The sequence below is a fragment of the Triticum urartu genome, chromosome 1A (genome assembly GCF_056163025.1).
Source record: "Triticum urartu cultivar PI428250 chromosome 1A, HENAU_Tu73, whole genome shotgun sequence".
NCBI lineage: Eukaryota > Viridiplantae > Streptophyta > Magnoliopsida > Poales > Poaceae > Triticum > Triticum urartu.
In genome coordinates, this window is record NC_141873.1 from 108,653,431 (window position 1) to 108,725,519 (window position 72,089).

Genomic DNA, 72,089 nt, shown 5'->3' on the forward strand with positions numbered 1-72,089 from the left:
TGCGTCCTTGGCATCCCAGTCGCCGGATGATTGCTGGACCCATAACATAGGATCCGGCGAATGCTGAGTTCTTTGGCAAGCCGGAGCCTGTGTATGAGCGCCTCGTACTCGGCCATGTTGTTGGAGGCGGCAAAGTGAATTTGCAGTGTGTATCTGAGCTTGTCGCCTTTGGGAGAGGTGAGGATGACGCCGGCTCCCAAGCCGGTGCGCATCTTGGACCCATCGAAGTGCATGCGCCAATGAGTGGAGTCGGGAGCCGGCGGTAGGTACTGGGTCTCGGCCCAGTCAACGAGGAAGTCGGCCAATGCTTGGGACTTGATGGCGGTGCGAGGCTGGTAGAAGATCGTATAGGGGGCCAGCTCGATGGCCCATTTCGCCACCCGGCCGGATGCATCCCGGCTGCCTATGATCTCGGCCAGCGGGGCGGTACATACAACCGTGATGGGATGCTCTTGGAAGTAGGGCTTCAGCTTCTTGGCGACGAAGTACACGCCGTAGCACATCTTCTGGTAGTGCGGGTAGTTCTGCTTCGAGGTAGACAGCACCTCGCTCAAATAGTACACCGGCCTCTGGACCGGCTGGGCTAGGCCTTCTTCTGGGCGTTGGACTATGATGACGGTGCTGACCACCCAGCTGGTCGGGGCAATGTAGAGGAGCATGGGCTCTTTCTCAGTCGGCGCCGCTAGGACAGGCGGCGTGGACAGCATCTTCTTCAGCTCGTGAAAAGCTTGATCGGCTTGGTCATTCCACTCAAAGTGGTTGGTCTTCTTCATGAGGCGGTAGAGGGGAAGAGCTTTCTCTTCGAGCCGGCTGATGAAGCGGTTCAGGGAGGCCAAGCATCCGGTAAACTTCTGGGCGTCTCGAAGTTCGGTGGGAATCGCCATTCTCTCAATGGCCATGATCTTTACTGGGTTGCATTCGATGCCGCGTTCGGAGACCAGGAAGCCTAGGAGCTGGCCGGCTGGCACTCCAAACATGCATTTCTCGGGGTTAAGCTTGATTTGGAACCAGCGTAGGTTCTCAAATGTTTCCTTGAGGTCTTCCAGCAAGGTGCCGCGCTTCTCCGTCTTCACCACAATGTCGTCTACGTAGACGTGGGCATTTCTGCCGAGTTGCTTGAGGAGGCACTTCTGCATGCAACGCTGAAAAGTGGCACCGGCATTTCTCAAGCCGAATGTCATAGTCAGGTAGCAGAAGGCTCCGAATGGCGTGATGAAGGCGGTCTTCAGGCGGTCTGCTGGATCTAACTTTATCTGGTGATACCCTGAGTAAGCATCCAAGAAACTCAACAGCTCGCATCCGGTCGTGGAGTCTATCACTTGGTCAATCCTTGGCAGGGCAAAGGGATCTTTGGGGCAGGCCTTGTTGAGGCTCGTGTAGTCTATACACATGCGCCACTTGTTGTTCTTCTTTAGCACGAGGACCAGGTTGGCGAGCCACTCTGGAAAGAAAACTTCCATAATGAAGCTGGCTGCCAGAAGCCGGGCTATCTCCTCTCCCACAATCCTGCGTTTGTCCTCCGACAGTCAGCGGAGGGGTTGTTTGACTGGCTTTGCGTCTTCTCGTACATGTAGTTTGTGCTCGGCGAATTCCTTCGGAACGCCCGGCATGTCCTTGGGGGACCATGCAAAGATGTCCCGATTCTCACGGAGGAAATCGGCGAGCTCGCCTTCCTATTCGCTGTTTAGGTTTGCCCCAATGACGGCAAACCTCTCTGGGTGCTCGGGGTCAAGAGGTATCTTCTTCGTCTCCTTGGCCGGCTGGAAAGATCCTTGAGCATCATGCTCCTTGGGATCGGGGGACAAGGCCGACTGCTTGCCGGCCATGGCCACGACTCGGTCCAACATCTTCTTTTCTTCGGCAATCACAAGGGACTCGGCCAGCCGACTGCTGGCTGCTGCGCACTCAGAGGACTTCTTGTAATCGCCGGCTATGGTGATGACGCCTTTGGTGCTCGGTATCTTCATCTTGAGGTATGCATAGTGGGGAACTGCCATGAACTTGGCCAAGGCAGGTCGGCCAAGCAATGCATGGTAAGGGCTCTCCAGGTCCACCACTTCAAACCAGATCGCTTCCCGGCGGAAATACTCCTTGTCCCCAAAAAGTACATCAATCTTGATCTTGCCAATGGGGGCGCAGGACAGGCCGGGTACGATGCCATGGAACACAGTCCGAGTAGGCATGAGTTGCTTCGTCTTGACATTCAGCTTCTCCATGGTGTCATGGTATAGGATGTTGATGCTGCTCCCGCCGTCTATCAGCACACGGGAGAATTGGGCAGCGCGTCTATCCGTTGCAAGGGTGGCATCCAAAAGCAACGCATAAGAGCCGGGAGACGGCATCACCTCTGGGTGGTCGATCCGGCTCCAGCTGATAGGTTTTTCTGACCAGTGCATGTGCTCGACGGGGTTGGCAGCAACCATGCTGACTTATTGGTGCTCTCGGCGTTTGCTGCGCCGGTCTTCGGGCTGACTTGTAAAGATGATGTAGGCGGCATGCTCGTCGGGGAACTCATCGTGCACGGCTCCGACTGCGGGCCGAGCGGCCGGCGGCTGCGAAGCCGGAGGCGGCGGACTGGCAGGCGGAGGCGGTGCGAGCCCTTCGCCTTTAGAGATTCGGGTGAGCTAGTGGCACTTCCGGGTCGTGTGGTTGGATGGCTTCGTGCCGCTGTGGAACTTGCATGGGGCGTCGAGAGTCTGCTCGGAGGAGAATGCCGGCTGCCAAGCCGGCTTGCCGCCCCTCTGCTTCTTGGGTGCGGGAAGCGCTTCGGGCTGCTCGTCTTCGACTATGGCCACCTGCCGACTGGTGGAGGGTGGCACCGGGCCCTTGCGCTTGTGGTTGTTCTGGTGTGGGCGTCGGCCGGAGTCCCCAGCCGGCGTCTTGGGCGCCGGGCTGAGTACCTTTCCGAACGCGTCTACCCGGAGTTCGGTCTTCATCGAGGAGTCGGCGGTGGCGTACTTGTCCGCTATGATCAGAAGCTCGTCGAGGGTAGTCGGCTCGTCGCAGAGGAGCTTGTGCTTGAGGAGGGTGCCTTCTCGGCACCCGGCAGTGAAGTATTCTATGGCTTGCACCTCGTGCACCCCTTCGCAAGAGTTGCGGAGCTCGGCCTAATGCGTGAGGTAGTCGCGAGTGGACTCGACGGGGCCTTCTACGCACAAGGAGAGCTGTCTGGGCTTGGGAGCCCGCTTGTAGGTGCTGGTGAAGTTGCGTACGAAGGCTTCTATGAAGTCTAGCCAGCTGTTGATGCTGTATGGCCTGAGGCTGTTGAGCCAGGTCCACGCCGTGCCCTGCAGCATGAGGGGCACGTACTTCACGGCAACGCGCCTGTTGCCGTTGGATATGCTAACCGCCGTGGAGTAGTCGATCAACCAATCTTCCGGCTTCACGGAGCCGTTGTACTTGGGCGTGTCTCTTGGGAGTGAGAATCCTTTGGGGAAAGGCTCGTCGCGGATGCGGGGGCCGAAGCAAGGCGGGCCGACATCGTCTTCTTCTTCTAGCGCCAGGGATTGCGCCAGGCGGTCGATCCGATGGCGGGCGTCGTTCTCGCCGACTCCTTCGCGGCGACCTAGCCGGCCGCTGAGAGTCGGATGCGCAATAGGCGGCGGGGTGGGATATCTCTCTCCACGGGGCCGGGGCGGAGGCAGGTTGCCCCGCCACTCCACGGCCCGGGGGTGGCCTTCTGCGTCTCGCTCGATGGAGATTCGGGTTCGGCTTCAGCTGGCAGCCGGTTCTTTCTCACGCCGCGTGTGGGTTTTATCCGTAGTAGGCGTCCGGGACGTCGTGCCGTGATCTCGGCACGGGGGAGGGCTTTCCGCGCGGGAGTCAGCTTCGTGCCACTGCACGGCTGCATCGATCAGCTGCTGGATGCGTCGGGTCATATGGGGGAGTTCTTCGGCCCCCAGTCCATCTAGCTCGTCTACGGCTGCCTGGGCGGCACGCAGGTTCTCGAGTGGAGTAGCGTAGACTGGGTGGTCGACTCCTAGCGTATCGGCGACGACAGCGCCGCGCTGTCTGACAACGCCGGCCCGGCTAGGCCCTCCTGGGGGTGGCGTGCCAAAGGCGGCGCGGTCGGCCTCGCGTCGGTGGGCCTCAGCGAGGCGTCTCATGGAAACCAACTTCCAGGCCTCCGCGAGGAGGGCAAGGCAGCGAGCTTCCAGTGCTTCAGCGTCGGCATCGGCCGGGAGGGGGATGGACAAGTCGTGGACCACCGCGTGCGGGGCGTCGTGGGCGCTCTCGTCAGAAGCGCCGCCGTGGCCGATGACCATCACCTCAGTGGTGACAGCGTCGCATCCATCGGCCTGTGGAAGCGGGTCGTTGTAGATCGTGACGTTGGTGGGGAACGTGTCTAGTGAGGCCGTGTCGGAGTCGACAGGCATCGGATCGGTGGAGCCAACCGACTCCAAGTCCACGGCAGGCTCGCCGGAGACGTGGAGCTGGCCGAGGAGGTTGACGAGGTGGTCGGTGCCCGTGTCGGAGGCGAGCTCATCAGAGATGAGAGTCTTGTCAAGGAGATCGGCGAGGCTGCTCGCCGCACAGATGTCGGTGACGCCTTGTAGCACGCTGTGGCAAGCGCCATCGGGCGTGCCGGGCTGGCTACGCTCGCGGGGGAGGAAGAGGGTTCCCGTCCAGAACAGGTCTCCGGACGGCGGTGCACCTGGCCCCACGGTGGGCGCCAAATGTCGGGTGGTAGGTGCGACATATGCCAATGGGTGGCTTATCATTGTGGGGGCCAGTAAGACGTCACCGGTGCCTGGAAATGGGATGAGGCGAAGACATGCACGCCGGCGAATCTTACCCAGCTTCAGGGCTCTCCGTGGAGATAACACCCCTACTGCTGCTCTGCGGGGTCTCCGCATGGTCACTAGATGAACAAGTAGCTACACGGTGCTCCTTGAGCTGTTTGGCGAGAGGAGGAAGAAGGGCACGGCTTGCTCTCTTCTCCTCCCTATGTGGTGTCTGAGATTAGCAGGGATTCGTCCCCCTTTGCATGGATGCCCCGGGGGGTTTATATAGGCCTACCCCCCGGGGGTATAGTGGTAATCCGGCTGGGCACGGGGCCCAGCCGTCTGTGTCTACGCTCTCCGGCTTCTGCGCCGGCTGCTGGGGCCCACCGACTAGTGGGTCCCGCCGGCTACCGGCTCCTTGGTAGACAGGCAGGCCCCACTGTCAGGGCCTTGTCGGCGGCTGGTTACTGTTGCTCAATCTTGGTGGCGTGGGCTTCGCTGAAGTGGGCGTGGCTACAGTGCCGCCACCCGGTGGGCGATCACTGTAGCCCCTCCGCGTCTTGTCTCCTTAATGGGTCGTCTTCTTCGAGGAAGGTGGCAAGCCGGCTGTGGGGAGCCGGCTCTATCTCGGGCCGACTGGGGGAGGTCTGGCCGCCTTCGGGTGTCTCTCTGCCCGAAGGGGCCCACCGCCCGTGGGCCGTACTGGTAGCCCGTCGTGGATGACATCAGGGTCAGCGTGGCAACGGTGCTACGTCGGACGGGTCATGGCCACTCGTACGGCGCACTGTGCCAGGCGTGCTCCGCGATTCAGGGGTGGCAGGCTTCACTGTAGCCACGCCCCGTCACATCGCCGTTATGTGGATGCAGACTTTGAGGGTACGATCTTGACCGCTTTATGGGAGCCGGCTTCTTGGAGTCGGCCTTCTCGCGGCCGGCTTCTTGGAGCCGGCCCTCCCGTGGCTTCTCTTCATGAGGGATGAAGTCGGGCCACCTTCCGATAGCCGGCCTGGAGATAGCCGGCAAGGGGAAGGCGGCCCTGTGTCTTGGATTCTTGAGGGCCGAATCGGCTTGTAATTTTTTCAGAAGGGCCAGGGGGAGCCGGCTAGGCTACCCATGGTTATTTACTCCGACAGTCAGCTATCTCTCTTCAATGATTTTGAGATCCCCAGAGCCATCATCTCCTCCCACCAGGGCTTCGTTCAAAGCCTCTGCATCCCGTCATGCTACCTGTGGTAGCATACCATGCCCTGCATGGTGGACGCCTGGCTGGAATCCCCTGAATTCACAAAACTACAGCTGCTTGAGTTCTACTATTCCCCAGGAAATCACATACCACATACCGAACGCCATGAACTTGTGCCCTTAGCACCGATGTCCATCTCGGGGTTTTCGTCCACTCTCCACACCGCCACCTTTGCGCAGTGCTACCTACCAGACAATCTGGTACTAAACCTTCGACTCCCATTTCTCAAGAAACTTTCACTTATGCGGGTTCGTATATCGGAGGCCTCATTGCACAACATCATCCACTCCAGTTGCCCTGCGCTGGAGTGCTTGGTGCTTGTTTTCACAGTTAGAATCGGTTGTCTCCAAATAAAGTCGCCTAACCTTGTAAGAATTGAAATTTCTTTTGACGGAAGGCAGCTAATCATCCAAGATGCCCCTTCACTTCAAAGGTTGATCCTTGATTCTAGTTATTCACCGTTGCAAATAACCGTCCTCTCTACACCTAAACTGGAGACCTTGGGTGTAATACATGATCTCTGTGCTCATTTCAATATGGTGTTTGGCTTCATAGTTCTTCAGGTACTTTATATTATCATCTACACTTGTAACCATAAGCTGCATTTTAAATTTCTGCACATAATTTATATATCATCTTGGAGTACACATTTTGTACTAATATTATGTTCTATGCTCAACGAAGAGTTTCTCCATGGATGGCCTATTAATGGTGCTGGATTCTGTTAAGATCTTATATATCCAAATGAATAGTTTTGATCTGAACAAGATTAAAGGCTTGTTGCAATGCTTTCCATGTCTGGAGAAGTTGTATATAAAGGTGATAATTTCTCGCACATTGGAAGCCCGCATATAGTGTAATAGAATTAACCGTTTAGCTGTTGCTCTTTCGACACTCTTATTTTAGACCTTAACTGTTTTCAATCTTCATGTCTATTTAGGCAACAGGACGGGGTAAGAAATTTATAACCAATTGGTGGATTCGTAAGCATCGGGATTTTCTCACTTCTCATGAGATTCGATTGAAGACAATAATGCTAGAACGATATGTAGCCAACCGTGCAAACACAAGATTTGTCACATTCTTCCTGCTGAATGCGAGGTTACTATTGTCCATCAGGCTTAAGTTTATCAGCAGCATGGTTTTGACGGATGGGTATGTCGAAGAGCAAAAAAAGGAGTTTCAGGTGGGGAAAAGAGCTTCTGAACATGTCGGGCTTCTATTTACAACATATTGTGGTCATAATCCAGTAAATTTTACGACCCAGGATGTTCATTCTATGGACCTGACCAATCCATTTGACTGTGACTGCCAAAAACAGTGCTAGAGTTAGATGTTGTTGCCATTTTCAATCTGGTTTTTTTTGTAAACCTGATGAACAATTAACCCTCGTGCTTTTGTACAGTTTGTAAGCTGGAGTTAGATGTTCCTGCCCTTTTCAACTCGGCTGTGACTGTCATATTGTCTTTGAAACAAGGCAAATGGCTTGCCATTCATTTAATTTAGAGTGAAATATTGTAACAAATCCAAACCAAGGGAAATAACATAGCTCTCGCCGGCTGCTTGATCTCACTGTGCATTACAGAAGCCAAGTGATTAGCCCCCACCAGCACCCACAAACTTGCTGCTTTGGTTCGCTCTCCGTGCGCGGTGCGCCGCCCTCTTGCGTTGTCAACGTCGTCAACAACCGAGAGGAACAAGGAGATGACTGTACGTGGAGAGGATGACAGTAGGGACCCACCAGCGTCATGGTAGTACGCAAGCAAGTGCCTCTATAGTACAAGCCCAAAAATATGGTTCCTCCTAATTGGTTGGACATCTGGGGCTCACGCCATTGTCAACGTAGTCAATAAACGAGAGAATTTCACTACGAGCGGCTGACACCAGGGACCCAGCAAGTTGCGCAGTTTTTTTTCGAGGAACAAGCAGTTGTTATTTATACTAGTTTTAGCGACTGATCAGGGTAACAACGGGGTTGTGCGGGGGCTGTGGCCCGTCTAGCCAGGGTTTTATTTATGTTTACCACATCATGAGCCCAGTTGTGTTTTTTTCTTGCTGAAAATGGCTAGCCCAGTTCTATTTTTTAAAGAAATACCAAAACAAGGCCTACTTGCTTTATCGGCCCTGCTGGGCTACAAATCTTTCAAGATGAGGAGAGTTTCATTCGGTTTGCCCCGAAATGGGTTGTACATTTTTAAAACACATCAAACCGGGAATTAGTTTCAATTTTTTCATTACAAGATCTTAAATTCCATTGATTTTTATGCGTGGTCAATTATTTGGATTTTATATTTATATAAATTATTTTTCAAAATAGTTTGAATGTGAATCGATATTTCTGGATTAAAAACAGTTGACCGCATGGAAATATGCAAAATTTTGTATACTTTTTAACCGTGGCCAAAATATGGGGTGTGATGCTAACAAAAAGAAGATGGGCTCCAAAAAAATTCTTACGAATTAGCAAATGGGCTATACATTATTAGAAATAATGGTAGATGGGTTGTATGCTATTTTCCACAGATTTGAGGCTGACTTGTGCGCCTACTACAGGTTGACGTGTATGCTTTCATAAAAAAAGGTTGACGCACATGCAACGCCCTATCGAATTAGTCAACACACGAGAGCAGTGACTGTTGGATGTCCATCCAACAGCTGTCGTGATTCTTCAATCTCTGGTCTTCATGCTCAAGCCGCTCAAACAAGCGCCGGCGGGATTGCCTGCTCCCTCCACCCGCGGCCGGCTATGCTGCCGCGCAGGCCTCACCGCCCCACCGTACTCCCATCCTGGCCTAGCCATCCCTCTACTCACCCACACCTGCTGTTAATCTCTGGCGACGGCAGATGAACCAGTAAACCCTCGTACTCCTCCGCGTGGGAAACAACTGTTGAGTATTCCCTGGCTCCGTGTCGTTCCCGTCCTAGGCCTCGCCGTCGTCCACCGCCCTGGTGCTCTCGGCGGCCTGGTCAACGTGGTCAATGAACGACATCCATCAGAACTGGACTATACGTGGAGAGGCTGACAGCTGGGTCCACGGCCGCACACAAGGAAATGCCAACTTATTACGCGCATTATAATGATTCCTCCACCTGACAGGTAGGACCCACAGGAAGGGCCTCTGTATTTCAGGAAAAAAACGTTCCCCCCGCTGACAGGTCGGACCCACCAGCTATATCTTCGCACGCAAGGAAGTGCCTCCTTATTAGGCCCAAAAAAATGAATACCCCCTGCTAGCTGGGACCCACCATATTGTTGGGCTGACTTGTGGGCCTACTAAGTTGACAGGGATGGAGAGCTTTGTCAACTTAGTCAATACTCCAGTGACCGTATGATGTCCATCCAACGGCCACAGTGCTTCTTCAACCTCTGGTCTTCTTGCTCCAGCCGCCCAAAGCAGCGCCGGTCGTGCCACCTGCTCCCGCCTCCCGTGGCCAGCTGTGCTACCGCGGAGGCCTCACCGCCCCCATACTACTCCAACCACTGGCCAGGCCATCCCTCCACTCACCCACACCCCCTGTTATTCTGCAGCGATGGCAGCCTCACACCGCAGCCGAACCAGTGAACGCTTGTACTCCTCTCCGCGTGGGCATCCACTGCAGCATCTTGCACGGCTCCGGGTCGTCCCCTTCCTAGGCCTCGCCGTCGTCCACCGCCGTGGTGCTCTCAGCGCGGCGTGGTCAATGTGGTCGACAACCGACTTCCATTGGAAGAGTACTGTACGTGGAGAGGCTGACAGCTGGGTCCACGGCAGCCGCATGGAAGTGCCTCCTTATTACGCGGAAAATAATTATTCCTCCACCTGACAGCGGGGACCCATCGGACGGGCCACCAGTATTTTGCGAAAAAATTCTTTCCCCCTGACCGCTGTGACCCACCGGACGGGCCACCGTATTTCGCGAAAAAAATGTTCGCCCGCTGTCAGCTCGGACCCACCGGAAGTGCCTCCTTATTACGCACAAAAAAATGAATACTCCCCCGGCTAGCTAGGACCCACCTTGCTGGGAGGCTGACTTGTGGGCCTACTAAGTTGACGGGGACGAAGGGCTTTCTCAACTTATTCAATATGAACGATTCTAGCTCCAGTGATCGTACGATGTCCATCCAATGGCCGTAGTGCTTCTTCAACCTCTGGTCTTCTTGCTCCAGCCGCCCAAAGCAGCGCCGGTCGCGCCGCATGCTCTTGTCTCCCGTGGCCGGCTGTGCTGCCGTAGAGGCCTCGCCGCCCCTTACTATTCCCACCGCTGGCCAGGCCCTGCGGCGACGGCAGCCTCACACCGCAGCTGAACCAGTGAACCCTCGTACTCCTCTCCGTGCGGGCTTCCACTGCCGCGTCGTCCCCTTCCTAGGTCTCGCCGTCGTCCACCGCCGTGGTGCTCTCCGCGTGGTGTGGTCAATGTGGTCAAGGAAGGACTTCCATCGGCAGAGTACTGTATGTGGAGAGGCTGACAGCTGGGTCCGCTGACAGTTTTTTTGTGATTTGCCTAGTAAGTCGCTTTGTCAGGCCTGTTGGGCTGCAATTCTTTCAAGATGGGGAGAGCTTTCATTCGGCTGGCTGAGAAAATGGCCCATCAGTAATGAGAAATGGGTTGTACATTTTTAAAACACATCAAACCGGCAATTAATTTCAAATATCTTTTTTTTTCATTTCAAGATTTTAAATTACATTAATTTTTATGCATGGAGAATTTGTTGGATTTTATATTGATATACATTTATTTTTAAAATCAGTTTGAATGTGAGTCGAAATTTCGGGATTAAAAACAGTTCGGACCGGACCCAAATATGCAAAATTTCGTATAATTTTTTAACAGTTGCCACAATATGGGCTGTAATGCTAACAAAAAGAATACGGGCTCAAAAAAACCTTAAGAATTAGCAAATAGGCTGTAAATTATTAGAAACAATGGTAGATGAGTTGTATGCTGTTTTCCACGGATTTGAGGCTTTCCTAAAAAAAGGTTCACACATAAGCACTGACTGTTGGATGTCCATCCAACGGCCGTCGTGCTTCTTCAATCTCTGCTCTTCCTGCTCCAGCCGCTCAAACAAGCGCCGGCGGGACTGCCTGCTCCCTCCTCCTCGCAGCCGGATGTGCTGCCGCGCAGGCCTCACCGCCCGACCGTACTCCCATCGCTGGCCTAGCCATCCCTCTAGTCACCCACACCTGTTGTTATTCTCCGGCGATGGCAGACGAACTAGTAAACCCTCGTACAGTCATACTCCCCTCCACGTGGGAAACAACTACCTAGTCTTCCCTGCCTTCGTGTCGTCCCCTTCCTAGGCCTCGCCATCGTCCACCGCCCTGGTGCTCTCGGCGCGGCCTGGTCAACGTGGTCAACGACCGAGATGCATCCGAAGTGGACTTTATGTGGAGAGGCCGACAGCTGCGTCCACGGTCGCACGCAAGGAAATGCCTCCTTATTACGCGCATAATAATGATTCCTCCCCTGACATCAGGGACCCACCGAAAGGGCCTCTGTATTTCGCGAAAAAAACGTTATCGCCGCTGACAGCTCGGACCCACCAGCTATATCTTCGCACGCAAGGAAGTGCCTCCTTATTACGCTCAAAAAAATGAATACCCCCTACTAGCTGGGACCCACCTTGGTGGGAGGCTGACTTGTGGGCCTACTAAGTTGACGGGGACGGAGGGCTTTGTCAACTTAGTCAATATGCACGATTCTAGCTCCAGTGACCATACGATGTCCATCCAACGGCCGTAGTGCTTCTTCAACCTCTGGTCTTCTTGCTCCAGCCGCCCAAACCAGCGCCGGTCGTGCATCGTGCTCCTGCCTCCCGTGGCCGGCTGCGATGCGGCGGAGGCCTCACCGCCCCCTACTACTCCCACCGCTGGCCAGGCCATCCCTCTACTCACCCACACCACATGTTATTCTGCAGCGACGGCAGCCTCACACCGCAGTGAACCAATGAACCCTCGTACTCCTCTACGCGTGGGCATCCACTGCCGCGTCTTCCCTGGCTCCGTGTCGTCCCCTTCCTAGGCCTCGCCGTCATCCACCGCCCTGGTGCTCTCGGCGCGGCGTGGTCAACGTGGTCAAGGAACGGCTTCCATCGGACGTGGACTGTACGTGGAGAGGCTGACAGCTGGGTCCACGGCCGCAGCAAGGAAGTGCCTCCTTATTACGTGCAAAATAATTATTCCTGCACCTGACTGCGGGACCCACCGGACGGGCCACCGTATTTCGCAAAAAAAAACGTTTCCCCCTGACCGCTGGGACCCACCAGCTACATCTTCGCACACAAGGAAGTGCGTCCGGGCAAAACCCTGACTGTTGGGACCCACCAGCTACATCTTCGCAGGCAAGGAAGTGCCTGACAGTCGAGACCCACCAGGTCGAAGCGTACGTAGCGTTGTCATTCTGGTCGCGAACGTGTATGTACAGACTGGTCGATGTAGAGGCGCGCACGTGTCGTAGTAGAGGTGCACACGTGTCGTAGTAGAGGCGCGCATGTATCATTTACACGTACGTACAGCGGCCAAGGTGCAAGAAAGAAAATACGGCCACGTATGTGTACGTACGGGCGGGGTCTCGAACGCCTACTCGCGCATATGTATGGCCAAGTCTCGTGTACATGGCTGGGTCGGAACGGAGAAACAACGTCGTCGTCGTGTTCATGGGGAGGCAACGGAATGCGTCGTGTTCATGGGGAGGCAACAGAATGCGTCGTGTTCATCGGGAGGGCTTGGACGGAACAGGCGATGGAAACGAGGCTTGGCGTACCGCAGAACGGAGGAAACGGCCTTGTGTTCGACCGGCCACGTTCGAAACGGGATCATGTTCATCGGGAGGGGTCTGGCGTACCACAAAACGGAGGAAACGGACCTTCTACGGTCGAAACGGGGGTCCTGTTGATCGGGAGGGGTGTGGCGTACCGCAAAACAGACGAAACGGACTTGTGTTGGAGCACTACGGTCGAAACGGGGGTCCTATTCATCGGGAGGGGTGTGGCGTACCGCAAAACGGGACTCCACGGGATACTGTTCATAGCCACCGTCGACCCCCTCCAGCCTCCACGAACTACTGTTCATCCACCGTCGACCTCCTCCAGCCTCCACCTGCGACTGTTCATCCACAGGCTCCTGCTCATCCAGCCTCCACCGCGCGCTACTCCATCGACTACTGTTCAACCACCCCTCTCCACGGGCTCCTTTTCAACCACCCCTCCACGGGCTACTATTCATCCTGCCCTCCACCGTCTACTGTTCATCCTGCCCTCCACGGGGTCCTGTTCATCCAGCCCCAACCGGTTCGATCGATCGGGGTCCTGTTCATCCAGAGGCAACACCACGGGGTCTTGTTCATCCACCCCCACCGGGAACTGTTCATCCACCCCCCCCCCCCCCCCCGCAACGCTCACTGTTCATCTAGAGGCAGCATCGATCGGCTTCAGTTAGCAGCAGTAGCGAAGGAATCGCTCGATCGGGTTCAGTTAACAGCCATCGATCGACCGGTCGGGTTCAGTAACGCCTACCCGCACTGCAATCGCTCGGGTTTAGTTAGAGCCCAACGCCTCGCTCGGGTTAAGTTAGAGCCAATGCCTCGCACACATGTGCGTACGTGTATGAGAGAAACGTGCATCGCTCAGCCACCGACCTCCCACCGTAACCGGGAACTCCCCAAAATTTTCCTCCCCCTCGCTTCTACCACGGTTTTTTCCGTCATGGACGGCCGAAAGAATGTCATGCAGCTGCATCTCCGGCCCGCCTAGGACGAAAAGCCCATTTTCTGTCATGATTTTTTGTCATAGAAGTAGGAGCCCACCACATCTATGATGATACCGGGTTTTGTCACAATTATCGTCATAGAAGTGTCATATGTATGATAGAAAAAAAATTCGTTCAGCCCAAAATGTCACGGATATGTCTTTTTTTGTAGTGAATCTTCATGATCCAACTGCTCTTCTCAAGGATGTTGATTCATTGCTTCAAATTTGACCTTGACATCTTTGCTTTCGAAATCTTCATTCAACTCGATGACTGACGACAAAAAGAGATTCTACAGGAAACGATCTTCTCGAAGATCGAGCAATTCACGATCAACTCACGGGATGAGACACAGTAACTCTCTCGAGTTGAGACACAAACATACATCAAGAGAGATGGAAGAAACAGATGGCAAAGATTCACTAAGTAGGCAACAATTCCACACTTAAGAAGGTGGTGAACGGTTGTCAACGTAGCGAGGAGTTGAGTTGCCATGATTCCCTAACGAGACATGTTGGAGGAGGTGACTCGTAGAATTGTTCCTTTAAGTGGCAAAAAGAATTACTTTTGATACAGAGATCATGGAAACTCTCTGTACCAGCCTAAGGAAATGCACAAACGATTGTTTGAAGGAGTTCGAAAGGATGGCATACCCAGACTAGAATGGAAGATGTGGACTACTTTGTTGAAGAAAACGCAAGGGATGATTTTGCTTGCGCGTGCTCTCAAGAGCTTGAGCATTTCCATATTCAACAAGTTTTACCAATATCCATGTCAAGGATCCTGGCAACACAACATACTACCATCATGAATAATGGTGGAGGATGCAGATACAAACAAAGATAACCCTTTCTCAGGTTTCACCTTAGCGAGGCCAAAGGATCAAAATCTGGATGATCCACATTTAGCACTCCACTTCTAATGTTCTCCTTGATGTGCTATCATAACCCATTTATTTATATGGTTTGGTATCTAGGACATCAAGTAAAAGGTCGGACTTCTGGAACACAAAAATCCATAAGGAACTACTCTTGGAATAAATTCTAGTAGATCCTTATGGGGAAGTGGCCAACTTCTTCGAACAAGATACTACAATAACAGGTCTTCCGGTTGGGTGTGTTGGCCACGTCATCCACTTTACCAGTTACCGAGAGACCAATACTATAGCTCTTGGGAAAACGTCCCAACCATCACATGTGCCTGAGATTCAGATCTGATTGGTGTCAGGATATTCCAGACTCATTGAGTCTAGAAAGAAAAATGAAAGTTTGCAACCAATTCGACGATATGATGTTGCGAGATTCTCGGGGAAATGAACTACGGTAGTAAGCTCGAAAACATGAGCCAGTTCTGCTACAAGCATGTGAACGCGCTGTCCTAGACAAGCATGGTCATCTGGTAGTCTCACAACGAAACACTACCGAGTTCAGGGGGGAAACCCTCAACAAGGATATCGAAGTCCTTGCGTAAGTCTAGCTCTTAAGAAGAAACTTCTTCTCCTTGAACAAATCAGTCAGTGGCTTGGTGTGCTAGGGACACATATGGACTGGAGGTAGCGAGCCTATCAACCCATAGAATACTTCGCACATGCATGACTAACTTGGGATGATTCCAAAGGAAGCAAAACAAGCTTGCTCGAATCCACGGCGGCAACTTGCATCAGATGCACATGAATTAGAGGAAGTCACATATTTCAACTGGACATATGCTTCATGAACGGGACATGAGGGCAATTCTTATAAAGTTTCCAACACTAGTGTAATGTTCAACATGAATCATGGGGGAGACAAAATGCTGCTGATGGGCTCCACAGCAACTCATTGGAATTTCCATATCACTGGACTTCCACCATCATGTGAACACGGTGATAGCATTGGTCAGACCAAAAGATGTAATGGTGTATGCTCGAGGGATCAACCATGAGTAAGACAAGATTACGAACATCGTTGGTTCTAATATGATTTGACAATAACCCACACTCAAATCAAAGGATTGATAAGACAATAGCACCGTAAATTGATCACGTGGATCAATCGACAAAGATATTATCTTTCTTCAACACGGATACAAGATATCCCTTAGGGATGAGCATGGTAGGACAAGCTTTTATCTTCCAACTCTCCAAGTTGTTGTTAAGCTTAACCAACTAGCTCAGGGGTATACAACACAGATTCTTGGAGAAAAGGGTGGCTACAAGAAACCAACTTGATCACGAACTCAACATAGTGATCAGGTGACAGCCTGGTGATACCTCCGGGAAGATATTCAGAAAATCACGAACCACCGATATGTCACTAAGCTCGAGAACAATCTTGCTTTTTAGGGCAAGACGATATTATCAAATAAGCAAGGAATTCAATCCTAACTCCAAGATCGAAGAGTGCACTAGAAATAAGGACAAGGTAGCACAATCAATCCTAGAATAGTGATTCGATAACCAACACGCTAAGAATGATAATAATGTCCATAACTACCAAGCAACACAGTTGCTAGGAGTATTGATTTCACACATCATGGTTCACTTGTCGGCATTCCAGTTACAACAACACGGGACTGAGGAATGAATAATGATGGAGAGAAGTGTCACTATGTCAAGAGTTCATAAGAGGCGGTGCAATTCTCATGACATTCCTGGCATAAAGATGGTAACACTCCAAGGTAGAACAGAGCAAAAGCTGGATTGGCATTTTGATCCACAAAATACAACTACTTTGACCCAATCCTAGAAGTGGACGAGGTACTGGAGTTTGTTTCTCCTAGTCATTCCGGAATAGAATGGCTTGACGGACCACAAGAATAATAGGCATCAATGAACACGAATGCACAACTATTCCTGACTATCAATTGATAGATGATGGTCGGAATACAGCTGAGAATGGACAACTCAAGGAGCATATAACATTTTGAGTTGTGGATGCATAGATTAGTATGTCGAACTAAGTCCGACAGTTTTCTTCTGGATAACCCATGCAACAAGGTGGGACTGGCAGAGTCACAATTATGAATGGAGAACTCCTCAAGAGTACTCTAATTGTGATATTTTGGTTCAAATAACTTCTGCCATATTGGCTCATGGTATTGGAAGAACAATATAACACAGACCTCGAGGACTATCACACGGTTACTAATATCTTAAGGGAACTAACAAATACTAACAACATGAAGTAGGGTGAATCTCGGGTTCAAAACCCAGGAGTAGAATACCTACTAACTAAATAACATCACGAGATGCTTTCGAGAATGGTGTCCAGAATCATCACACTGGGAACACCAAACATGGTTAGATTACTAACTCTAAGATACCCTAGTGTCGTAATAACAACTCCAACATATATGTCGAGGCAATAGAGTACCTCAACTCACCGATTAGTGTGCTTAATCTGGCCCAAGAGGACATCAGGAATGGGAGGAAGGGATTTGCAGATGCATTAGACTGTTTAGAAACCTGGGATGACTCGGACAACATAACGGCTGTAAATGCTCAAAATGATTTGAGACATCCTGCAAAAATGGTGGCATAACCACTCAACATCACAATATCAAGGTTCTGAGGCCAGCTATGAACATATGGAAGTAGTAGTAACTGAACTGAGGCTTGAACTCAACAATCCTAGGCAACTACGGTTTAGTAACACGTCATCCTGAGAGATAGAAGAGAAGCCTAGTTCTTAACCCCATTGAAAAGATAAGATGACTCAGATCAGAAGGTCATGAGGATAAGGAGTAAAAAGAGCCTTACGTTCCCATCCACAATCAATTCCCTTATATAACTAAAGCATTTCTAGACTCAACTTCGACCAGCTTGGCTTGGTAATCCTACAGGCAGCCAGGCTCTGATACCAAAGCTGTCAGGACCCCGATTCTAAGTCACATCGATCTAGCCTGTAACACCTCATATCATTTTGCGGCCTCACGCACGGTATTCCCACGGGTGTCGCCTTACCATGGCCCGGGACCGTTTGTGTCTTTTGGCTCATGTACATGATAGTGTCGCTAGCATCCATATGACACAGAACCCGGGCCGACATGACTAGTCGTGAACCCAAAGTGGCACTAACTTATGGGGACAGGCATACATGAATCAACATTGAGCATGTCGGTCAGCAGCGTGCGAATCCGGGCTGTAGCACTGGGCTAACAGGACTCCGGTGAACCGGGCTGTAGCAGGCTAGGCAGGACTCTGGATGTCACTGCGTGACATTTCCCCAAAGGGACAGACACATGAACGAAGTGAATCACATGCCGGCCAGTCAAGTGTTTCGGAGTAGTAGTGCTGGGCTAGCAGGACTCCGGTGAACTGGGCTGTAGCGGACTACTATGGCTCATGTAAGCACAAGACTACATTTCCACATCAGAGAGGCTACCAAGGATGAACAACTAGGTTGTCGGTATACCAAGCATTTCAATCATACACACAATATGCTCGATATGTGTAAATACAACATGGCATCACAACATAACTCTATTCATTAGGCTCCGAGGAGCGAGATATTACAAACATTGGTCTCATGACCCAACATTCAGAGCATACAAGTCAAAGCACACGCAGAAGCTTAACATGCCTGAGTACAGACATCTACAAATGAAAAAGGCTGAGAAGCCTGACTATCTACAAGATCCTGTCGAGGGCACAAGATCGTAGCTGAGGTATCAAGCTAAACGTCGAAGTCCACACGAAACTACTAGCGAGACTGATGTCTCTCTCCAAAACATAAAATAGGCAAACGTGAGTACAAATTTACCCAGCAAGACTTACATCAGAACTAACTACATATGCATCGGTATCAACAAAGGGGGTGGTGGAGTTTAACTGCAGCAAGCCATCTTTGACTCAGTGGCTAACCTGAACTACGACTGCAAGTAACTCTTTTGAGGTGGCGCACACGAGTCCACAAATTCACCATACCAATACACCACTATGGATCTGCTCCCATCTCCCTGCGAGAACGCCATCCATAGCACTCACACTTATCTTGCGTATTTTTGAGTATCCACTTTCACTTGTCTATGAACTATGCAAGGGGTCCAAGTTTCCATATCCGAGGAATCCGGCTATTCGAATAGATAGTGATAACCCTGCAGGGGTGTACTTCTTCACACACGCTCTCGCCACTTATCGCCCTGTACACGTCATGTACCTCGACAACCTTCAAGCGGAAGCCGGGCGAGGGTGTCGGCCACGACCTGACTAACCACCCAAGTCTCTCGTCCAGGTTTATCGCCTATTCGGGTTCCATCCGCAAGGAGATCCGGCCGGGGTGTCGCTCACGGCCCCAAACGATGTGTGCAGGGTTCCCAAGCCCACCATCCGGGTGCCACTTGGTACACCGTGCCACTGTGCCTAGTCTGTCCCAAGCCCACCTGTTACGGGTGCCACTTGGTAGACTACTAACACTACCTACAAACACCAGAAACTAGTTGCAACTCCTGGACAGAGATCGAGTTGATTAATAAGCCGAGAGGGGTCGAGTTATCGGAACCCAATGTGTGGTAGTAACTGTTCATGGATCACAAACACAGAACTCAGTTCCTGAGAACGGCTGCAATGAGACAACCCACCATGTACTCCTACATGGCCTCTCACCGCTACCTTTACCAAATCGTGTTCACACACTTAGCTCTCAACGATAGGACATGTTCACCATGTTCCAATTCATTCCCGATGAATCAGACCTGACTCAACTCTAAGTAGTAGCAGGCATGACAACAAGAATGAATGAGTAGGCACATCAGGGCTCAAACAAGTCCTACTCATGCTAGTGGGTTTCATCTATTTACTGTGGCGATGACAAGTCATGCAGAGGAAAGGGGTTCAACTACCGCAGCATGTAACAGTTGAATCGTTGTTGTCCTAATGCAGTAAAAGAGAGCAAGAGTGAGAGAGTGGGATTGTATCGGAATGAACAAGGGGGTTTTGCTTGCCCGGCACTTTTGAAGATATCATTGGGTCTTCATCAGTGTCAACGATCACAGCGTCGGTACAACGTCTATCGAGAGGGGACAACCACCGGCAACAGAGAAGGAACACAATCAATGCAATGCACAAAATGATGCATGATAATGACATGGCAATATGTTGTTGATCGAGCTAATGCAACTAGAAACACAATTAAATGAAGTTGGTTTGAACCCAAAGTTCAAATTCAAACTCCACATGTGGTTATTTAAATACCATTCATTTGATTTGTCTTAAACAGTGGCCTTAAGTTGTTGTAACATGCATGAAAATGGTACAGATGGATAGATTGGATTTTTCTGATAATTTTTCATATATAATTTATTTAATTTTGAGCTACGGTTGATTTTATATGATTTTTTGAAGTTTGTAACAATTTCTGGAATTTTCTGAATAAGTTTAAATCCAGAAAATTCTTTACTGCGTTAGCATGATGTCAGCAGGTCAACAGACCCGGCCAGGTCAAACCTGACGCGTGGGTCCTGCATGTCGGTCTCACAGTGACTAAACCAGTTTAATTAAAGATAAACTAATAAGTTAATCAGGGGTCGGGCCCCACATGTCATTGACCCATAGGGTCAATTAGGTTAGTGCTAATTAGTGGTTAGGCCTAATTAAGCTAGAGCCACGTCAGCATCGCTGGATCTACGCCGGCGATGACCAAACCGACGGCGAGAGCTCTCCGGACTCGCGTTAGGGACGGCAGTTCGTCGCGCTGCTGGCACCAGGGAGGTCCTCTCGCTCGTCTGCATCCAAAGGACCGGACGGGAGGCTGCGGGGTGGCCGGAAATGATGTCGGCGACGAGATTTAGCGGCGGCCGAGCTCGGGCTTGAGCGGGTGCCGGGTTTCATCGCGAGCTAGAGCAAACGGCGTGGCGCGTTCGCTTCTTGGGGACGCAATGAGCATGTTGGTGGTGCTGGGGCGAGCGGGAGAGCGCAGGAGCATCGAGCTCGTCGGCCATGGCGGCGGCCGGAGTTCGGCCAAGGCGGGGCTATGGCCTAGAGATCAAACGTGACCAGGGAAGAAGGGGGAAACGACTCGGGGGCTCACCGCGAGTTCATAGGGAGGGTAAGTGGGCTCGGGGATGTCCTATCAGCGGCGAATTCGGCGACAGCGTTCGGTGGCCGAGGCGGTGAGGAAGATGACGAAGACGGCGACGGTGCAGCGCATCCGAGGCACGTTCTTCATCTTGGAGATTCACGGCGTCGAGGCGGAACTAGTGGACGCAGCCACGGGGCATGGGGGCGGCCGTGGACGCGGTGCTACACGTTCACGGGACAGCGGTCGGCAGCTGCGCTCGGACGCGAGTGAGGAGAGAGCAGAGGGGGGAGCCAGAGAGTGAGGGGGAAGTGAGGGGAGGCGTCGGGCATCTCCGGGCACGGATCAGGTCGAGGGAGGCAAGCAAGAGGTGGCCGGGAACGCACACACGCGCGCCACGCTTCCCCTCTGCCTACTGGCAGGAGGAAGAGACGGCTCTACCCTCGGTGGGCTGGGCCGCTATAGTGCCAGAACAGGTAGGCCGGCCCAGGTAACTCTCTCTCCTTTATTTCTGTTTTCTATTTTTTTCTCTGTTTTGATTTAGTTTTAAAACTAAACCATTTTTGTTGCTTTTGGAAATTATTGTATGGACTAGAGATATTACTCTAGAGCCCCACAATAATTTCCAAAATTATTGGACATGTATTTCTTTTATAACAGAAATAAAGCCAATTCAAATACATTATGGTTTAATTCAAAATGCCCAAATTAATTACCCTTAATGCCCTAAAATATTGGTTTGGATTTTTACCTCTTGCCAATATTTTCAGGGATTAAAGTGAACATTTCCTTGGGCTCATTTGAAGAAATTTTTAACTTGCTCATTTTAAAAGATTTCTGAGGCTTTGGGAATTCCCACAATTCAATTTTCCTTTGAATTTAACATGGTGCAACAACCAAGATAGTCCAAGGCCAAGGTAAAGCTAGGGATGTGACAGACCGGCTCTCCGGAGATGGCCCACCGCAGGACACTCCCTCTCCCCGTGGCTGGGGGCTCGATGGCCTCGGACGGCTCATCGACGTCATCTTCAATGAGAGGGGCCCCGGTGCCGGTGCTGCTGGCCTCCCCAGCGGATTCCACCCACTGGGCGAGCTCCTTCTCCTCCGCGGCCGTCGTGGCCTCGTCCTCCATGCTGCCAGCGCTGTCGGCCTCCTTGGCGAGCTCCGCCTCCACCGCCCTGGCGGCGATGTAGTCCACCTCCTCCTGGGTGGTGTCCTGGATGAGCCCCGGCTCCTCGCGGACGTACTTCTCCACCAAGTTGTCGAAGAACTCCTGCACCTGATCCTCCTCCGGCTCGGCCCAATTTGGGTCAAGGCATCATGGCGATGATGTCGGTTTGGCGAGAGTTGTTGCTCAGTGGGACCACCCCCACCGGCAACCTGAACAAGGGCCCCTTGGCGACCTTGCCGGCCTTCACGGCCTTGCCGGCCCTCTCGGCCCTGCCGTCGTGACTCACGTCGACCTGGAACAGCCGCTGGCAGAATGGGTGTGCCCCATCACCATGAAGTTAAGGTTCAGGCCAGGGCGAAGTCTCATGATATGAGTCGCATTGCTAAAAAGCCAGGTTGGCCTCCCCTTTTTGTGCAGTGGAGTGATTCGGCGGCGGATGAAATCCGCCCCAATCATCTCCAGGGTGAGCCTGGCAGCAGCAAGGCGGTGGATCCTATTGGCGGCGACCCTGAGCCTCCTGTCCTGGGCATCAACATCGCCCCAGTCATCTCTGCGAACCGGCGGCGTCTGGCGAACTTGGAAAAATTCTTGGGGTCCTTCTCCTCAATCCAGCACAACCAGCTCCGCCACTCCTCCCACCTCTCCTTCTGAGCGCCCTCTGGATATGTCCCTTTCTCAAGGGGCCTTGGGATCCAGGTGACACAACCGGAGATGGCGCCTCCCTTCTGGATCCGAGCATAAAAGTAGTGGCGGAAGAGCGCCGTGCTGGGAAGCTGTAGGATCAGAAGTATGTCTAGAGGGGGGTGATTAGACTACTTCACAAAATAAAAATCTAGCCTTTTCCCAATTTTAATTTTTCGCAGATTTTAGCAGCTTAGCACAAACAAGTAATCAACTTACACATGCAATTCTAAGAGTATAGCAGCAGAATGTAAAACAATTGCATATGAAGGTAAACGGATGAGTTTGAGGGAGCAAACGCAATGTTGACACGGAGATTTTTGGCATGGTTCCGACGGGTGGTGCTATCGTACATCCACGTTGATGGAGACTTCAACCCACGAAGGGTAACGATCACGCGAGTCCACGGAGGGCTCCACCCACGAAGGGTCCACGAAGAAGCAACCTTGTCTATCCCACCATGGCCGTCGCCCACGAAGGACTTGCCTCACTAGGGTAGATCTTCACGAAGTAGGCGATCTCCTTGCCCTTACAAACTCCTTGGTTCAACTCCACAATCTTGTCAGAGGCTCCCAAGTGACATCTAGCCAATCTAGGAGACACCACTCTCCAAGAAGTAACAAATGGTGTGTTGATGATGAACTCCTTGCTCTTGTGCTTCAAATGATAGTCTCCCCAACACTCAACTCTCTCTCATAGGATTGGATTTGGTAGAAAGAAGATTTGAGTGGAAAGCAACTTGGGGAAGGCTAGAGATCAAGATTTATGTGGTTGGAATGGAATATCTTGACCTCAACACAAGTGTAGGTGGTTCTCTCTCTCAGAAAATGTGTATTGGAAGTGTAGGCATATTCTGATGGCTCTCTCCCCGAATGAAGAGTGGGTGGAGGGGTATATATAGCCTCCACACAAAATCTAACAGTTACACACAAATCACCAAACTCGGTGGGACCGAATCATTGAACTCGGTGGGACCGATTTAGTTCAAAATGTGAACATTAGGATTCTCAGTGGGACCGACAAGTCAACTCGGTGGGACCGATGTCATTAGGGTTTGGGCATAACGTAATCTCGGTGAGACCGACTACACAAACTCGGTGAGACCGATTTTGGTAATAGCCAAACAGAGAGTTGGTCTGGCAAACTCGGTGGCACCAATTCGCTCTTTCGGTTGGACCAAAACTTACGAAAAGGAAACAGGGAGTTTTCATTGCAATCTCGGTGGGACCGATCGCTCATCTCGGTTAGACCGAAACGTTACGAAGGGAAACAGAGAGTTTGCAACCCCATCTCGGTGAGACCGAAATCCCTATCGGTGAGACCGAATTGATTAGGGTTTCTGGCAGTGGCTATGTCAACTGAACTCGGTGGCTTCGGATGAGAAACTTCGGTGGGGCCGAGTTGGACTTTTTGGTTTAGGACATATGTGGAAGTGAGGAAGTAGTGGAGGGTTTTGGAGCATACCACTAAGCATTTTGAGCAAGATTCTCATTAAGCAACACCTCATCCCTTCTTAATAGTATTGGCTTTTCCTATAGACTCAATGTGATCTTGGATCACTAAAAATAGAAAATGTAGAGCCTTGTGCTTTGAGCTTTTGCCAATCCTTTTTCCTCAGCATTTTGAAGGGTCCACTTTCTAATCCATGCCATGCCAAACATTGAGCTTTCCTGAAATATTTATCTTCGAATAGCATTAGCTCAATGAGCTATATGTTGTCAGGAATTACCAAAACCACCCAGGGATAGTTGCACTTTCAATCTCCCCCTTTTTGGTAGTTGATGACAACATATAGATCAAAGCTTTGACAAATGATAAATGAGATTGAAAAAACATCGTCGCTTTAAAAAGTATGTGATAAGCAAGAGCTCCCCCTAAATTTGTGCATTATTTAAGATTTTCTTTTGAATGCAAATGCACAATCGATTAGAATCATGGGTTACTCTTCCATGCCACATACATCTTGGTGGAGCGCTCAAAATGATAGTGATTAAAGACATGCACTCATCACCAAGCAAAGTGAATGATCATAGTAGGATATGAAAGATAGCATTATCCAACAAGCATTAAGGGTAGCATATGATCAAACACTTGACCAAGTAAGTATCTTACAAGGACACAAAGTAGTATCACACAAGCACGCAATAAAGTTTCAAACCAAACCAAATAAGTGCAAAGAGAGATAAAAACCAACACTCTCTCTCTCTCGAAGCCTATAATCTATACATTTTTCTCCCCCTTTGGCAACAAGTTACCAAAAAGTTTGAAAATGCATAGTGCTAAAACAACTCTCAGGCTTGATCTTCGGGAGGTGTAGATAGGACTCCAAGGACGAAAGCTTCCGATGAAGTAGTTGGAGCAGATGTAGTGGGTGCTGGAGGTGGCACTGGAGCTGTGGTTGCTGGTGCTAACACTGAAGCTCGAGTATCTGTCACAGGCACTGCAGCAGACCTTGGACCTCGTGGCACTCGCTTGAAAGCATCAGTAGTGGACTTTCCCTTCCTCTCCTCTACTTCCTCCTATAGCTGCTCAACTGCAGATTGGATCTGAGTTACCTTGATATCTAGATCATAGAACTTTTGCTCAATGATCCTCTCCAGGCTCTCCTGGTTCTTGGTCAGGGGGGGCAAGCCATTCTCAATCCTCAGGGTGGATTGGATCAGATATCCAAGCTGGTCATGCTTGGTCTTCAAGAAGACCTGAGATGCCTCCTCAACAGTTGGCATCTTTGCAGCCTTTTCTGCCCTTGCCTTCTCTCTCTTCTCATGTGCTTGATCTGAAGATGGTTCATTTTCATCCATCACCACAGTGTTGTCTTCAAATTCGGGATAGATGGGCAGCTGCTCCTTGTCCAAAAGATATGTGCATGTGCCCATTTTTGAGTTAATGAGCTCCTGAATATGTAGGGCATACCCACAACTTCTCTTCTAATCAGCTGCAGTCCTCTTGATTGTCTCCACAATTAGACTCATGACCTTGAACTTTTGTGGGACATCAAATATGTGCAGCAAGTTTATAGCATGTCCTCTGATCATCTTGTGATCACCTGACATGGGTAGCAGAGTGTGCCTTAATATCCAGTTGATTGTTGGCAGACCAGACAACAGGTAATGGACAGATCCAAACTTATGTGTATCCAAGGCAGCATCTGGGATCTCCTTGTACATATTGGCCATAGAGTTGTGGTCTTTCTTCTTCTCTGCATAAATGTCCAAGTCATCCTCATGTTCCTCAGGAACAATTATAAGTTTGGCCCATTCTTCAATTGTAGACTGGTACCTAGTACCCTCAGACATCCACACAATCCTTCCATCTGGATAGAAGTGTGCAGTAGAGTAAAATTGCATAATGAGCTCATCATTCCACTTGGTGAACTTCTGAGCCACAAACTCATCAACTCCACATGCCTTAAAGCTATCAAGTACTCCAGGGAAGTGATCCTCATTCTCCTTGATGAATTCCCAGTCAACCCATCTCATATCACACACAATGGGGTTCTTGTCAAGCAACACTGTCTCATATAAATCTTGTTGTTCCTGGTGTGAAACATGTAGTCCACAACAGTTCTTCTGCTGATAGCATATGGATCAGACTGTCTCCATAGTATCAATCCTGCATCCTTCCTGATTTTCATGTTTTCTGCAACTGGGTGAGCATCAGTGTGGTCAGGGATCTTTGGCTTCAGCTTCCTCAAAACAACAGAATCATCTTCCTCTTCTTCTTCAGCAGCTTGAGGCACTGGGCCTCGTTCTTCTCCTCAGCCGGGATGTTCCTGGTGCTCCTCTTGGGTTTTGGCTTTGGAGCTGGAGCAGCTGTCTTGGGAGCAGTTTTGGGCTTAGATGGAGCAGCCCCTAATCTTATCGCATCTCACATGAGCTTTTGAGCTTTTGTGCTGGTGCGACATCCTCTTCCGATACATCATCATCTCTCATAATTGATGATCTGCCAAGCACTCTGGCAGTGGTCTTCTTGACCCTTTCCTTCCTTTTCTTGCCTTCTTCAACCGCCTCTTCAGATGGCTTTGAGGTTTCAGCAGTGGATGCTATGGCTTTAGACATGGGAACTCTCTTTGCTGGTGCCTTCTTGTGCAACCCAGGCTTGACTATACCAGTTGAGCCATACTCTTTCTTTAGCACTTTCTTCTTTGAAGTGGCTTAATCTTCAACAGCCACATAGTCTTCATCTTCAGAGTCAGAAGTCATGTTCTTCCTCGTTTTGGTAGCAGCCTTTGGCAGATTGCTTCGAGTGCTCATGCTTCCCTCCTCATAGCTGCTAGAGGGACTAGTGCCCTCACTTAACTGAACCTGTTCCTCTGATTTGTTCTGGCTATCACTTTGGTCAGACATCTTGCAAGTACACTGTCAGCAGACCCTGTGAGTAGGTTATAAATGAGGTAGAGTAGATGAGCATCACAAAGTACAAGAGTTTTTGCAAAACAGATGACTTAAAAAGTTAGTTTTAGTTCTTCACAGAAGGCATTTTGGATCTACCAATTTGTAAACTCGGTGACACCGAAGCAGCTTTTGGAACCTGAACTCGGTCAGACCGAGTCACAGTTCGGTGGTACCGAGACTGCTAGGGTTTCACAGAGAATCGAACTCGGTCACACCGATTTGCAATTTTCGGTTGGACCGAAAATGCGTGTGCTCTGACCTAAGCCAAAATCGGTGAGACCGATTTCTACAACTCGGTCGGTCCGAGATGAATTCGGCGGAGACCTAACCCTAAATTTTCAAATCAAAACTAATCTACGGGACATTTTTGCTGGACAGGATGATTTCAATCATGGCAAGAAACATGGCAAAGCAATGTGCTAAGAATTGGAGTGAAGGATTAGCACAATGATCAAGTTCTTACCCTAGTTCGGCGATGAACTTGCTACGGCGGCAACAGCGGTGAAGATTTCCATTGACGGCGGCGGAGACCAGCGGCGGGAGGTCACTGGCGACGAGAGGATGATCCGGAGACCAGAGGAGGCAGACCATGTTACGCGCGGGCGAAGGGGTTCGGAGAAATTTCCAAAATTTGACCCGACGGTATGTATAACCTAACCCTATTGGTGTGACCGAGTGGAACGACTCGGTGGCACCGAGATGCAAAACTGCAAGCAGTTACTACAACTCGGTGTGACCGAAAAGTTCTAATCGGTTGCACCGAGATTGAAAACCCTAGATCAACTTGGTGACTCGGTAGGACCGAAAAGGATGAATCGGTCAGATAGAGATGCACAAAGAGGTTTTGGGGGTTTAAGTCTATGACGAATCGGGATCTCCGAGTGCTCCTCACACAGAGTGGTTCGAATCTGACTTGATCAAACTTTGTGATGTAGCATGAATAGAGTTTGAGACGAGAAAAGCATAGATAGCTAGAGGGTGTTCTTAGGCATTCTAGTCCATCCATTTAGCAAAAAGAGAAAGAACCAAACAATCAAACCAACAAATGGATGTCCTCGAATGAGTAAAATATGCAATCAACATGCTCACACAATAAAGTGGCAAATGAAATATGTGACAAAGCATGCACAAACATTCTAGCATCTATTAGGCAATTGGCGATGACTAGGTCATCTATATATGAGTATATTAACTTAGGAGTCAAATGAGAACATTTGATCATAGGTCATACTCATCGTTTAAGCACAAGTGGGGTTACCGCTTTTACATAAAGCATTGTTGTGTTCACACCATTAGAGTTGCTTTAGCTCATAGATTTGAGTAAAGCTCCCCCTAGATGTGATATTCCCCCTAAAGGGAATGAACTAACCTTGGGTTTTGTCGATGATGACTTCATGTAGGTGTTGAAGATGTAGATGCTAAATGTCGATGTAGATCATTTGGAGCAATCCTTTGGAGTTAGTTGCACTTTCAATACCTACACGGGTTAGCCCCACAAGGAACAAACAAGGATATCCATAGACATAGAGTGACGTATGCACAAGATGATGTCGATGAAATCATTAAGTTACCTTGTCCCTTGTCTTACCAACAAGAGGGTTTGTGACTCCTTGAACTAGTACAAGATATGGAAGTAGTTTGCACTTGTCCTTGCCAGAATGATAAGAGTGAAGTATGTTAGCGGAGTCATCCTCGGGAACTCTCTAGTTCTTCTTCTTCTGGATCCACACCATCTTGATGGGAACCCTTGGAGTCGTAGTTGTACTTGATGAAGTGGAACTTGATGTAGACTTGGGAATCCACTTGACCAAGGCCTTAGGTGCTTCTTCAAATGCATCAATTTCCTCTTGAACCTTGTCCTTGCCTTTTTGCTTGTGGTCTTGTGGTGGAAGATCGTCTTGAGCTTGTGTTCCTTTGAAAGAAGTAGGATCATACTTCTCTTGTTGAGGAACAAACTTCGTCTTGGGGTATTGATCTTCTTCCCACTCAATTCCATTGGCATTGAACTTTTGTTTAAAACCAACACCTTGATTCTTCCGGTGTCTTCCTTGCTTGCGCACAATTTCCTCAAATTGCTTACTTCTGGCAAGACTCTTGTAAACACCTTTCTCTATGATTCCCTTCAATAAGCTATTTTCTTGCTCAAGTGTAACTTGGCTAAGAGAATCATTAGTTGAATCAAGAGAACTACTAGAAGCAACAATATTGTATTTAGCATGATTATTGTTACTACTAGATGAAGAATCTTTCTTGCTCTTGTTGTTAGATTTAACTTGTGGCATGTAAGTAGACAAGAGTAAACGCTTGGCAATGTAAGAAGAACTTTTCTTGCGAAGATCATCATTGGTTGCCTTTAAAAACTCATTCTCTTGCTCAAGGTTGAGCTTTTCAAAGCGTAGCTTATCATGAGTCTTTAAAAGTTATCGATGATTTTCCAAGGTAGTTTCATGAGCTAACTTAAGAGTGTTTAGTTCTTTAGTTAGATGCTCAATCTCCTTCTTATCATCATCATTAATTTTATCTTGATTATCATGATTAATAGCATGCTCATCATAGTTTTCATCACTAGAGTTGTCAACAAGTAAATCATTGTCTCCTAGCAAATCATGTTCATCACTATTGAAACCAACATACTCGGGATGTGTTACCTTTGGACCTTTAGCCATGAAGCATCTCCCAATTCCTTCATTTGGTGAATCAAATATGTCGTAGGAGTTGGTTGTCACAAGTGCTAGTCCGGAAACACCTTCATCTTGAGTATAATCGGAGTCGGAGTGATAACTTCTTTTGGAGTGATCGTCGGAGTCGGAGCTGGATACCCATTCACCAACATGATCTTGATGTCTTCTTTTTGTGTAGCTCCTTGATGACTTTTGTTTTCTTTCCGAATCCTTGCTTCTCCGAGAGGGTCTCCGTTCATAATGATCATCTCTACTCCTCCTTTCTCTTGGTCGTGATTCTTCTCTTCTACTCCTTCTTTTGGGAGAACCTTCTCTTCTTTTTTATGGGGTCGTACACTCATTGGAGTAGTGTCCGGGTCTTCCACAATTATAGCAATTACACTCACGACTAGAAGATCTTTTGTCATTGTAGGACCTTGACTTGGAGTTTCTTGCTTTGCTTCTATTCTTGTAGAACTTGTTGAAGTTCTTCACCATTAAGCTCAATTCTTCATTGAAGATGTGTTTCTCACTTGAAGATGTGGGAGTATCACATGAGGCTTTGTAAGCACCACTTGACTTGTTGTGAAGCTCCTCCTTGTCCTTGAGTGACATCTCATGAGAAAGAATTCTTCGAATGACTTCTATTGGCTTGAGATCTTTGTAGTTGGGCATCATTTGGATCAATGTGCACATAGTATCATATTTTCCATCCAAGGCTCTTAGGATCTTCTTAATGATGAATTTGCCGGTCATCTCTTCACTTCCTAAGCCGGCAATCTCATTTGTGATGAGAGCAAGCCTAGAATACATTTCAGCCACACCTTCACCCTCCTTCATTTTGAACTTGTCAAGTTAACTTTGAAGCACATCCAATTTGGATTCTTTGACGGAGTCGGTACCTTCGTGCATATCAATCAAAGTATCCCAAATTTCCTTTGCATTCTCAAGACGACTGATTTTGTTGAATTCTTTGGGGCACAATCCGTTGAATAGAATATCACAAGCTTGAGCATTGTATTGTAGCATCTTCAACTCTTCCGCAGTAGCTTCACGGTTCGGTTCTCTCCCATCAAAGAATTCACCTTGCAAGCCAACACACACAATAGCCCAAACGGCGGGGTTATGTCCAAGAATGTGCATTTTCATCTTATGCTTCCAACTAGCAAAATTAGTACCATCAAAGTAAGGACCTCTACGGTGGTAATTTCCCTTGCTAGACGCCATACTCTCCTAGATTGTGAAACCAAGGCTATGACCACCAAAAGCTATGGAAATCAAAGCAAATGGAGACCAAAGCTCTAATACCACTTGTAGGATTGGAAGTATGTCTAGAGGGGGGGTGATTAGACTACTTGACCAAATAAAAATCTAAGCTTTTCCCAATTTTAGTTCTTGGCTGATTTTAGCAGCTTAGCACAAACAAGTAATCAACCTACACATGCAATTCTAAGAGTATTGCAGCGGAATGTAAAACAATTGCATATGAAGGTAAATGGATGAGTTTGGGGGAGCAAACGCAATGTTGACACGGAGATTTTTGGCGTGGTTCCGATAGGTGGTTCTATCGTACATCCACGTTGATGGAGACTTCAACCCACGAAGGGTAACGGTCGCGCGAGTCCATGGAGGACTCCACCCACGAAGGGTCCATGAAGAAGCAACCTTGTCTATCCCACCATGGCCGTCGCCCACAAAGGACTTGCCTCAATAGGGTAGATCTTCACGAAGTAGGCGATCTCCTTGCCCTTACAAACTCCTTGGTTCAACTCCACAATCTTGTCGGAGGCTCCCAAGTGACACCTAGCCAATCTAGGAGACACCACTCTCCAAGAAGTAACAAATGGTGTGTTGATGATGAACTCCTTGCTCTTGTGCTTCAAATGATAGTCTCCCCAACACTCAACTCTCTCTCATAGGATTGGATTTGGTAGAAAGAAGATTTGAGTGGAAAGCAACTTGGGGAAGGCTAGAGATCAAGATTTATGTGGTTGGAATGGAATATCTTGACCTCAACACAAGTGTAGGTGGTTCTCTCTCAGAAAATGTGTATTGGAAGTGTAGGCATATTTTGATGGCTCTCTCCATGAATGAAGAGTGGGTGGAGGGGTATATATAGCCTCCACACAAAATCTAACCGGTACACACAAATCACCAAAATCGGTGGGACCGAATCATTAAACTCAGAGGGACCGATTTAGTTCAAAATGTAAACGTTAGGATTCTCAGTGGGACCGACAAGTCAACTCGGTGGGACCGATGTCATTAGGCTTAGGGCATAACGTAATATTGGTGAGACCGACTACACAAACTCGGTGAGACCGATTTTGGTAATAGCAAAAGAGAGAGTTGGTCTGGCAAACTCGGTCGGACCGATTCGCTCTTTCGGTTGGACCGAAACGTTACGAAAAGGAAACAAAGAGTTTGCATTGCAATCTCGGTGGGACCGATCTCTCATCTCGGTTAGACCAAAATGTTACGAAGGGAAACAGAGAGTTTGCAACCCCAGCTCGGTGAGACCGAGATCCCTATCGGTGGGACCGAATTGATTAGGGTTTCTGGCAGTGTCTATGTCAACTGAACTCGGTGGCTCCGTATGAGAAACTTCGGTGGGGCCGAGTTGGACTTTTTTGTTTAGGACATACGTGGAAGTGAGAAAGTAGTGGAGGGTTTTGGAGCATACCACTAAGAATTTTGAGCAAGATTCTCATTAAGCAAGACCTCATCCCTTCTTAATAGTATTGGCTTTTCCTATAGACTCAATGTGATCTTGGATCACTAAAATAGAAAATGTAGAGTCTTGTGCTTTGAGCTTGAGCCAATCCTTTGTCCTCAGCATTTTGAAGGGTCCACTTTCTAATCCATGCCATGCCAAACATTGAGCTTTCCTGAAATATTTATCTTGGAATAGCATTAGCTCGATGAGCTATATGTTGTTAGGAATTACCAAAACCACCCAGGGATAGTTGCACTTTCAGAAGCACTCTGGCAAAGCCCTCGAAGAGATGGGCAAAAAGAGCCATGCATGCCACGACATTTGGTGTGAAATTCAGAAGATGGAAGCCGTAGGTATGCATGATGTCGTTGAAGAAATTAGAGAAAGGGGGCAGAGGCCGCAGGAAAAGTAGTCGATGAAGAATGGGTACCGATTCGGGGCGGCCTTGGCGCAATCGGCGGGGATGACTTGCGTGGTCGGATGCCCCGTCGTCTCTCCCCCGTCTTGCACCCCCACAGGGGCCTGAATTTGTCCCTAAGGTGGACCGCGTCGACCGTCGCGGGGAAATAGGCGAGCTACGTCCGTCGCACCACCGACTTGCTCTCGGGCGACTCCGTCCCCCGGCGTCCCTGGCTACTCCTTTGCTCTTGCTGGTTTTGGGTGCCATGGCGGCTGCGAGATGTGGAGGAGAAAAGGCAGTGAAAACGCGGCGGCGGCGAGCGAGATAAAGGGCTTGAGGAGGAAGAAGAAAGGGACAGTGGTTCCGAGATTGGAGAAGACACAAAGGATAAATGAGCATCGCGCCCGCAGTTGTTTCCTTTTTATGGGGAAGGCGCGATGTCGGTGTTAAAACCGGCGGATCTCGGGTAGTGGGTCTCGAACTGTGCGTCTAGGCCAGATGGTAACAGGAGGCAGGGAACATGATGTTTTACCCAGGTTCGGGCCCTCTCGATGGAGGTAAAACCCTATGTCCTGCTTGATTAATATTGATAATATGGGTAGTACAAGAGTAGATCTACCACGAGATCAAGGAGGCTAAACCCTAGAAGCTAGCCTATGGTATGATTGTTGTATATGGAGTTGATTGCCTACAGACTACAACCCTCCGGTTTATATAGACACCGGATAGGGTTAGGGTTACATAGAGTCGGTTACAATGATAGGAGATCTTGAATATCCGCATCGCCAAGCTTGCCTTCCACGCCAAGGAAAGTCCCATCCGGACACGGGACGAAGTCTTCAATCTTGTATGTTCATAGTCCTGGAGTCCGGCTGAAGGTATAGTCCGACTACCCGAACACCCCCTAATCCAGGACTCCCTCAGTAGCCCCTGAACCAGGCTTCAATGACGACGAGTCCGGCGCGCAAATTGTCTTCGGCATTGCAAGACGGGTTCCTCCTCCAAGTCCTTCATAGAAGATTGTAAACACCAAGAGTAGTGTCTGGCTCTGCAAAATAAGCTTCCACATATTGCCATAGAGAGAATAATATTATCACAAATCAAATCTGCTGACGTATCCCGCAGTGCGTTATCACACTACAACCAAGTCCTTCACTCGAATCGTTTTCACTTTTCCACCTTAGCGTGTTTTGCGAGGCGGTTTCCTTGGCACGTCTTGTCAAAGCAGAGATCGTGTGCCCCCCTTTTACGGGATTCTCATCAATACGGACGTGGGTAACCCAATCGTGCCCATTAGCATGTTTTCTTGATTAAAGGCGAGTCCCAAACGGTTACGGGGAGGGCTCCTGGTATTCAACCTCTTATAAAGAGACCAGGGCCTTACTCCTTTTCTCCAATCCCAAAACAAGTTCGCCCGTCGCCTCGAGTTCCAACACGCTAGGCTCCAGATTCTGGGCGCCTCAGACCTTCGACAATGTCCGGTTCCGACCTTCAAGGCCGATGGAAGCCCTCCTCCGTCATGGAGGAGGACATGCTAAAGTTGAGAGAGGCTAAGTTCTTGACCACCGAAATTTCGCACAGGTTGCCTGCTCAAAGGCAGGCTATCCCCAGTCCCCAGCCCGGTGAGAGCGTAGTGTTCGTGTCTCACTTCCTTCGGGGGTTAGGCTTCCCGATGGACCCCTTTGTGAGGGGACTGCTGTTTTATTACGGGCTGGAATTCCACGACTTAGCTCCGGAGTCCATCCTCCATATCTCCTCGTTTATCGTTGTATGCGAAGCGTTCCTCCGTGTTACCCCTCACTTCGGATTATGGCTCAAGACTTTCAAAGTGGAGCCGAAGATGATCAAGGGACGGCACACAGAGTGCGGAGGCGCTGTTATAAGCAAAAATGTTGATGCTCCATGGCCCGAGGGCTCTTTTCAAGAGGAGCTAGGCTTGTGGCAACGAGAGTGGTTTTATATCACCGCTTCCCGGAGCACCAAGTGGGTGGCGCTTCCTGCCTTTCGCTTGGGTCCCCCACCACTGCTAGCATCATGGGTTAACAGAGGGTTAGATTGGGGTTTGCCCAAAGACGTGCCCCTGTTACAGGGCCGAATTAAGGATCTCACGGAAGGAGGCCTCAGCTTGGTCAAGGTGACGCAGGTCATGCTGATTCGCCGAATATTGCCCGGCAAACGTCGCCCCCTTCGCCTGTGGGAGTTTAATCCAGAGGTACCGCGAGCTCTCCAGAACGTTATGAGCGCGACGCCCGTGGAGATGTATAGACTGTTCTTCGGATCACAAGAGATGTGTCCGGATTTAACCGAGGACGCAGGACTAAGCTGCAATCGCCCGGATACTCAAGTAAGTAACCTTGTGCCCGGACCTTCTATCCGTATAATTGTCATAAACTTGCCCCTAAAAGAGCCGTCCTTTTAAACAAGAGTGGATAGCGAAGGCGAAGCTGATCAGGTGTCTGGCTCCCCTTCCTGAAACCAGGCCGGATCCCGTGCTGGTCAGGATGCTGGAGATAATGCCTTTGGAGGAAGAGGACAAGGAAGCTATGGCCTCCTCGAAGGAGGCTTCTCCGAAGGGAGGAACCGACAATTCCTCTCCTAAGGGGAAGAAGAGAGCCGCCTTTGACGACCCGGAAACCATGGCCTCGAAACGGGGGAGAAAATCCTCGTCAGAGGGTCCGAAGCCGGGGAGTTCCTCCGCCGGACTACGCCCTCAAGGGGATCAGCCCTCCAGCAAGCCGTAAGTGGAGAAAAGATTTTCCTTTTGAGGGATGAGGGAAGTTTATATCTGAGAAGATTAACCAAGCCTTTATCTTGTAGCTCGGACCTCAGCCCTTCTCAGCAGAGCTCGTCTTCGGGGGATCTCCTTCCGGAGATGATGGAGAGCGGGACGCCTCCCCCTGCCGTGCTGCCTAGCGAGGCGGGCGACACTGAGGTGTCGTCGCGGAGGGTTTCTCCAAATCCGGCAGGGGCGGAAGGTGGTTATGCGGCCCCCCGAGGTTCTCCGCGTCCGGCCTTCGAAAGAGGTCATGGGACGAGCCCGACGCCGTCTGGTGCTCGGCCGGAGGAGGTAAAGATTCTGCTGGGGCGAGCTTCTATCTCAGAGGAGCACCGCGCATTGATGGGCACGGTGATTGAAAGGATTTCATCCGTAGACAGCGGATTGTATGAGGCCGTCAAAAGTTTACTGACGGGTTTAGAGGTACATTAGATAATGTATACTTTTGTCAGTTGTGCATGAATAAGATGCGCCCTGTGTAGATAGTAGCCCCTGAGACTCTGCGCGTCGTCAAGAAATGATGGCACGCGGAGGATCATAATCCCAGGTCTAAGATGTCGCCTTTGAATGTAGGCGGCAGGGTGTCCAGAATCGAGCCGAACTAACGATTTTGCTGAACTAAAGCGGCAACTGGAAGTGGCAGATGCCGACATCACGCTTGTCGATAAGCGTCTTGATGAGGCTCAAGGTATGTAATTCCTCGGGCGGCATCAGGTAAGAACAGTTTTATGCCTGTGTCTTATGATGTGTGTGCTTGACGCAGATGGTGCGGCCGCCGTGGAGAGTCTTAGGGAAGAACTTGCCCGAGCTAAAGAACAAGCCAGCGAAAGTGATGCGGCCACCAGGAAAGCCCTTGAAGAGCTAAGAGCCGAATAGGATGCTCATTGCCAAAGCAAAGAAGAGATGGCCGAAAAGTTAAAAAGCGCTACAGACCGTTGCAGACTTCTTGAAAAAGAAGACCAGGCGAAACAGACAAACTTAGAGAAGGCCGTTGCCAATGCCAAGGACGTGCGCTCTACGATGAGAGCTGCGAAGGAGGAGCTGCGTCAGGCCGAACAGATTGTGGCTGGAAAGCCCTTTATGCTGCGAAGGAAATTTTGTGATCTGAAGTTTGCTCCATTGGATCGGATGTGGAGTGTGGAGGATACCTATCTGGACTTGGCAGCGAGTGCTGCTGATGCGACCGAACACTTTCGAGATCAGAAAGATCGCGAAGTGGAAAAGCTTTTCTGTTCGTAGTTTCACAATCCAGAGCGTCCACTGGCAGTGGATGATCATTTGGCTCAATGGGCCGAACTGAATAGGTTGTCTGGACTTTCCATGAAGTACGTCATGGGTCACCTGTGGCCGGGGAGATCGGAGCCGAAGAGTTATTTCAGCTTGGTGCATCAATTCCTTGACGTGGTGCCGCGTATAAATTCAATGAAGAGGTCAGCATGCATAGAGGGCGCTAGGATGGCTCTTGCCCGTGTTAAGACATACTAGGCAGAGATGGAGACCACCGTTGTTGCGTCCCGAGATTCGGACAAAAGCCGAGTACCCTCCGAGCACTATTTTCAGGCAGTTCTTGAAGGCGCTCGTGTAATAGAGACGTAGTGCCCAAAAGATGCTATGTTATGATAGCATATGTAATTATAAAGTAATATTTTGATAAACTGTAGTGGCCTTTTTTATACTTGTGCCTCCAAGTATTGGGAACACCTCATGTGCGGCCGTTTTAAGATATATATATATATATATATATATATATAATCTGAAAGATGGCAGTCGTTGGCTTCAGCCCCCACGCACATAGTGCGGGGGTGCTCGCAGAAGACGCATTTTCACACTTAACCCAACGTCTTGGTCCTACAAAGGAGGTGATAGCGCAGCGGGCCAGGCAACCGGACTATAATGCTTTAACACTTTCACTTAGCCATAGGAGTTTGACAGTGAGACTATTTAGGTAGCCCCTTGGTGGCAACTGCGCTCGTCCGAGTTCGGGGCGCGTATGTGCCTGACCGGGAAGCGGCCCTTCGTTAAAGCGGAGGAATCCGATAGATTCCAATAGGTCATCGAGTGGCTGACCAGTCTCACGCTACATCATGACAGTTAGTTTTCGGCTTTCTCTACTGAGGTGCTCGCCCGGCCGAACCGGGGCACAATCGCAGTAGTTCTCCTGGTGCTACCTTAGCCGATAGAGCGGAACGTAAGGTAGCCGAACTCAGGAATCGGGCAACCCAACATTTGACCAAAGACATGATTCGGAGTTGATGCATATAATGCCAAAACTCGCGATGCCGAACACTCCCTAAGGTGTTCGGTCTTTATGAGTGCGGGCGAAACAACACTCTTTATTAAAAAAGCCTCTAGTGTCCAGGTACGTGCAAAAATTCTGACGTGGCCACATGCCAAGACGTCAGCCTCCTCCTTGGTTATATCAGAAAGAAAAAACTAGGGGATGTGTAGCAACAAGAGACAGTAAAAAAGGTTTACGCAGGGTCTTAATCTGAAAAGAATCCTTTAGGACGGGTCCCTACTGCACGTTTGCACCTGTGTCTCCATTGTGCCGTATCCTGGACGGGCGCCGCACGACGTTCATCTGTAGAAGAGAGGAACTGAGTTGAAAACGGGTCGTGCCGAAAAAGTTTAAAATAAGCAAAGTATAAAGTAAGGTATATAAGATTGAGCTTTATTGTCTCTTATTGTATATGCGTGGAGCCCCTAGTGCGGGGGGTATATGGCTTCTAGGCCTGCATCAATGATGATTTTGTACCGAACTCGTCTATCCGCGTTCGTGGTCTTGAATGACCTATTTCGAAGTTTTTTTTGGCCGGTGAGGCCATTTTGCTGTGGGGCTGTCAAAGCGGCCGCACAGTCCTCCGCTTGGGGAGGCGCACTTTAGTGCTTTCCCTTCAAAGAGATGATGCCTCGTGGACCGGGCATCTTAAGCGTAAGAGATGCATAATGCGGTATTGCGTTAAAGCGAGCAAAAGCTTCACGTCCCAGTAGTGCTTGATAGCGACTTGAGAACGGGACGATATGGAAGGTCAGATTTTCACGACGGAGGTTATCGGCAGAGCCGAATATGACTTCGAGCCGGAGAAAACCCATACAATGGGTGTCCGGACCAGGTATTACCCCTTGAAAGGGGGTCTTGCTGCGGCGGATTCTTGCTGGGTTTATCCCCATGTGCCGGATTGTATCCTGATATATCAGGTTTAGTCCATTGCTGCCGTCCATAAGGACATTTGAAAACTGGAGTCCGCCAATTATTGGATCGAGTATCAAGGCAGTCCAGCCTACATTCTTGATATTCCTAGAATAATCTAGCTGATCGAAGATGATCGGTTTTGACAACCAGTGGCAGGACCCTTTGGGGATGGGCCGTGTGGTGCGTACCTTTACGGGCGCCACACGTTTTGTTATGTGAAGTGAGTTGAGTGTTTTTACTTCTTGTGGGAAGTTCTTTTGTTTCCTGGTGCTTTGCTTTTGGGGTTCGTCCTCGTCTTCGCTTGGTGTGTCGAGCCCCTTGTGTTCGGCATTGAGTCTGCCGGATTGTTTGAAAACCCAACTGTCTCTGTGGGTATGGTTAGCAGGCTTCCCGGGAGTACTGTGTATTTGACATATCCTGTCCAGGACTTTATTTAGGTTGGATGGATCGTCCCTGTTATCCTGGGGGGGGGGCGATTTTTCCTGATTTTGTCGTGAGCCTTTGAATCCGGCATTGACTTCCGTGCTCTTCGGACTTTTGTTCTTAGTCCAGCGACGGTCGTTGTTGCGTCGCAGTTTTCCGTTTCCATCCCTAGTTTCGGATGTAATTGGGTTGCTGGGGCTGCACCTTGCCAACCAGCTGTCCTCCCCTGCACAAAAGCGGGTCATGAGGCTTGTTAGTGCGGCCATTGTTCTTGGCTTTTCTTGGCCAAGGTGTCTGGCGAGCCATTCGTCTCGGACGTTATGCCTGAAAGCTGCTAAGGCTTCGCCGTCCGGATAGTCGACTATATGATTCTTTTTAGTGAGGAATCTATTCTAGAACTGTCGAGCTGATTCTCCGGGTTGTTGAGTTATGTGACTAAGATTGTCTACATCCGGAGGGCGGACATAGGTCCCTTGAAAGTTTGCTCGGAAAGCATCCTCAAGCTCTTCCCAGCTTCCAATTGTGTTTTCGGGAAGGCTTTTAAGCCAATGCCGGGCTGGCCCTTTAAGCTTAAGGGGTAGATATTTTATGGTGTGGAGATCATCTCCTCTAGCCATGTGTATGTGGAGGATATAATCCTCGATCCAAACTCCAGGGTCTGTTGTTCCATCATATGCCTCTATGTTTACGGGTTTGAATCCCTCTGGGAATTCATAGTCCAGGACCTCATCGGTGAAACATAGGGGGTGTGCGGCGCCCCTGTATTTGGGTGTGCCGGATTCTGATGATGGCTTCATAGCGTTGCTTACGAGAGCTTGCTTTCTTGGCCCATAAATGGACCTGACTGGGCCATGATGCGAGTCCTTAAGTGGGTCGCATGCTGATTTAGGTGCGGCGTCGCTTGCCGCTTTATGGGGTCGTCTATCCGACCATGTGGCTTTTTCATTTTTTGAATGCGAGGGCTCTAGGGCCTCTTCGTCGAATTCAGGCAGTAGCTTTCTTTTCGGATAGCTTTTAGTGCGGCGACTGTCGCCGTACTTATCTGTGGTATTGATTACTTTGCTCCATCTAATCCGGAGTGCATCTTCCGCCGTTTTTAGTTTCCGCTTCTGCCTTTTTAGGCTGCGTGCAGTTGCAACGAGCCTGTCGTGGAGATTCTTCTGCTCCATGGGTTTATTCGGCGTGAGGTCGTCCGGAATGCCGTTTTCGCTGGAGGAGGGATGTTCGGTTTCTCTATCCGTGTTGCCCTGTTCGGACGGTTGCTCTAAGGCCTGCTCGTCGTCTACCGGCTCGTCCTTCTCTATGGCTGGGTTTTTGTCGAGGCGGGGCTTGGGTCAGCGTTTACGCCGACGCTTTGATTGCTTTTCGGGGGGTCGATCTCCCGTCCCATCCCCTTTTTCCTCATTGTCACTTCCTTTAGGGGTATCCACCATGTACACATCGTGAGATGAGGTGGCTGTCCAATGCCCTATGGGCGTTGGTTTGTCGGTATCTCCTGCATCGTCATCCATGCTGTCGATGTCTCCGGGGTCGAAGTTGAGCACGTCGTTTGAATTGTCGATAGTGGCTACCAAGTGGGTGGTGGGTGGGCTTTGAATTTCTTCATCGTCCGTATCCCATCCTCGCTGACCGTAGTTCGGCCAGGGCTCTCCTGATAAGGAGAGAGACTTGAGAGAGTTCAGGATATCGCCACAAGGCGAGTGCTGAAAGATGTTTGCGGCGGTGAACTCTATTATCGGCGCCCAATCGGATTCGATCGGCAGGGGCGCGGGGGGTTCGGAGTTCGGAAAGGAGTCCGGATCCTCGGAGTCACGGATCATGCAGAGTGCGGGGCTAGCGTTCGGCTCGATCGCCTTTGAGATCGAAGCCCCCGAGGTGACGTCCAACCACTCATCCTCGATTGGCGCAATAGGCTCCGAGTTAGGGGTCGGAACCGATGCGTGTGTGGCCTCCAGGACACTGTCTGGAGCCAGAGCTAGGTCATGCCCTTCGAGATAGTGCGGCGCGCTTAGCCGTGGCTCGAACCCGTCAAAGATCAAGTCTCCGCGGATGTCAATCGTGTAGTTTAAGCTTCCAAACCTGACTTGATGGCTAGGGGCATAGCTTTCGATCTGCTCCAGGTGGCCGAGCGAATTGGCCCACAGAGCGAAGCCGCCGAAGACGAAGATCTGTCCGGGGAGAAAAGTCTCACCCTCGACCGTATCGTTGTTGATGATCAAAGGAGCCATCGGGCCTAAAGGTGACGACACAGAGGAACTCTCAATGAAAGCACCAGTCGGTGTCAAAACCGGCGGATCTCGGGTAGTGGGTCCCGAACTGTGCGTCTAGGCCGGATGGTAACAGGAGGCAGGGAACACGATGTTTTACCCAGGTTCGGGCCCTCTCGATGGAGGTAAAACCCTACGTCCTACTTGATTAATATTGATGATATGGGTAGTACAAGAGTAGATCTACCACGAGATCAAGGAGGCTAAACCCTAGAAGCTAGCCTATGGTATGATTGTTGTATATGTAGTTGATTGCCTATGGACTACACCCCTCCGGTTTATATAGACACCGGATAGGGTTAGGGTTACATAGAGTCGGTTACAATGATAGGAGATCTTGAATATCCGCATCGCCAAGCTTGCCTTCCACGCCAAGGAAAGTCCCATCCGGACACGGGACGAAGTCTTCAATCTTGTATCTTCATAGTCCTGGAGTCCGGCTGAAGGTATAGTCCGGCTACCCAAACACCCCCTAATCCAGGACTCCCTCACGCGAGCCGCCTCTTTACCACGATGTGACACATGCGTGTGAAAACCACCCCATGCATGACCCCCACGTCACGCATGACCCTCCATGTCGCGTGTTCAACGCGGGTCGTGGGGAAGCACAGCGGACGGAGAAGTTACTGCGGTAAAAAACCGCCCCACCTGCCCGCGCACCATTCTAGGCCTAGCCCAACAACGCGTCGCGCTTATGTGTGGCCCAGGCCCGGGGGCTCCTGTTGGTGTACAAAAGTAGGGGGTCTCCTTTTGCACCCCTTTACTTGTGCACGGGCAGTCAGGGCCGCGCCCGTGGCCACACTAAGCAGGGAAGGGGAGGGATGCCGGAGCGCAAGACGACCAAAGCAAGGCCAAGACCAGAGGCGCAAAGAGAGCAAAGGGGCGAGGTGGACACCCCTGGCAAGACCCTTGCCGGGTTGGCTTCCGCAGCCTCGGCAAGATCCTTGTCGAGGAAACTTGCATGATGCCAGCAGAACGCCAACCTTGAGCCCAAGGGGTTCCAACACCAAATTGGAACCAAGGCTCGGGAGGCACCTCCGTGGTGGCATGCAGATCTTTGTAGAGATCATAGATACACAAGATTAGATGAGAACCAGAAGACGACAATCCTTGGCGAGATCCTTGCCGAGGATATCCACGAGACCCCCGGCAAGATCCTCGTCGGGGACGACCGCGGTGCCATAGTGAGACCCTTGTTGGGCCCTCAGCAAGACCCTTGCCGATGACGCCTGTGGGGCCGCAGTCAGGCCTGCGTCTGCCAAGACTCCACCGCATTGCCGCTCCCATGCGGCTGCCAGCTCGACCAGCTGGGCAGGCGCCTGTGTGGTAGCATGCGACCTCTACACCAACTCAAAAAGCACCTGCGTGGTGGCATGCAGATCTTCGTGAAGGATCCACCACCGCGCCAGCCCAGCAGCCGGCCAACGTGGCGCTATAATGCCTCGTCAGCTTGGACGCGCGTCAGAGCCAGGCGAGGCGATGACAGCTGGGAAGAGCTTCTTTGCCGCCCCCAATAAAGCAAGAGGGGCACGTCGGCAGTGCATTAAATGTGTTTGTCCGACGATGCCAGGGGATAGACTCAGCCCCTGTACACCTTTCCACCTCTTGTGTGGTATTGTGGCGACCCCTTTTTGTCTATAAAAGGACGCCGAAGGAGTACTGGAGGGGGATTCAGATCTTTTGGACTAGAGAGCCACCGCAGCTAGTTCAAGAACACAAGAAGACCTAAATATACATAAAAGCGGGACTAGGGTTTTACGCGTCTCCGCGGCCCGAACCTAGGTAAACTATTTGTGTGCTGACCGCCAGACCCGCTCTTAGCACAACCCCGTGCCCGCCAACCGTAGAAGGGATCCCAGTGACCCATAGGTGTTGTTTCCCACCGAGAATCATAATCCTCTTCTTCATTGTTGTTGGTGTCATTGTTCACTTGTGGAGGTGAAGAAGGAGGTTGAGGTGTATCATGTTGGTGTACTTCCTCATTCCCTTCGTCTTGACATGTTCCACTTGTGGATGCCTCCAAGTCAACTTGTGGTCCACTGATACGTCCATTTTGCATCATGTTTTCCTACTGTTATTTGTAATGTTTTTATGCATAATAATGCTTTATGGAGTAATTATAATGCCTTATCTACCATAATATGCAAGGTCTACACAAAGAGGGAGAATGCCGACAGCTGGAATTCTGGACCTGAAAAAGCTATGTTAGAGTTACCTATTATGCACATCTCCAACTGAGTTGAAAATGTACGGAGAATTGTTTTGGAATATATGAAAAATAATGGAGCAAATAACTACCAGAGGGGGCCCTCCAGGTGGGCACAATCCACCTGGGTGTGCCAGGCAGCCCAAGCGCGCCCTGGTGGGTTGTGCCCTCCTCGGCCCACCTCCGGTGCCTCTCTTCTCATATATAAGTCATTTTGACCTAGAAAAACATAAAGAGAGGACTTTCAGGATGGAGCACCACCGTCTCGAGGCGGAACTTGGGCGGGAGCACTTTTGCCCTCCGGTGGAGCGATTTCACCGAGGGAACTTCCCTCCCGGAGGGGGAAATCATGGTCATCATCATCACCAACAACTCTGCCATCTTCGGGAGTGTGATCTCCATCAACATCTTCAACAACACCATCTCCTCTCAAACCCTAGTTTTTTACTTGTGTTAAATCTTTGGACCGGAACCTCAGATTGGTGCTTGTGGGTGACTAGTAGTGTTGATTACATCTTGTAGTTGATTACTATATGGTTTATTTGGATCCATTATGCTATTTAATACCCCTCAAATTATAGGTTCAGATCCATTATGCTATTTAATACCCCTCTGATCTTGAGCATGATTATAATTTGTGAGTAGTTACTTTTGTTCTTGAGGTCACGGGAGAAATCTTCACTACAAAAGAAGACACATCTATGACATTTTGGCCTGAACAAAAAAATTGTCATGCTTATGACACTTCTATGACGATAATGTTGGGGAATGTAGTAATAACTCAAAATTTTCCTACGTGTCACTAAGATCAATATAGGAGATGCAAGCAACGAGAGAGAGAGAGGGAGTGCATCTTCATACACTTGAAGATCGCTAAGCGAAAGCATTACAAGAACGCGGTTGATGGAGTTGTACTCGCGGTGATTCAAATCACGGAAGATACGATCTAGCGCTGAACGGACAGCGCCTCCGCGTTCAACACACGTACAGCCCGGGGACATCTCCTCCTTCTTGATCCAGCAAGAGGAGAGGAGAAGTTGAGGGAGAACCTCAGCAGCACAATGGTGTGGTGATGGAGGAGCTCGTGGTTCTCCAGTAGGGCTTCGCCAAGCACTACGGAAGAGGAGGAGGAGTTGGAGAGGGGGAGGGCTGCGCCAGGGGAAGGGTATTGCTGCCCTCCTACCCCCTCACTATATATAGGGGGAAGGGGAGAGGGGGAGGCACCCTAGGGTTTCCCCTAGGGGGCGGCGGTAGGGCAGATTGGATCTCCCTAGGGAAACCCTAGGGAGACTTGCCCCCCAAGCCAAGCAGGTGGAGGCGCCCCACCTCCCCAAGTAACATGGGAAAAGGGTGTGGGGTGCACAGCCCCTTAGTGGGCTGGTTTTCCCCGTCCCCTTGGCCCATGAGGCCTTGCAACACTTGTCGGGGCTACCGAAACACCTTTTGGTCATGTTGGCCATAGCCTGGTACCCCCGGAACACTTCTGGACTCCAATACCCTTTGTCCAATATAACGATCTTCACCTCCGGACCATTCCAGAACTCCTCGTGATGTCCGGGACTCCGAACTACCTTCGGTAACCACATACTATTCCCGTTACAACTCTAGCGTCACCAAACCTTAAGTGTGTAGACCCTACAGGTTCAACAACCATGCAGACATGACCGAGACATCTCTCCGGCCAATAACCAATAGCGGGATCTGGATACCCATATTGTCTCCCATATGTTCCACGATGATCTCATCGGATGAACCACAATGTCGGGGATTCAATCAATCCCGTATACAATTCCCTTTGTCCATCGGTATGTTACTTGCCCGAGATTCGATCGTTGATATCTCTATACCTCGTTCAATCTCATTACCGGCAAGTCTCTTTACTCGTTCCGTAACGCATGATCCCGTGGCTAACTCCTTAGTCACATTGAGCTCGTTATGATGATGCATTACTGAGTGGGCCCAGAGATACCTCTCCGTCATATGGTGTGACAAATCCCAGTCTCGATTCGTGCCAACCCAACAGATACTTTCGGAGATACCTGTAGTGCACCTTTATAGCCACCCAGTTACGTTGTGACGTTTGCTACACCCAAAGCATTCCTACGGTATCTGGGAGTTGCACAATCTCATGGTCTAAGGAAATTATACTTGACATTAGAAAAGCTTTAGCAAACAAACTACGTGATCTTGTGCTATGCTTAGGATTGGGTCTTGTCCATCACATCATTCACCTAATGATGTGATCCTGTTATCAACGACATCGAATGTCCATGGTTAGGAAACCACAACCATCTATTGATCAACGAGCTAGTCAACTAGAGGCTCACTAGGGACATGTTGTGATCTATGTATTCACACATGTATTACGGTTTCCGATTAATACAGTTATAGAATGAACAATAGACAATTATCATGAACAAGGAAATATAACAATAACCATTTTATTATTGCCTCTAGGGCATATTTCCAACAGTATACCACTTGCACTAGAGTCAATAATCTAGTTCACATCGCCATGTGATTAACACTCTTAGTTCACATCACCATGTGACTAACACCCAAAGAGTTTACTAGAGTTTGATCATGTTATGCTTACGAGAGAGGTTTTAGTCAACGGGTCTGCAACATTCAGATCCATGTGTTCTTCGCAAATATCCATTTCATATTGTAGATGTTGCTACTATGCTCCACTAGGAGCTATTCCAAATGGTTGCTCCACTATGCGTATCTGGTTTGCTACTCAGAGTCATCCGGATAGATGTTAAAGCTTGCATCGACGTAACCCTTTACGCCAAACTCTTAATAACCTCCATAATCGAGAAACATTTCCTTATTTCTAAGGACAATTTTGACCGCTGTCCAATCATCCACTCCTGGATCACTCTTATACCCCCTTGTCAGACACGTGGCAAGGCACATCACGGTACACAGCATGGCATATCGTATAGAGCCTATGGCTAAGGCATAGGGGACGACTTTCCTCCTTTCTCTTTCTTCTGCATGGTCGAGCTTCAAGTCTTAACTTCACACCTTACAACTCAGGCAAGACCTCCTTCTCTGACTGATCCATCTTGAACTCCTTCAAGATCATGTCAAGGTATGTGCTCTGTGGAAGTCTTATCAGGCATCTTGATCTATCTCTATAGATCTTGATACCCAACATGTAAGCATTTTTACACAGGTCTTTCTTTGATAAACTCCATTAAAACAACCCTTTATGCTTTCTAGAAATTCTACATCATTTCCGATCAACAATATGTCATCCACATATACCTATCAGAAATGTTGTACTGCTCCCACTCACTTTCTTGTAAATACAAGTTTCTTGCAAACTTTGTATAAACCCAGAAAGCTTTGGTCACCTCATCAAAGCATATGATCCAACTCCGAGATGCTTGCTACAATCCATAGAAGGACCGCTGGAGTTTGCATACCTTTTAGCATCCTTAGGATTGACAAAAACCTTTTGCTTGTATCACATACAGCCTTTCCTCACGGAAACCGTCCAGGAAACTTTGTTTTGACATCCGTCTGCCTGATTTCGTAAATGAAAATGCAGCAACTACTAACATAGTTCAAACAGACTTTAGCATCGCTATGATTAAGAGAGTCTCATCATAGTCAATTCCTTGAACTTGTCGAAAACTTCTTTGAGACAAGTCGAGCTTCACAAATGGTGACATTACCATCAACATCTGTCTTCTTCTTAAAGATCCATTTATTCTCAATGGCTTGTCGTTCATCCGGAAAGTCCACCAAAGTCCATACTTTGTTCTCATACATGGATCCTATCTCGGATTTCATGGCTTCCAGCCATTTGTTGGAATCCGGGCCCACCATCACTTCTTCATAGCTCACAGGTTCATCGTTGTCCAACAACATGACCTCTAAGACAGGGTTACCACTGAGAAGTTGTACACACCCTTGTCAACCTACGAGGTTCGATAGTAATTTGATCCGAAGCTTCATGATCATCATCATTAGCTTTGTCTTCAACTGACGACTACTAGGAAAAGGGCTATAGATAATATGGACACTAATGGCGCACCATGTATGTGGTGCGCCATTGCTATATAGCAATGGCGCACCTGGTGTGTGGTGCGCCATTAGTAGTTTTAAAAAAAAATAAAAAAAATTGTTGACATAGTGCGCCATTAATAGTTGACATAGTGCGCCTTTAATAGTTGACATAGTAATGGTGCACCACACCCACCGTGCGCCATTAGTAGTTTTGAAAAAAAAATTGTTAGTAATGGCGCACCAGCGGACAGTGCGCCATTGCTAGTCTTAACTAGTAATGGCGCACTGTCCACTGGTGCGCCATTACTAAGTTTTTTTCAAAAAAAGATCAAATTTTTTTATTTTTTTTTCAAAACTAGTAATGGTGCACCGTGGGTGTGGTGCGCCATTACTAGTTTAACTAGTAATGGCTTACCACTCCCACGGTGCGCCATTACTAACTTGGCCCAAAAATTCCACCGAATGCACCCCCCCCCCCCCCCCCGTGGACCGCCTTTTCTGTTTAACAAATAAAAGAAAATGATGGAAATGTCAAAAAAATAAAATAAGTTTCCCATGTGATATGTGGTCTACTTGTTGGGAAAATTTACAAATATGAATTTCGACTTTATTTGCAAAATCTCTCTGGAATTTGTAAAATGGGCATAACTTTTGCATACGAACTCGGATTAAAAAGTTTTTTATATGAAAAATCATCTACTCGAAAAGTTACATCCGAATTTAACTGGGGGAACCCCGTTAATCATTTTCAAAATCCCCAAAAACCTAACAGAAAAAGTTACAGGGCTTTTAAGATCTAGAGGGAAAAAATGGAAAAAATTTCAACCTTACTAGTGGCGCTCCGTTTGCTAGGTGCGCCACTAGTAACAGAAAAAAAAAATTGGTTTAAAAAAAAATCAATTTTTTTCAAAATATGATACGTAATATGACCAGGAAGTTTGAAATATTTTTTCAAAATTTCATCATACTCATGAACATGATCAAAGTCCTAGACATCAACAAGGTTTAATAGGATTGATATGATAGATATATCAACTAGTGCCTGTGAAGTGAGCTGGTGATCGGGTTGGATAGAACTGTGAAGTTAAGCGTGCTCGGGCTGGAGTAGTGTGAGGATGGGTGACCTTTCGGGAAGTTTGACCACAAAGTGTGATTTGACCCGAGATTAAACATATTGACCCGAGATTAAGCATAGTGACCTGAGATTAAGAAAAAAAATAAAAAAATTAAAAAAAATTCTGAAAAAATAATAAAAAAATGTTACTAATGGCGCACTTCTATGTGGTGCGCCATTAGTAGCGAAAACAGGTGCGCCACTAGTAGGACTTTTCCTAGTAGTGGACATAGTTGCCACAGAAACATCTTTCTGTGTTGCGCTACTTTCTAGTTGAAGTGAAGGTTCAAGAGCCTCATCAAGTTCTATCTTCCTCCCACTCGATTCTTTTGACAGAAAGGACCTGTTCATAGCGAAAAACACTTTGCCCTCAGATCTGAGATAGAAGGTATACCCAATCGTCTTGTTTGGGTATTCTATGAAGACACAATTTTTCACTTTGGGTTCGAGCTTTTCTGGCCGAAGCCTATCGACATAAGCATCGTGGCCCCAAATCTTAAGAAACAACAACTTAGGTTTCTTGCCAAACCATAGTTCATACGGTGTCGTCTCCAATGACTTAGATGGTGGCCTATTTAAAGTGAATGTAATTGCCTCTAATGCATAACCCCAAAAATGATAGCACCATATCCAATAAGGTTCGATTACCACGTTCGGACACACCATTACGCTATGGTGTTCTAGGCGGCGTCAACTTGAAATGATTCCATCTTTTCTTTAGTGATTGCCAAACTCATAACTCAGATACTCTCCCCTTGATCAAATCGTAGGAACTTGATCTTCTTGTTACGATGATTCTCAACTTCACTCCGAAATTGCTTGAACTTTTAAAACGTTTCAGACTTATGCTTCATTAAGTAAATATACCCATATCTACTCGATTCATCGGTGAAGGTGAGAAAATAACGATATCCACATCGCGCGTCAACACTCATTAGACTGCACACATCAGCATGTATGATTTCCAACAAGTCACTTGCCCGTTCCATTGTTACAAAGAAAACGGGTTTTAGTCATCTTGCCAATGAGGCATGGTTCGCATGTGTCAAGTGATTCAAAATCAAGTGACTTCAAAAGTCCTTCAACATGGAGGTTCTTCATGCGCTTTACACCAATATGACCTAAGCGGCAGTGCCACAAAAAAGTAGTACTATCATTATCAACTCTACATCTTTTGGCATCAATGTTATGAACATGTGTATCACTATGATCGAGATTCAATAAACCATTCACATTGGGTGCATGACCATAGAATGAATTATTCATGTAAATAGAATAACCATTATTCTCTGACTTAAATGAATAACCGTATTGCAATAAACACGGTCTAATCATGTTCATGCTCAACACAGACACCAATGCAAACAACATTTATCTTGATTGAACACTAATCCCGGAGGTATAGGGAGAGTGCGATGGTGATCATATCATCCTTGGAAACATTTCCAACACACATCGTCACCTCGCCCTTAGCTAGTCTCTGTTTATTCCGTAGCTTTTGTTTCGAGTTACCAATATTACCAACTGAACCGGTATCTAAAACCCATGTGGTACTTGGAGTACTAGTAAGGTACACATCAGTAACACATATATCAAATATACTTTTGTTGAAGTTGCTAGCCTTCTTATCTACCAAGTATTTGAGGCAGTTCCGCTACCAGTGACCGTTCCCCTAATAGGAGCACTTCGTCTCGGGTTTGGGTTCTTGGGTTTCTTCACTGGAGCGCAACTGGCTTGCCACTCATGAAGTTTCCCTTCTTTGAAACCAGTGGTCTTGTTAACCATCAACACTTTGATGCTCCTTCTTAATTTCTACCTTTATGGCCTTAAGCACGACAAACATCTCCGGGATCATCTTCCCTTGCATGTTATAGTTCATCACAAAACTCCAATAGTTTGGTGATAGTGACCGGAGAACTTTCTCAATCACTCTCTGATAACCCAAAAGTATAGGGGATCGTAACAGCTTTCGAGGGTAGAGTATTCACCCCAAATTTATTGATTCGACACAAGGGGAGCCAAAGAATATTCTCAAGTATTAGCAGCTGAGTTGTCAATTGAACCACACCTGGAAACTTAGTATCTGCATCAAAGTGTTTAGTAGCAAAGTAATATGATAGTGGTGGTAGCGGCAACAAAAGTAAAGACAGCAAAAGTAATCTTTTTGGTATTTTGTAGTGATTGTAACAGTAGCAGCGGGAAAGTAAATAAGCGAGAACCAGTATATGGAAAACTCGTAGGCACCGGATCAGTGATGGATAATTATGCTGGATGCGGTTCGTCATGTAACAATCATAACATAGGGTGACACAGAACCAGCTCCAATTCATCAATGTAATGTAGGCATGTATTCCGTATATAGTCATACGTGCTTATGGAAAAGAACTTGCATGACATATTTTGTCCTACCCTCCCATGGCAGCGGGGTCCTATTGGAAACTTAGGGATATTAAGGCCACCTTTTAATAGAGAACCAGAACAAAGCATTAGCACATAGTGAATACATGAACTCCTCAAACTATGGTCATCACCGGGAGTGGTCCCGATTATTGTCACTTCGGGGTTGCCGGATCATAACACATAGTAGGTGACTATAGACTTGCAAGATAGGATCAAGAACTCACATATATTCATGAAAACATAATAGGTTTAGATCTGAAATCATGGCACTCGGGCCCTAGTGACAAGCATTAAGCATAGCAAAGTCATAGCAACATCAATCTCAGAACATAATGGATACTAGGGATCAAACCCTAACAAAACTAACTCGATTACATGATAAATCTCATCCAACCCATCACCGTCCAGCAAGCCTACGACGCAATTACTCACGCACGGCGGTGAGCATCATGAAATTGGTGATGGAGGATGGTTGATGATGACGACGGCGACGAATCCCCCTCTTCGGAGCCCCGAACGGACTCCAGATCAGCCCTCCCGAGAGGTTTTAGGGCTTGGCAGCGGCTCCGTATCGTAAAACATGATGATTTCTTCTCCTTGATTTTTTTTCTCATCGAAACTCAATATATGGAGGTGGAGTTGGAGTCGGAGACGCAACAGGGGGCCCACGAGGTAGGGGGCGCGCCCTAGGGGGGGCGCGCCCCCCACCCTCGTGAGAAGGGTGTGGGCCCCCTGGTCTTCATATTTGGTGAGGATTTTTTGTTATTTTTTCTAAGACCTCCCGTGGACTTTCAGGTCATTCCGAGAATATTTGTTTTCTGCACATAAAACAACACCATGGTAATTCTGCTGAAAACAACGTCAGTCCGGGTTAGTTCCATTCAAATCATACAAGTTACAGTCCAAAACAAGGGCAAAAGTGTTTGGAAAAGTAGATACGACGGAGACGTATCAACTCCCCCAAGCTTAAACCCTTGCTTGTCCTCAAGCAGTTCAGTTGACAAACTGAAAGAAGAAAGAAAAACTTTTACAAACTCTGTTTGCTCTTGTTGTTGTAACTATGTCAAGCCAGCATTCAAGTTTTTAGCATAGATCATAACTAACCACACTTGCAATAATTCTCAGGTCTCATCATTACTCATATCAATAGCATAATCAACTAGCAAGCCATAATAATAAATCTCGGATGACAACACTTTCTCAAAACAATCATAATATGATATAACAAGATGGTATCTCGCTAGCCCTTTCTGAGACCGCAAAACATAAATGTAGAGAACCTTTAAAGATCAAGGACTGGCTAGACATTGTAATTCATGGTATAAGAGATCCAATCATAGTCATACACAATATAAATTAACAGTGATGAATGCAAATGACGGCTGTGCTCTGCAGCTAGTGCTTTTTAATAAGAGGGTGATGACTCAACATACAAGTAAATGGATAGTCCCTTCGCAGAGGGAAGCAGGGATTTGTAGAGGTGCCAGAGCTCGGTTTTGAAATAGAGATAAATTGTATTTTGAGCGGTATACTTTCATTGTCAACGTAACAACTAAGAGATGGCGATATCTTCCATGCTAAACACATTATAGGTGGTTCCCAAACAGAATGGTAAAGTTTATACTCCCCCTCCACCAACAGGCATCAATCCATGGCTTGCTCGAAACAACGACTGCCTACAACATACATCAGGTCCCAGGGGGATTTTTGTTTGCAATTAATTTTGATTTAGTTTGCATAAAGCATGGGACTGGGCATCCCGGTGACCAGCCATTTTCTCGTGAGTGAGGAGCGGAGTCCACTCCTCTTGAGAATAACCCTCCTAACACGGAAGATAAGGACAACCTTTGTTGATACATGAGCTATTCGAGCATACAAAACAGAATGTTTATTTGAAGGTTTAGAGTTTGGCACATACAAATTTACTTGGAACGGCAGGTAGATACCGCATATAGGAAGGTATGGTGGACTCATCTGGAATAACTTTGGGGTTTAAGGGATTGGATGCACAAGCAGTATTCCCGCTTAGTACAAGTGAAGGCTAGCAAAAGACTGGGAAGCGACCAACTAGAGAGCGACAACAGCCATGTACATGCATTAAAATTAATAAACATTGGATGCAAGCATGAGTAGGATATAATCCACCATGAACATAAATATCATAAAGGCTATGTTGATTTTGTTTCAACTACATGCGTGAACATGTGCCAAGTCAAGTCACTTAAATCATTCAAAAGAGGATACCACCCTATCATACCACATCATAATCATCTCAATAGCATGTCGGCATACAAGGTAAATCATTATAACTCATAGCTAATCAAGCATGGCACAAGCAACTCTAATCTCTAATTGTTATTGCAAACATGTTTATTCATAATAAGCTGAATCAAGAACGACGGGCTCATCATATTTACAAAAACAAAAGAGGTCGAATTCATACCAGCTTTTCTCATCTAAGTCAGTCCATCATATATCATCATAATTGCCTTTCACTTGCACGACCGAACGGTGTGAATAATAATAAGAGTGCATGTGCATTGGACTAAGCTAGAATCTGCGACCATTCAATAAACAGGAGAAGACAAGGCAATATGGGCTCTGGGTTAATTCCACAATAATGCATATAAGAGCCACTTCAACAATTTAATTATGGTCTTCTCCTACTGACCCCCAAATAAAAGAAAAGAAATAAAACTATTTACATGGGAAAGCTCCCAATAGGCAAAAGAAGAACGAGAACTATTTTTTGGTTTCTTTTTAATTATTACTACTACAGTAGAAAAATAAACTACTACTAATTTTTTTTGGTTTTTCTTAAGGTTTAACAAACACACAAGAAGAAAAGCAGGAAAAAGAAAATAAACTAGCATGGATATTACAGTGAAAAAGTATGAGCACCGACATTTAGCAATGAGTGTGTGTGAACATAAATGTAATGTCGGTGAGAAATATGTACTCCCCCAAGCTTAGGCTTTTGGCCTAAGTTGGTCTATGGCCACGGCTGGCCTGCAGATATCCATAATAATAGTTGTTGGGGTCGTACTATGATGAGGAAGAAGACTCTGACTGCCACTGGCTGACAGTCATCTCTGGATCCCAAGAATAAACAGATTGTCGTGGAGGCTCATCTTGTGGTTCCTGTTCTGGCTCCTCGATTGGTGCAGGGTTTCCGGTAGGCGTGAATAGCCGTCAACGGAACAAGGTACGTGCCTGCAGTCCAATCAAACAAAGAAGGAGCAGGCAAGGTAATAGTCTCAGGATGATGTTTATTAAAGAACAATTGATACTTAAGCTCTCCTGCCCTATTCTTAACAATAAAATCATGTGCCACCATAATTTTATGATCTAGATAAACACGGGGCAGCACCTTTTCTTCCTTCTCAGCATGCCTAATAGGTATGTTAAAATGTGCGGCTAGGCGTGTGGCATAGATGCCTCCAAAGATGGGGCCCTTAGTACGGTTCATATTTAACCGTCTAGCAATAATACCGCCCAAACTAAAAGTGTTATCACTGTATAAACCTTGGAGCAGAATAATTAAATCAGGGATACTCAGGTTTCTAGAATTTCCGCGTCCAATTAAACAAAGACTAGCAAATAATGCAAAGTAACGCAAAACAGGAAAATGTATGCTAGTGATTCGTGCATCGGAAACCTTCCTGGTTTCTCCTACAGTGATATTATCAATAAACCCAGCCACATCATCATGATGTGGTTCTTCTGTCTTGCCCTCAAAAGGGACCAAAAAAATCCGATAGAAATCATAAAGTGACATTTCCTTATGCTCATCATATAAATGAAACTCCACCGTAGGTGGTGAGTCCCTAGAATGAAAATGAAAGTTTTGCACAAAGGTATTTGTGAGTAAGAGATAATGATAACATTGGTCGTGGAGGAAAGCGGTGAGGCCTGCATTGTGAGCCAATTCATGAAAATCTTCATAGATATCGGTTGCTCTCAAGAAATCATCAGAAGGCCATTCACACGCCCGAATCTCCGCGGTGCATGGCAAATTATACTTAGGCTTCTGTGCCTTTTCCTTCGAGCTTTCGCTCGATGAGCCCCTCAATAATCTCCTCATCATTTTCTGAAAAATTCTGAAATTTTTAGTAACTTCAAAATAAAAGTGAACCAAACTCAATAAAACTGATAGCAACTACTCCTACAAGTGCCTAGAGCCTATATCAAGCATTAGAACTACTTGGAACCATATAAATTTGACATGCAATCTCAAGAACATGGTCACCTATGCAGCACAAATTTGCAAAGAATAAAGCACTAGAACAAAAACTAATTGGACCAATGGAGGAGTCACATACCAAGGAACAATCTCCCCAAGCAGTTTTGAGAGAGGTGCTTTGAGCAAGGAGATCGAAAATCACAGCAAAAGTGGCTGGAACTCGTGCTTGAGTTGGTTTTTCAGGTTTGTGTGAGATAGAGGAAGAAGATGGGTGATGTGATAAGTGGAGGAGGGCCACCGTGGGCCCACGAGGCAGGGGGCGCGCCCTATAGGGGGGGCGCGCCCACCACCCTCGTGGCCAGGTGGCAGCTCCTCCCGCGGTAATTTTTGCACAGTAAATCCTCAAATATTCCCAAAAAATCATATTAAATTGGCATGGCATTCTGAGGACTTTTATTTTCGGGATATTTTTATATTGCACAGATAAGTCAGGAAACAGACAGAAAAAAATACTATTTTTACTTTATTTAATATAAATAACAGAAAATATAGAGAGGGTACAGAAGATTGTGCTTCTAGTTTCATCCATCTCATGCTCATCAAAAAGAATCCACTAACAAGGCTGATCAAGTCTTGTTAACAAACTCATTCTAATAATCATGAAACTGGATAAATTTCGAATAACAATAAGTTACCTCAACGGGGATATGCACATCCCCAATAATAAGAATATCATATTTCTTCTTGACAGTAGGAAGAGGAAATTCAAAACCTCCAATTATAATCGATGGAATTTTTCCAATAGAGTTGATACTATGAACTTGAGGTTGTTTCCTTGGAAAGTGTACCGTATGCTCATTACCATTAACATGCATTGCCTTTGTTGCAATCAATAACAGCCCCTGCAGTATTAAGAAAAGGTCTTCCAAGAATAATAGACATACTATCATCCTCGGGAATATCAAGAATAACAAAGTCCATTAAAATAGTAACGTTTGCAACTACAACAGGCACATCCTCACAGATACCGACAGGTATAGCAGTTGATTTATCAGCCATTTGCAAAGATATTTCAGTAGGTGTCAGCTTATTCAAGTCAAGTCTACGATATAAAGAGAGAGGCATGACACTAACACCGGCTCCAAGATCACATAAAGCAGTTTTAATATAATTCTTTTTAATGGAGCAAGGTATAGTAGGTACTCCGGGGTCTCCAAGTTTCTTTGGTATTCCACCCTTAAAAGTGTAATTAGCAAGTATGGTGGAAATTTCAGCTTTCGGTATCTTTCTTTTATTAGTAATGATATCCTTCATATATTTAGCATAAGGATTTGTTTTGAGCACATAGTTAATCTCATACACAAAAAGATAGGCGTAATCATTTCAGCAAAGCACTCAAAATCCTCATCATCCTTTTTCTTGGATGGTTTCGGAGGAAAAGGCATGGGTTTCTGAACCCAAGGTTCCCTTTCTTTAGCATGTTTCCTAGCAACAGAGTCTCTTTTATCATAACGTTGATTCTTTGATTGTGGGTTATCAAGATCAAAAACAGGTTCAATTTCTACATCATTATCATTACTAGGTTGAGCATCATCATGAACATCATCATTAATATTTTTACTAGGTTCATGTTCATTACCAGATTGTGTGTCAGCATCAGACATAGAAATATCATTTGGATTATCAGGTGGTTCAGCAATAGGTTCACTAGAAGTTTGCACAGTTCTATCATTTTTCTTCTTCTTCTTTTTAGAAGAACTAGGAACATCAATATTATTTCTTTGAGAATCTTGCTCGATTCTCTTAGGGTGGCCTGCAGGATACAAAGGTTCCTGAGTCATTCTACCAGTTCTAGTAGCCACTCTAATAGCATAATCATTTTTCTTACTATCCATTTCATCAAGCACTTCTTTTTGAGTGTTAAGTACTTGTTCTACTTGAGTGGTAACCATAGAAGCATGTTTGCTAACAAGTTTAAGTTCACCTTTAATATCAGCCATATAATCACCCAAGCATCTAATCATATAAGCATTTTATTTTAATTGTCTACCAAAATAAGCATTGAAGTCGTCTTGCTTAAACATAAAGTTATCAAACTCATCCAAGCACTGACTAGCAATTTTAGTAGGGGGGGCTTCAGCTTTATCATATCTATAGAGAGAATTTACCTTTACTACGTGTGTCGGGATATCGGGATCAGGAGGTTCTTCAGTAAATAAATAATTAAGATCATTTGTTTCTTCAACAGGCGGTATATTAAGACCATGTATTTCTTCAATAGGAGGTAAATTCTTAACGTCTTCAGCTTTAATACCTTTTTCTTTCATAGATTTCTTTGCCTCTTGCATATCTTCGAGACTGAGGAATAGAACACCTCTCTTCTTCGGAGTTGGTTTAGGAATAGGCTCAGTAATTGGAGCAGGAGTTGGCTCAGGAGCTGGCTCAGGAGGTGCCCAATTATTTTCATTTGTCAACATATTATTCAATAGAATTTCAGCTTCATCCGGTGTTCTTTCCCTGAGAAGAGAACTAGCACAACTATCCAGGTAATCTCTGGAAGCATCGGTTAGTCCATTATAAAAGATATCAAGTATTTCAGGTTTCTTAAGAGGATGATCACGCAAAGCATTAAGTAACTTGAGAAGCCTCCCCTAAGCTTGTGGGAGACTCTCTTCTTTAATTTGCATGAAGTTGTATATTTCCCTCAAGGCAGCTTGTTTCTTATGATCTGGGAAATATTTAGCAGAGAAGTAATAAATCATATCCTGGGGACTACGCACACAACCAGGATCAATAGAATTAAACCATATCTTAGCATCACCCTTTAATGAGAACGGAAATATTTTGAGTATATAGAGGTAACGCGATCTCTCATCATTAGTGAACAGGGCAGCTATATCATTTAACTTAGTAAGATGTGCCACAACAGTTTCAGATTCATAGCCATAAAACAGATCAGATTCAACCAAAGTAATTATATCAGGATCAACAAAGAATTCATAATCTTTATCAGGAACACATATAGGTGAAGTAGCAAAAGCAGGGTCGGGTCTCATTTTATCTCTAAGTGATTCTTTGTTCCATTTAAGTAATAACCCCTTAAGCTCATATCTATCTTTGCAAGCAAAAATAGCGGGAGAAGATTCCTTATCAAAAAGATAACCTTCAGGAATAACAGGCATATTTTCATCATCACTATCATCATCGTATTCAGATTCAATAATTTCTTTTTCTCTAGCCCTAGCAATTTGTTCATCAAGAAATTCACTAAGGGGCATAGTAGTATCAGGCATAGAAGCAGTTTCATCATAAGTATCATGCATAGCAGAAGTGGCATCATCAATAACATGCGACATATCAGAACGAATAGTAGAAGCAGGTGTAGGTGTCGCTAACTTACTCATAACAGAAGGTGAATCAAGTGCAGAGCTAGATGGAAGTTCCTTACCTCCCCTCATAGTTGAGGGATAGATTTTGGTTTTTGGATCTCTCAAGTTCTTCATAGTGTCCAGAAGATATAAATCCCAAGTGACTCAAAGAATAGAGCTATGCTCCCCGGCAACGGCGCCAGAAAAAGGTCTTGATAACCCACAAGTATAGGGGATCGCAACAGCTTTCGAGGGTAGAGTATTCAACCCAAATTTATTGATTCGACACAAGGGGAGCCAAAGAATATTCTCAAGTATTAGCAGCTGAGTTGTCAATTGAACCACACCTGGAAACTTAGTATCTGCATCAAAGTGTTTAGTAGCAAAGTAATATGATAGTGGTGGTAGCGGCAACAAAAGTAAAGACAGCAAAAGTAATGTTTTTGGTATTTTGTAGTGATTGTAATAGTAGTAGTGGGAAAGTAAATAAGCGAGAACCAGTATATGGAAAACTCGTAGGCACCGGATCAGTGATGGATAATTATGCTGGATGCGGTTCATCATGTAATAATCATAACATAGGGTGACACAGAACTAGCTCCAATTCATCAATGTAATGTAGGCATGTATTCCGTATATAGTCATACGTGCTTATGGAAAAGAACTTGCATGACATCTTTTGTCCTACCCTCCCATGGCAGCGGGGTCCTATTGGAAACTTAGGGATATTAAGGCCACCTTTTAATAGAGAACCAGAACAAAGCATTAGCACATAGTGAATACATGAACTCCTCAAACTATGGTCATCACCGGGAGTGGTCCCGATTATTGTCACTTCGGGGTTGCCGGATCATAACACATAGTAGGTGACTATAGACTTGCAAGATAGGATCAAGAACTCACATATATTCATGAAAACATAATAGGTTTAGATCTGAAATCATGGCACTTGGGCCCTAGTGACAAGCATTAAGCATAGCAAAGTCATAGCAACATCAATCTCAGAACATAATGGATACTAGGGATCAAACCCTAACAAAACTAACTCGATTACATGATAAATCTCATCCAACCCATCACCGTCCAGCAAGCCTACGATGCAATTACTCACGCACGGCGGTGAGCATCATGAAATTGGTGATGGAGGATGGTTGATGATGACGACGGCGACGAATCCCCCTCTTCGGAGCCCCGAACGGACTCCAGATCAGCCCTCCCGAGAGGTTTTAGGGCTTGGCGGCGGCTCCGTATCGTAAAACATGATGATTTCTTCTCCTTGATTTTTTTTCTCATCGAAACTCAATATATGGAGGTGGAGTTGGAGTCGGAGATGCAACAGGGGGCCCACGAGGTAGGGGGCGCGCCCTAGGGGGGCGCGCCCCCCACCCTCGTGAGAAGGGTGTGGGCCCCCTGGTCTTCATATTTGGTGAGGATTTTTTGTTATTTTTTCTAAGACCTCCCGTGGACTTTCAGGTCATTCCGAGAATATTTGTTTTCTGCACATAAAACAACACCATGGTAATTCTGCTGAAAACAGCGTCAGTCCGGGTTAGTTCCATTCAAATCATACAAGTTAGAGTCCAAAACAAGGGCAAAAGTGTTTGGAAAAGTAGATACGACGGAGACGTATCACTCTCTTATCTGGAAGATTAACTCCCCCTTGATTCAAGCGATTGAAGTACCCAGACATTCTGAGCACATGCTCACTGGGTGAGCTATTCTCCCCATCTTGTAGGCAAAGATCTTGTTAGAGGTCTCAAACCTCTCAACAGGGGCATGAGCCTGAAATACCAATTTCAGCTCTTGGAACCTCTCAGATGTTCCATGGCATTCAAAACGCTTTTGGAGCCCTGACTCTAAGCCGTAAAGCATGGCGCACTAAACTATCAGGTAGTCATGAGAACGTGTTTGCCCGATGTTCACAACATCCACAGACGACGCCAGAGGGGTTGGCACACCGAGCGGTGCATCAAGGACAGAACCCTTCTGTGTAGCAGTGAGGACAACCTCAGACTACGGCCCTAGTCCGCACAATTGCTTACAATATCTTTCAACTTAGTCTTTCTCTAGGAACGCATTAAAACAAGGAGCTAAAGCGCGAGCTATTAATCCACAACATAATTTGCAAAGACAATTTAGACTACGTTCATGATAATGAGTTCAATTAATCAAATTATTAATGAACTCCCACTTAGATAGACATCCTCTATTCATCTAAGTGATACATGAACCGAATCGTCTAGGCCATGTCCGATCATCACGTGAGATGGACTAGTCATCAACAGTGAACATCTCCATGTTGATCGCATCTACTATACGACTCATGTTCAACCTTTCGGTCTCTTGTGTTCCGAGACCATGTCTGTACATGCTAGGCTCGTCAAGTCAACCTAAGTGTTTCACATGTGTAAATCTGGCTTACACCCGTTGTATGTGAACGTTAGAATCTATCACACCCTATCATCACGTGGTGCTTCGAAACAACAATCCTTTGCAACGGTGCACACTTAGGGGAAACACTTCCTTGAAATTTTGTGAGGGATCATCTTATTTATGCTACTGTCATTCTAAGAAAATAAGATGCAAACATGATAAACATCACATGCAAATCATAAAGTGACATGATATGGCCAATATCATCTTGCGCCTTTTGATCTCCATCTTCGAGGCGCAGCATGATCACCTTCATCACCGGCATGACACCATGATCTCCATCATCGTGTCTTCATGAAGTTGTCTCGCCAACTATTACTTCTACTACTATGGCTAACGGTTAGCAATAAAGTACAGTAATTACATGGTGTTTTTTATTGACACGCAGGTCATACAATAAATTAAGACAACTCCTATGGCTCCTGTCGGTTGTCATACTCATCGACATGCAAGTCGTGAATCCTATTACAAGAACATGATCAATCTCATACATCACATATATATAATTCATCACATCCTTTTGGCCATATCACATCACATAGCATACCCTGCAAAGAACAAGTTAGACATTGTCGGCATTCTGGGAACGGGGGTCCCCAGACATGCCTTCCTGCAGCCCACGGCGTGGCTCTGCGAGCTGGCCCGAATGGCCCATCTTCACCAACAAGCACTCAAGACCCTTGCGAGGGGCCAAGCCTCGCGAGGCGGACGACTCAAGACCTCCTCGGGAGCACCCTCAACAGGCTGGCTCACAAGGGGCGGAGAGTTCAACACAAGGCAAACCTCGCGAGGTTCCAATGACGTGAGCCATGACGATCAAGATCAGGCAGGCGCTAGGCAGGCGCCAGCGCGCACAGTGTCCTTGTTTCCTATTTGGTGCTAAGGAAGCAAGCGCAGGCGCGTAGTACGGAGGCGTCAAGAAAAGGTTTCCATATCAGTGCAACGAGACCAAGACCAGCAAGACGGCAAGATGGAGGTCACCATGGAGCCCAAGGCAGCGTCACCACCAGAGCCTTTTGCAGGCGAAGACTGCTTTTCTCAGGATAAGTTGTACTAGCTGGCCCCTTTCAAATTGGCCATTGTTGGCTCCCTTCCCGCTCAATATTTGGGGAGAGGACCAGGGCCTCTATAAATAGGACTAGCCACCACCATAGCTAGGAGAGGAGATCCGAACAACCACAAGTTCATCAAGCACAAGAACACCTCTCCTCAGGAGGTTGTTCTTCCCCTTGTACTGTTCATCCTCAGCCCAAGAAGCAATCCACCACACCACACTCGAGTAGGGTATTACACCACAATGGTGGCCCGAACCAGTATAAATCTTGTGTCCTTTGTGTTGCGAGTTTGTCGAGTTAGCCCTTGAGATCTTAGCGAAGCTAGGACGTGGATCAGTAGGGGGGATCTTCGCTTTCACCCCAGTGTTTGAACCTTGAGGGTTTTGCCGGAATCCGAGATCCGACATTTGGCGCGCCAGGTAGGGGGCGCCGAAGCTTCCCTTCTATCGCTCCGTGTCCCGTTGCTCCATCGTCTCCATGGTGGGCGCTCGCCACGCTCGTGCTGAGCGCCGGTCTACCCTCGCCGCCCGCATTTCTCAGACGGGTCCCGTCAGCGGTCCACCCCGTCGTTCTCCGTCACCTGCCGCCAATGCTGCCACCGGCCTGGCGGGGAATGAGCAGCAGGCATCCTCGCTGCACCCCTTGGTGCAGTGGGATGGCCGCACAGGCACTCCATCGCTGACGCCGGCCGGTTCGTCATCCCACGCTCGTCGCGCTCCTGTGGACGCGCAGGCCGCTCTGTGTATGGTGCGCGAGCTCCTGCGCTACCGCCCCGCCGACGACCTCTACAAGGACTGGTTTGATTGCATCGCCGAGCTTGTCAGCGCCGCAGGGGGCTCCCCTGCACCGTCCCACTCGCTGCCTCACCCTCTGCCGGCCGCGAGCGACATGGCCCATGGAGCACCTCAACCACCTCTGCCCCAAGACGGAGTCTGGCGCCCAGGTGCGCAGCCCCATGGCGCGACCTGCCGCGTCTGGCACCCGCGCAAGAAGAAAGAAGCTGCCAAGAAATCCCTCGGCCGCGAGAAAACGCCCCGCGCTCCCTGCGCCACCATGGCAAGACCGCGTGCCGCCTGTGGCGGCGGTGCGCGGACCCCATCAAGGACAAGTTCTCCACCAGCGCAGAGTCTCGGTGACCATGGCATGCTGCCGCGCCTTCACCCCTGAGCTGTGTAGCATCGCTTGGTGGGGCAAGTTCAAGCCGGATCTGCCTCCTCGCTATGACGGCACCCCCGACCCCGCGGAGTTCCTGCATCTCTACAAGCTAAGCATTGAGGCGGCAAACGGCGACAAGAAAGTCATGGCGAACTGGTTCCCCATGGCTCTCTAGGATGGTGCCCGCTCCTGGCTCCTGAACCTGCCTCTAGGCTCGATCTCCTCCTGGAACAAGATGCGCGACTGTTTCTTTGCCAACTTCCAGGGCACTCGCAACCGCCCACCGGCTGCGGGTGACCTACGCCGCGTCAAGCAACAACCAGGAGAGACCCTCCAGAAATACATCCAGCGCTTCAACAACGTTCACCTCAAGATCCCCAAGGTAACGGACGAGGCCATCATCTCCGCATTCTCCGATGGCGTCCGCCACGTCAAGATGAAGGAGGAGCTCGCCATCCATGAGGAGATGTGCACGTCTCTGGAGCTGTTCAACCTGGTGACCAAGTGCGCAAGAGCTGAGGAGGGGCGCCTCTCCTTCCTCGAGCTCCCGACTGTGGACCCGGAGGAGAAGAAAGCCAAGGCTAAAGACGTGAAGCGCAAGGGAGCAGCCGTGCTCGCGGCGGAGCCGGATGCAAAGCGCGGCAGGGACCTGCCCGAGTCATCCAAGAGTAGCCGACCATTCTGCACCTTCCATAACCTGCATAGCCACAACACCAGTGACTGTCAAGAGCTCAGAGCCATTCGAGAAGGACGCTTCGGTCGACGCCCCGAGCGCAACGGCCGGGGCTATGGCCGAGGAGGAGGACGTGGTGGCGGATGCTGGGATGACCATGGCCCGCGCCAGGAGTGGCGCGACCGGCCTTGTGAGGACCGCTGGCAGGATCAGTCTCGTGAGGGCGCCTGGAGGGATCAGCCTCGCGAGGATCGTCCTCAGGGCCATGCCGGTCTCCCTCCACTACCACCACCACCAAGAAGGAATGACGACCACCATCAAGACAAGGGGATGGGGGCTTCCAGGAGCCGCGTGCCATCGCCTGCATCTTGTGCGGAGCTCAAACCCCAGCCTCACAACGTATCTTCAACCAGTTCACTCGTGAAGTGAATGCAGTCCTCCCCAAACTCGAGGCCACACGCCCGCTCAGATGGTCCAAGTGCGCCATCACGTTCAGCTCGGCAGATGAGCTCAAGTGCGCGGCTACCGTCGGCGCCCTCCCGATGCTCTGTTCACTAGTCATTAGCAACATGCAAGTTACCAAGACTCTCATCGATGGCGGCGCAGGGCTCAACGTCCTGTCCGTCGACACGTTCGACAACCTCCAAGTGCCGTATGATCAGCTTCAGCCCACCAAGCCTTTCTCAGGAGTGACCGACGGCTCCACCACCCCGATCGAGCAGGTCCGCCTCCCCGTCACCTTCGGACAACGCGACAACTACCGGACCGAGCTCATTGACTTTGATGTCGCCCACATCCGTCTGCCATACAATGCCATCCTCGGGTATCCGGCCCTGGCCAAGTTCATGGTTGTGACGCACCATGGCTACAACGTCCTCAAGATGCCAGGAAGCGGCGGGATCATCACAGTCCCCTGTGAAGAAAGAGATGTGGTGTGCTCCCTCGAGCGCGCCTTCCAAGCAGCGTCAATCGAAGACCCCGACAACAATGTAGCTCGGTACCCTCCTGAGGTCGTCCCCAAGAAGAAGAAGCAGCTACTCCGTGCCGGACCTTAGGAGGGCAGTGCTGCAAGTGGCACCTCATCCGGATCGGCCCGCACCTAGGCACCTCCCTCCATCGCATAGGAAAGCGCGCCCGGCGCCTTTCTCGGGCAGGGCTCGGGGGCTCTCTCCTGGAGGGCCTCAGACCTTGCCAACGTCATGAGGGAGGTGCTCGGGCACCACTTGGAGGCGTGCTTCGCGACACGTATCCCTCAGGAGGACACTAGGCAAGGAGCGCCCGGCGCTCAGGAGTTCATCACCCAGGTATCTCAGGAGCTTCAGGAAGCAAGAGCAATACGCGGCGACCGCCACCCACCTAGCGTTGCTCCCCACCCAAGCGAGGGTGGTGAGCTACACGTCTGCATCGACATACCAGGGCTGAACCGAGCCGCATCTCAGGAGCGCTTCTGGCCTTCGTGTGTTGGGCGCTGCGAAGGTCCACCTCACAGCTATGTTCGTATGCCGTTCGGCCTGCCGAGCGTGGCTGCTGCCTTCCAGCGCAACCTGCGAAGCGTCATGGCGGGTCAGGAGGCCAGGCACCACGCAATCCTGGCAGAGATGGCGACGGTCCTCAAGGAACCGCCTGGACCCCCAGAGCCTCCCGAGGCTCAGGGCCCCGGTGGCTCGTGAGGAGCAACCCCTTCGCCGCGTACCTTCAGCTGCCTCAACACCCCTTCATCAACGGAACCATGTGACATTTTCCAAGTTCATTTAGCTGGGAGCGCCCAGGGAGCTACATTATTCCCAGGCCGCGTGGGTCCATCCCTATGGCATGTATCCCTTCTTTTTTATGTCTTTAGCTTACCTTGCTGGGGGCGCCACTCGGGCTGCATCATCCCCAAGCCGCTCGGGCCGGACCCAGTGGCGTGTATTGTTCATGCATTTACCTGAGCTAGTTTTCCTTCCATGCTTAATCTATATATGATTATCACCTGCTTGATTGTCGCCCACCGTGGGAGCCGCGCGCTGGTCGTCTTTCTTCAGGACCTTTCGCATGGGAGGGTTAGGCACGGTGTTTGTGCTCAGGTCCGTCCCTGCAGCGTCGATAAATCCAACGGCTGAGCTCTGTCTGCCGGGCCGGCCCTGTTCACGTCACCTCCTGAGGCCGTTGTGCTTGGCTTTCTCACGCGATAACCTTAGGAGATTTGTTCGGCGCAGGTTGTCTGACCACCTCGCAAGACCAACACAGCGAACAAGAATCAAGACCAGGCGCAAGCCGCCTTGAGGTAGGGCCTCTGAGTCCCGCGCTGGCTCACGAGTGCCCAAACACACCTCGTCTAGCCCTGCCGTGCAAGCCACGTGTCAGGGCGGGGCTGTACACACCCCGGGGGCTCTCCGCAGTAGGGAGTCCCCTCCCACGTACCAGTGGAAGCACCATGCTCCACACTGGCAGTCGACACTGCCGAGGAGCGGCTATGCCCGTGAAAGTGCGGAAGCGCCATGGTCCGTCCTGGTGATAAACAACTAAGGGCGGCCTCACGGCCATATCAACCTCAGGGAGCCTCCAGGCTCGGTGTCTAGCCTCAACGCAACGCCTCCCCTTGGGAGAGCCGCGCGAGGGGGCTGGGCACGGGGACTGTGCTCGGGTCACGCCCAAGCGTACGCCATCCTGCCAGGTCCCTCGGACCCGGTCGTCGCGCGCTCCTCCCGAGCCTCGGCGAGGGCGAAGGTATGAAGGGTGTTTGCACATCAAGGGGGACTCCTGAGCATCATGACTCGGGAGCCTAACTGGTCACGTAGCCCCTCACTCCTTGGGTCCGTCCTGGTCTCTGGTCGGTCCAACAGCGGTTTGAGGTATGCGCGGGGTCGGGCCCTACCGATGTAGAACACAATACCTACCATTGCATCTCCTTTCCACAAGTTGTTTGCGCGTCAAGGGGGAATCCTGAGCATCGCGACTCAGGATCCTAACTGACCATGTAGCCCCTCACTCCTTGGACCATCCTGGTGATCCGGTCGGCCCAACGACAGCTGAGGTATGCGCGGGGTCGAGCTCTGCCGACGTAGAACTTAAAGCAAATGGGAAGGAAATCGCAAAATCTCAAAGGAAATATTACAAGACATATTGTTCTCCGAATATCGAACACAAGTTTAAACGCCTCCATGAGGCATGCTACATGCTGCAGGAGTTTGAACAGGAAAGGAGCCGCAAGCCAGTCATCCTTCGATACCGCCGGCACATGCAACAGGTGCCCCCTCTTGGGTGGCGTCGCCTTCACCTGCACCACCGGTCGAAGGCGCGGGGGCGAAGGCGTCCAACTTCTCCAGCAGGGCTTCCACCTTACCTTTCACGGCTGCAGCGGCGACTGAGCAGTGTTCATCAGCCACGGGCTCCAGCAGCTCGTCGAGGCGGGCGGCAGGATCGCGAAGATGGAGGTGGGCGAAGACGCGCGTCAGCGCGGCTGAAGAAAGGACACGAGCCTCTGCCTCTGCCATGGGGCCGATGCTACGCATGACTTCCTAAAGCGCCTCGACCAAGTAGGGAAGCAACTAGGCGGGGCCGTCCTCATTGGTGGCCAATGACTTCTCCAAGCCCTTCTCATAGAGTGACTTCAGGGCCTCGCGAGACCTCTTCTCCAGAAGAGCGAAGGCCGCGCGGTCCTTGGCCAGAACCTTCGCCTTGGCATCGAGTTCGGCCTTTTCAGCCTGCACCTTTTGCTCCAGCTCATCTAGCCGGCCACGCTCAGCGGCCTGCGCCTGCGCCAGCTGCTCCAGCTCGGCGTCGCGACCCTTGACGGCGTCCTCCCAGGCCTTCATCCTCTCTTCCTCCGCCTTACAGCCACGGGCAACTTCAGCACGCTCGTCACGCAGGATCTTCAGCTTGGCCTCCAGCACCTGGCAGCGACCTCGGGCGGCCTCGGCGTCCTTCAGCGCCGCCTCACGAGTAGCTGCTACCTAAGCTGCGGCTCACTTCCCCGCCTCAGAGGTCGCCGCGACCTGGCTCAGCACCACCCGAACGGACATGTCAGAATGGAGCCAACTGGAGACCAGCTCCAGGCGACCAGCCACCAGGAGGGGTTCGGCGCTCTGGAGATATTCTCGCAGCCGGGCCATCTCAAAAAGGGCCCGCTCTAGGATGTGAGGAGAAGCGGAGGAACCTGGGGTTAGCAACATGGCAGAAGAAGGAGGAAGAGGCGTCTTCCTCACCATGTCCTAGGAGGCAGGAAGCTCCTGAGCCTCTCGGACCTCAGCACCCGAGTCGGGCGCTGGCGCCTCGTGAGTCAGCGACGCTTCGAGGGCTAACTCCTCCCGAGGATGCTCCACCCAGCCTCGCGAGGATGATCGGACTGGACAAGCATGAGCACCGTCCCGGCCTTTGCTCATGGAGAGGGGCGCGCTCGCAGGAGGCGACCCGGACTCAAGCATCACCACCTCGCTCTCCCTTCTCCTCTTCGCCGCAGGAGTCAGCCTGGTTACACAACAAGGAAAAAGAGTCAGAAACAAGCATCAACAACAAGAACAAGCGAGACGGGGACACTTATTGATCTGCCGCGACATAGTCCCTCCGCTTCGGGAGCTTGAAGCCGGAAAGCTTTGCAACCAGAGGCAGGGGTGCGCCAGCTCGGGAAGCAGAAGAAGGAGCGGGAGCTGGGCCGAAAGCGGCTCCAGGCGGCGTCGGAGCAGAAGCGGCATCCTGCAAGATCAACGCCGATCGGTCCCTTGTTGGGATGACGGGCGGCTCTCCTTTCTCCGGGCGGACGTCAGCCTCGTCATCATCAGAAAGGGTGCGGAGGATGTCAGCTTTACTCAAGGGGGAGGTCTCCCCCGTCCCTTCAGGGGTCTCCACCGAGTCTTCCTCCTCCTCCTCTTCCTCCCCGCGGGACTCACCAGAAGACAGATCCACCGGCGTCAGCGCCGCAGGGGACCCGGTGGATGCCGGCGGCACCAGTCCGCGCCCGTCAAAGTTTGGCCTGGAGGCCACGACCAGCGCCCCGTCCTTGCGGCGGAACAAGGGAGTGAAGACATTCGGCGGGTACTCCTGGTCGTCCCCGACGAGGATGCGGAGAGCCACAGCCAGCTCATCATTGGACAAGGCTTTCGGGCTCAGGCGAACCTTGTCCTCTTCGTTCCCAAGCTCCCACAAGGGGCGCGTACGCGCCTAGAGTGGGGCTACGCACAACATCCGGAATTCCCTCAGGAGCATGGCCCATGTCACCTTCGTCGCCTTCGCGTTGCCCGGCTTCAGGTGGGCGTTCATCTGCTCCAGCACCAACATCGCCCGCTCGTCAGTGAGCTTCGCATGAGACCACCCCTTGTCGGACTGGGGCATCTCCGTCGGCAGCATCAAGCGTGGGTGGACGCACTTGGCGTCCATCATGGCCCACTTACTCCGAAAGCCGTCCGCCTTCTTCCCAGTCTTCGAGATTGAGTTGGCCATGTCGGCCGTGATGAAATTGGCACACGCGGAGGTATGGCCATCATTGATGCGAAGGAAGAAGAAGTGGCGCAGCAGAGCCACGGACGGCATCACGCCAAGGTACGCCTCGCAGTAGTAGGCGAAGATCGACAAGAGAAGGATAGAGTTGGGATGAAGATGTAGCGCCTGTAGTCTGTAGTGGTCTAGAACCTCGAAGAAGAAGAAGGCAGAAAAGGGAGGGAACCAGCCCCGCGACGATGTTGTTCGTAAAGAATGGGAAGAAGGTGCTTCCCTCGGGCTCTGGCACGTCAGAGCTGGCCCGACGCCCGGTCTTCCCCTTCTTGTTGCTTTCCCCCACCGTCAGCAAGCGCGTGGCGGCGAGGTTCTTCTCCGAGACATTAGGCGCGTCGAGGGCTGGCTCGTACTAAGCCGACAATGAGGCGGGCTTGACCCTCCGGGGCGCTATTGGTCGCTGATGTGGGAAAGGATGGGAGTAGATCTAGAGATTTCGGAAGCAGGGAGCAAGAACGGGATCTGGAGCATAGCAAAAGGAAGCAGTGAAGGCAAGCGCTGTCTACGCCAGCCTTTTGATAGTCGAGCAGTTGCCGAGGCTGCGTGGGGAAGCGGAGAACGGGGGTCCCCAGACTTGCCTGCCTACGTCCCACGGCATGGCTCTGCGAGCGGGCTCGAACAACCCATCTTCACCAACAAGCACTCAAGACCCTCGCAAGGGGCCAAGCCTCGCGAGCCGGACGACACAAGACCTCCTCGGGAGCACCCTCACCAGGCTGGCTCATGAGGGGCGGAGAGTTCAAGGCAAGGCAAACCTCGCGAGGTTCCAATGACGTGAGCCATGACGATCAAGATGAGGCAGGCGCCAGGCGGGAACTAGCACGCACATTGTCCTTGTTTCCTCTTTGGTGCTAAGGAAGCAAGTCCAGGCGCAGAGTACTGAGGCGTCAAGCAAAGGTTTCCATATCAGTGCAATGAGACCAAGACCAGCAAGACGGCAAGACGGAGGTCACCATGGAGCCCAAGGCGGCGTCACCACCAGATCCTTTTGCGGGCGAAGACTGCTTTTTGTCAGGATAAGCTGTACTAGCTGTCCCCTTTCAAATTGGCCGTTGTTGGCTCCCTTCCCGCTCAATATTTAGGGAGAGGACCAGGGCCTCTATAAATAGGACTAGCCACCACCATAGCTAGGAGAGGAGATCCGAACAACCATAAGTTCACCAAGCACAAGAACACCTCTCCTCAGGAGGCTGTTCTTCCCCTTGTACTGTTCATCCTCAGCCCAAGAGGCAATCCACCACGCCACACTAGAGTAGGGTATTACACCACAACGGTGGCCTGGACCAGTATAGATCTTGTGTCCTTTGTGTTGCGAGTTCGTCGAGTTAGCCCTTGAGATCTTAGCGAAGCTAGGACGTGGATCGGTAGGGGGAGATCTTCGCGCGCTCCCTGGTGTTCGAACCTTGAGGATTTTGCCAGAACCCGAGATCTGATAGACGTCCTCTAATTGTTGTTGCATGTTTTACGTGGCTGCTATGGGTTTCTAGCAAGAAAGTTTCTTACCTACGCAAAAGCTACAACGGTGATATGCCAATTGCTATTTACCCTTCATAAGGACCCTCTTCATCGAATCCGATCCGACTAAAGTGGGAGAGACAGACACCCGCTAGCCACCTTATGCATCAATTGCATGTCTGTCGGTGGAACCAGACTCACGTAAGTGTATCTGTAAGGTCGGTCCAGGCCGCTTCATCCCACAATGCCGCCGAATCAAGATAAGACTAGTAACGGTAAGCAAATCGACCAAATCATCGCCCACAACTACTTTGTGTTCTACTCGTGCAAAGAATCTACGCATAGACCTAGCTATGATACCACTGTTGGGGAACGTGGTAATAATTCAAAAATTTCCTACATGTCACCAAGATCAATCTAGGAGATCCTACCAACGAGAGAGAGAGAGAGGGAGTGCATCTTCATACCCTTGAAGATCGCTAAGAGGAAGCATTACAAGAACGCGGTTGATGGAGTCGTACTCGCGGCGATTCAAATAGCGGAAGATCCGATCTAGCGCCGAACGGACGGCGCCTCCGCATTCAACACACGTACAGCCTCGGGATGTCTCCTCCTTCTTTATCCAGCAAGGGGAGAGGAGAAGTTGAGGGAGAACTCCAGCAGCACGACGGCGTGGTGATGGAGGAGCTCGTGGTTCTCCGGTAGGGCTTCGCCAAGCACTACGGAAGAGGAGGAGTTGGAGAGGGGGAGGGCTGCACCAAGAGAAGGGTATTGCTGCCCTCCCACCCCCTCACTATATATAGGGGGAAGGGGAGAGGGGGGTGCGCCCTAGGGTTTCCCCTAGGGGGCGGCGGCTAGGGCGGATTGGATCTCCCTAGGGAAACCCTAGGGAGACTTGCCCCCCAAGCCAAGCAGGTGGAGTCTTGCCTCCCAAGCCAGGTGGAGGCGCCCCACCTCCCCAAGTAACCTGGGAAAAGAGTGTGGGGGCGCACAGCCCCTTAGTGGGCTGGTTTGCCCCCTCCCTTGGACCATGAGGCCCTGCAACACTTGCCGGGGCTCCCGAAACACCTTTCGGTCATGCTGGCCATAGCCTGGTACCCCCGAAACACTTCCGGACTCCAATACCCTTCGTACAATATATCAATATTCACCTCTGGACCATTCCGGAACTCCTCGTGACATCCGGGA